General features: G+C 48.5%; 2 protein-coding genes across 2 annotated transcripts; one reads left to right on the top strand and one right to left on the bottom strand.

The window, feature by feature from the left end:
- Window positions 1-16,710: 16,710 nt before the first annotated feature.
- Window positions 16,711-20,082, bottom strand: LOC136996583 (perilipin-3-like). Its single transcript, XM_067317480.1, has 7 exons — window positions 20,011-20,082; window positions 19,409-19,604; window positions 18,374-18,456; window positions 17,881-18,139; window positions 17,466-17,665; window positions 17,191-17,319; window positions 16,711-17,085 (listed from the first exon to the last, which is right to left on the bottom strand). Exons 1-7 carry the CDS (start codon window positions 20,080-20,082, stop codon window positions 16,711-16,713), a joined length of 1,314 nt encoding a protein of 437 aa, XP_067173581.1.
- A 403-nt stretch (window positions 20,083-20,485) lies between these two features.
- Window positions 20,486-25,040, top strand: LOC136996582 (perilipin-3-like). The gene is made up of 6 exons (XM_067317479.1): window positions 20,486-20,560; window positions 21,975-22,218; window positions 22,472-22,671; window positions 22,861-22,989; window positions 23,088-23,445; window positions 24,961-25,040. Exons 1-6 carry the CDS (start codon window positions 20,486-20,488, stop codon window positions 25,038-25,040), a joined length of 1,086 nt encoding a protein of 361 aa, XP_067173580.1.
- The last annotated feature ends 45,508 nt before the right edge of the window (window positions 25,041-70,548 follow it).

Genomic DNA, 70,548 nt, shown 5'->3' with positions numbered 1-70,548 from the left:
CACCTTGATTGTCGGGACAAAAGAAGGTTAAGCCTTGACTCCTGGCTGTCACCGCGCTCCATTCTTGCCATACTTTCAGAGAGGCTCTTGGACGGGACAGACCCGCGCAGCCTTTGAGGAGACCTCCGCCAATGGGAATCTCATGTCAGGCAAGAGCAGGCTCTCTCCTCAGCGAGCCTCTCCTCCCCTGCGTGAAGCCACTAACCCCAAGGTGGCTGTGCTCTCACAACGAGAGTCCTGTAGTTGCATCAGGCAACTACCTTGTGACTGGCTCCTAGAAGAAAGGGTGACACCCAGGGGTGCCTTTGCCCCACTTCCTGGGCGACAGGTTAGAAAACCGCAACTTGGACGGAGGGAGAGTGGGAGTTTGGAGCACCACTGTCACAAGGAGGCAAAAGTTGACTCCTGGGATGGCTTCCTCAGAGCCACCAGCCCGCCATCCCATTACCTGATCTTTTCCCAAGCCTGCCTTCTCTTCCAAAGGCTCAGAAGACTCTCTGCCATGAATGAATTCCTCACAAAGGACAGAGCTGCTCTGAGTTATGTCGCTTTACTGCATCAGCCCCCAGACTCTTTGCTGCTCAGCCACTGCCATCAGCTCTCTGGGGGTTTCTTTGCTCAAGCCACCTGAACAGCTTCCACCTGCCTTTCCAAGGCTCCAAACGCAGGCTGCAGCACTGTCGTGAGTTGCACCTTACAGCAAACACACAGCGTCCTTTTTATGTGTTATCTAGGCATTGTTTTGCAGGAGCCTCCTTTAGTTCTTTGCAAGATTGGTCCATAGCTTACCTGAGCTGTTCTGGGTGCCCTTTCTGTACAGAGAAATCAAGGTGACAGACAAGGGTCAGCAGTGCCTACATCTTGCCCCCAGGCTGTGTGCTGCTCAGCCACTGCCATCAGCTCTCTGGGGGGGTGTTTGCTCAAGCCACCGGAACAGCTTCCACCTGCCTTTCCAGGCTCCAAACACAGGCTGCGCCACTGTCTTTACAAGGAGCGCCTCTTCCCTCAGGATGCAAACTTTGCTTGCGCAAGCACAGTGGTCCAGCACCCGGGGGAGGAGAGAAGGGTTCCCTCAGCACTCCTCTACTTGGGGGCGATTCTCCTGCCTCTCGCCACCCCCGTGCCCTGCGCTATCTCAGCTCTGAGCCTGGCAGTCACGTCCACGCCAGAATGCCTGGCCCACCGCAGCAGTGCTCATCTCACCTTTATTCTGTGTCTTTTGGAGAGAAAACAAGAAAAGCCCCAACCCTCCACACTCTGAGTGTGAAGTGTGAGCCGTACTTGTTCTCGCCTGTCGATTTTCTGTGGTTTCTCGGCAACTGCGGTGGGCCGCAAGGCTCCTGCCGCACTGAATTAACGGAAGGCAATCGACTGCTGGCCATGGAAACATTTGACAAGAACTCTGAAGCACAGCAGTCTTCGTGCCACAGGCACCCTAACCTAGGCACATGAACTTAGCTCAGCAACACAGAGGCGAGGGCAAGCGCTGGGAGTCCCCTCTCCTTCCCTGATGACTCCTTGATAGGCCAGGCCTTCCCAGTCCACGTGAGAAAACTCGTTGTGGCTGGTTGAGGAGAAACTCCCACTCCTCTGCCTTGCCAGTTAGGCATAAGGTCTTGTCCCACTGTTGGAGGAGTTGCTGGTGACTGTTGTGATGAGCTGTAAATCACGAGAGCAGCAAAAGAATCCCAGGAGGCAAGAGCAGCGCTTGGAAGTAAAGCCTTTATTCTCTGCTGGGGAGGCGCGGGGAAGGGAGGAGGCGCGGGGGGGCAGGGGGCTCCGCTCCCCGGGGACTCTGCGGCTCTGGGCAGCAGCTATGCTGGAAGATCCTTGGGAGGGCAGCCGGAGGGGCTGTGCCACGCGGCGAGGCCTCTTCTGCACTGACGCGCGAGTCGCACCATCGGCAGCCCCTGCGGCTCCGAGGGAGGCAGGCAGGGAAGGACAGGGCCATGAGCGCCACAGGGTGCCGAGCCTTCCCCGGCCCGGCAAAGGCAGCAGGAGGGAGGTGGAGCGCAGCCCTCTGCCATGTGCTTTGTGCATGTTCTTTTCCCCACGGACTGTTCAAGAGTCTGAGCAAACTCCCTCGCTTCTCTTGCTGGCCGTTGCTTCTCAGCACCGGTGTGAGAGCAGCTCTGAAGGCCGGAGCCACACACCTCCTCAGCTCAGCCCCCAGCAGCCACCCAGCCAGTGGCCTCTCTCAGCACTCGCCTGGCTCGCTCTTGCCCGTCAGAGGCTTTACGCGCGTGGCTCTCCGCCGGGCCCCTCTCTGGGAAGGGGGCTTTGGAGCTGATGGAGGGACGGGCTTTCCAGCACTGGAGCACAAGGTCTTGATGTGGGTGCCGAGGGGTGATCGAGGGGCTTCTGCACGCCTTCTGGTGTGCTCTGAGCATCTTGCTCGGAGCTTTGCAGGACAGGTGGGAGGAGATTAGGTGCCAGTTCCTCTTGAGATTCTTCAGATTCTGCTTCGTCCTCTGAAGGCATGACCATTCCGGGGATGGTGATAGGTGGGAGCTTCATGCCTGCTGGACGCTTGTGTAATTTTTTAGCAGGGATTTTCTTTTCTTCCGGCCTTAGAAAGCCCTGGCCCAGAGAGCTCTCCTTCCCACCTCTTGGTCTGGGCTCTTTTGCGACCCGCCTTCCACAGTTCCCTCCTGAAGCCGCTGTGCTCAGAGGGCGACCACACTGCTCTACTAGCTGCTCCACTAGCTCACTCTCCTCGGTGCTTTCTTCTGAAGTGTCCTCAAAGCATCTTGTCTTGGCATGCATTTCTTTTTCTAACAACTTCTTCTCCTTCTTCAGGGTGTCAAGAGCATCACGGACAATGATTTCCGCATACGCTTTTAATTCTGCATGGAGGTGCTGAACGTTGGAAATGGCATTTTGGATGCCACGCCTTGCAAGCGTGCTACTCTCTTGCGACACAGCAGCAACATTTTGCAAAGGTTGCAGCAGGGGCAACATTGTGGCGTCTGGTGTCCGATGTCCAGAGGCACTAGCTGATCCTTGCCCTTCTTTTGTGACCTGGGTGGAGACAGGTGTCTGGGGTGGCTGCGGTTCTCTCTTGGAAATAGCCTCAAGGGGCAGCTTCGGGATGTCAGAAAATTTGCACTGGAAGTGCCGTTCAAATTGGGAAGCTACGAAGGATTGCAAGGTGGCTGCAACACGCTCAACAGCATCCGTGGCGATTTGGTCAAGAGAAGGCAGAGAAGATGCTCCGTCATAGCCTGCCACCTCAGCTTGCCTCGCTCTGCTTTCTCCCCATTTGCCAGCTCGCGTGGCTCCTCCGGCAACGCGCTGCTGCCTCCGCCTGGCCGACAGCCTGGCCTCAGAGGCCTCTGATGGGCTGCCTACCAAACGCTTCCCCAAGCGATCCAAAAGGGTTGCTGCAATCGCTCTAGCCACCTGTGCAAAGTCCTTCTTCCTGCAGCACCCAGCTGCTGTCATGCTTTGCCTGTCAGGCTGTGCCACAGGATGGAGCCGGGCAGCATTTAACATGCCCCGCTAATGAGAATCGGGCAACAGCAGGCTCTTCTCTAAGCTAACCTCTGAGCTCCTGCAGGAGGAAACCAACCCGCCAATGGCTAAGCACCGCCACTACTGGCCTCAGGGACGCTGCATGCTTGGCTGCTCGCCACACGAGAAACCAGCAACAGGGACCGTGGGGACACGTGGTGCAGCTAAGGGATTTGTGCTGAGTGGCGGAGTCTGAGAGCACAAGAGCCCACTGAGAGTGCCAGGCACACCTGCTCCTGCTCAGCCGGCTGGGGGAGGCGTGCGTCTTCTTCAGGAGCCTCAGGCTTCTCCACGCTCTCCGCAATCCTGGCGAGATACCTTGGAAGAGACATACAGATGGCTGAAAGAGAGCGCCTGGAGCTGTCTTGCCCAGACCGTTGCCTGCTCAGCCCCTGCCCTCCTCCTGCTCTGGGCTTCCTGGCTCCAGTGCCCCAAAGAGCTTCCAGCTGCCTTTGCCAGCCTCCAGGCGCTGCTTGCACCACTCTAGGCACAACCAGCCTCTGCTCACGCAGCAACTGGGCACTTTCCTGGAACACAAGGCCCCAGGCAGCACCTCGCCGAAGGGCCACGGGCCCGCTCCGAGCGCAGGCCTTCCTTGTGCTGCCTCTTACCTGGCCCTCACGTCCTGCTCTGCAGCTCTCAGGCTCTCTCGTTGCTCCCACAGCAGCTGCTCTCGCAGGCGAGAAATGTCCATGCCTTGCGGCAGTTCGGGGGCATTCTTTAATTTTGCCGGTTGTTCTCGAAGCGTTTGCTGAAAGTTGACAGCCGGCTTTAGCTCCCCTTTGCCACAACATGCTCTCACGCGCCTGCGTGTGGAGGCTTCACGCTGGCCCAGAGCAGCGCTCTGCTTCAGCCGCGCACCCAGGGCAGGAGAGAAGGACTTCCCTCGGCACTGCCGGCAGGCGCTGGGGGAGGACTTTCCTGCCCGCCCCCAGCCCCAGCCCTGTGAACCCTGAGCTTTACGTACTTGTTCTCGACGGTACATTTTGTCAGCCTCTATCTTGAGCGTGGTCAGGTACTGCCTGTACTCGTTGAACTCCCGCAGGGTGCAAACGACCTATGGCGAGATGAGGGGGAGAAAGCAGCCACCACTTGTCACGCTCACTCCGCAGCCTGCCTTGCCCCAAAGAGCGCTAAGGCAGCGGGAGCTGCTCCCCTGCACAGCCTGCCCTGCCCAGCGGCTGGCGGCTTTGCTCCCAGCCAGCCAGCCAGCGGCGAGCAGCGCCCCTCGCTCCGCCGCCAGCCCACACGCCCGCTGCTCCGTCGGCGCCGAGGCAGCGCGGCACAGCCTTGGAAGAGCAGGAGTGGGAATTCCCGGAGCGGGCTCTGGGCTCCTTCTGCCCCCAGGGAAATCAGCACAGCAGCCCTGCGCCCTCCACCCGCAAGAAGAGGCTGCAGCAAGCGCTCTGGCAACCTGCCGCTGCCCCTCCGATGGAAACTGCTCTTCTCACCCTGATGTCCAACCTACTTTGCCATCGCTGGTGATGTAACCTCCTCTCCTTAGTCGCCAGAGGTTGCCTTTGCGGTGGTAGTAGGCTCGCAAATGTGGGTCGTGCAGACTGTTGTACTCGGAGCTCAGGGAGCGGCAGTATGGATCTCCCAGATTGAAATAACCGGATGGCTGGTGAAGCTGCAGAAAGTATCGTCCGCAGCATGAGCGGGGAGGAGAGATCAGGAAAGAGAGAAAGAGACTTCCGAGCTTTGTCAGCTCATAGGGTAGTGCTTTCAAGCCTCCGAGGTTGAGGGTATTGCCTGCAGAGCCTGGATTCACATCTCGGGCCCTGCCAGAAGGAGCCCTTCCCCCAGCACCTGGACGCCTTGCTGCCTACTGCACGCAGGGCATGAGCGGCACGCTTGCACGGCGCCACAAGGCAGGCTGGCGTTGGCTCTGGCAAGCTCGTGCACGGCAGAGAGCAGCGGTGGGAGACGCTCTGCCGACCTGTGGCCGGTATCGGGCCCTGCTCTTTGCAACTCCTGCCTTCTGTCAGCGGCACGGAGCCCGGAGCTTGCTTTGCCCGCTGAGGCCTGCCTCATTTAAGGACTGCAGCTCCCACTCTACAGCTTGTCCCCACACCTCCCCCTCCCCAAAGACTCCTCTTCCCAGGGGGTGCCAAACGCACAAGGAAGGGTCCCGAGCTTCCCTGAATAACACCCAAATCTGGAGCGGAGCTCTGCCAAAGCTGCTGGGAACTCTTCCTGCTCAGTTAGTGGAAGGACACCCGCCTTCCTAGAAGAGCAGGCTAAACTAGAGGCCTGTCAGGCGGGGATGGTGCTGGCGACCTTAGGCCTCCAAGCTCATGGCCCGGAGTGTCTCTAGGGACACAAGCTTTCCCTGCTCCAGAGCAGCGGTGCTGCTCTTTAGCTCAGGAAGGTCTCTCTGAGCAGGGCTGCCCTTTCTCCTTTGAGCAGGGAGAGGCCGTGCTGCTGTCTGTCAGCGGTCATCGCCTGCTCCAAGTGTGCCAGGACCCCCAATGAGCAGGGCAGGCTCACAGGTCGCAAAACCTGTGAACGGTGTGAGAAAGACGCTGCCTTTGCTGCAGTGCCCAAAGGGGCGCGAGGTGCTGGTGCAGGGGAAGCTCTGGCAAAGGGGCAGTGTGCGCGTGCCGCTCCCCATGTGGCAGCACCGCTGCCCCGACACCCTCTCTCTGGGGCAACAGCAGCCCACTGCAGCCTGGCACTTCCCAGCCATGGCTACACCCCCTCTCAAGACCGACTCCTCCAGCTCCAAGCGCATCCCCTGCTGACAGCTGCTGGACGAGTCCCGTTTGCCCAGCAAGCTGCCCCATGTGCCAGGCCGGCTATGGGCACTGTGCTAAAAGGGTCACTGGCTAACGGAGATGAGTTGCCACCCCCTAGGGTAAGGATGGTAAAGCCAAGGAGAGACAGAGCGAGAGATTTCCCGGTGCCGTAGGGCATCTCCCTCCCTCCCTCCGAGGAAAACAAACCCAAACCAAGCAGCGCAATCCCCCTGCCCACCAAACTCCTTGGGGCGAGTGGAGTATTTTCCTCCTCCGAAAACTTGCCAGGTACCTGCCTTGCGAGGAGGACGGCTCCACTGAAACTGAGTGCCAGCAAACTTTCCGGCTGTGTTTCTGAAGTACAGCTACTTCCTCAGTGTTCAAACGCCCATGTAAAGCTGAGCTTGTCCTTGCTGGGGTGGCCCAGGCCTGTGAAGCTGTTTCCTTGGTGTGACGGGACAGCGGCAGCCGTAGGTAGGCCGTGGGGTTTTGTGGCCATGCTGCTGTGGCGAAGGAGAAATCTCGTGCTGGCCAGGTGGCAGCGTGGAGAGGAGGTCTCGGGGAGAAGCGAGGAGCTCCCTTTGCACACAAGACAGAGCTTATCCAGTGTTTTCTAAGCTTGCTTTGTGCCAAAGACCTACGTCTGCCTCAGTGGTCCAGGGGGGATTGCTGCTGTTTGTAATAGCTTGGACTGGACAGGCCCGTCCAGACGGGTGCTGTGAACGTGGGTCTTTAGCCCGTGCCTGCTACCAGATGATATTACCAAAGGGACCGAAGAAAGAGAGGCTGTTGAATTCTCTTCTTGTTTTGCTATGGATGAAATTTTCTTACCCGGAGATTTGACAACTGACTGTGCAGCATCTTACGATCGGTTTCTTTATTTCTCAGCGATGATTAAGAACACGGCTCTTTGCTTCCACCCCACAGCCGAATGCTTGCCTTGCAGTCAGGCAAAGCCATGCAGTCGGCAGTTGCCACTATGCAACAGTTTTACAGGATCCCAGGAACAGGAGTTTTGGTTCGACAGCTATTGAGCAAGATGCAGGTAGACTCTTTTTGTCTTTTCCTTTCTAAATACCTTCTAGTATTACCTAGGTTTTTATTCCTGGTGGCAGAAATCCTCAGAAGTGCTGAACGTGACTAAATCAGCCAGTCTTAGAAGTCTTGAAGGCTGTGAAAAGGTGTCCCTAACCAAAACACATGGGAAAATACAGCTTCATCTTGTTGCCAAGAGTACTGTTTGCAAGTGTTATGATAAGTTCTTCCCTCCTAGTACACATGAAGCATGAATCAAGGGCTGTGTTGATTCCCATCTCTCTCTGGATTTAGGTGACATTCCCATGGGGGGAAGACTCATGGGTGCCATGCATTTTTTGTGCCCTTATCTGCACAGGGATTCTAACATCAAACACACCTGTGATTTGCCAAGGCTTCGGGGAAGTGCATTAAAACTGGTGCAATTACTCAAATCAGTAGTGCCGTGTCCTGCTGTTCCCTGAACCTAAAAGTGGCTGAGTCTGTATAATCATCACTCTTATATAAAAACAGCCAGACTTAAGCACAACACAACCTTGGAACAAGCCAAGGCTTCCAACAAGCAACAGGGATGAATAACCAGTATTTTGCACAGCGGATCCTATGACAGAACTGGTGCACCCTGCTCCCCCAGCTGTACAGCTGTGCCAGCGGGTTCTGCAGGAGCTGTCACATAGGAGAAAAGGCTGGTCAGCTCCGCTGTTCTCTGAGGAAGACTTTTTAAGATGTAAAGCCAGGGCTTTGAATTAAAGGATGAAATTATTACAGATGGTAACTTCTGAAGAGAAGCAGTCCTCACCGGGCAGTTGCAGCTGATTATATACAAATAGTTTTTGTAGATTTTTTCCTTTTTTTTTGTTGTTTTTTTTTATTTTTTAATGTTCAGGAGCTGGCTACAGAGTGGGCTTTTCCCAGTAGTGATACTTCATGAACAGTCACAAGTCAGTACAATTTTGCAATATAAAAGCCTGTGAAGACACTGGAATACAGCTGAGTACATTTCTTCAGGTTCTGCTTTTTGCTTTCTAGTAATAAATATTTTGGTATTTATTTAGTAAAGTCATTTCATCTTAAAATTTGCAGAATGAATACATCTCTCTTGGCCAGTCAGAACAGCTTGTTTCAAAATTCCTTATAACTTTATTTGAACAGGAGAGAGAAGATCATATTCTAAAAGAAGCATTTTTCTCAACTCAGACCAAGTTTAAGTTTTTGGTTACTGCATTATTTTCCCCTTGTTTTGGAAACTGCCAGTCCCAAACCCCATAATACACATGGCCATAGCAATAGCAAAACACTGCTACTGCATACACCATGCAAACCAGCAGCAACAACTTTCCCTTAGACTTCCATTTTAAAATGGGTGCAGCTGACATGAGAAACATGCCCATGAGAACAAAATGTTGGAAATACTTATATTCCAATATGAAAAAGAAAATGACAAAATTCCAACTAAATTTTACTTTTGCCCAGCCACATTTAGTCAGGAAATGAGCAAAAAAAAGTCAACATGTGAGTTAATATAAGTTCTGGAATTCTTAGCAACTTGATCTTGTCTCTGCAGACAAGCATGTACACATCTTTCCACTGAGCTGACTCCTTTTGACACAAGGATCCATTCTACATTAAGTCAATCAAAAAAAAAAAAGTTTTTTCTTGGAATTTGCTATGTCTGCTCAGATTTCTTTGCATAGATACTTTGGTGAATGAGATTCCTCAGAGAAAATAGGAACAGCTAGCTCAACTGCAGGGGAATGAAACCAAGCTCTTGGGCCCTCTGTCCTTCCTTACCTTGTTTACTCTAGAATTTGCTGCATTCTCTTTTGAGCCAAGTTCTTTACAGCAGTATTGACAATGGGAAGTTATGAAAACCTGAGCCAAGATCTGCAGCCATCAGGTTTTCTGGAAGGAGTTCTCCATTTTATTTCATTCTGCAACTTTTAAACCTGAGATGTGTGCCAAATCTTCTTACACAGTTGAGAATCTCCAGGTGTGACCATAAATCAAAGCCAGAATAAGGAAATCCTGAGACTAATAATATAAAAGCTTGTTTAGCTTCACACTGGATCTTAAAGAAAGTAAATGAAGAAAAAGGGAAATCTGCGTTGAAACTTTCCTTTAAGGACTGTTACTTAATCTTGTTTCTGAGTTAAAATGCAAACGAAAAGAAATAAGACTTTGGTTCTTCTGCCCAGAGTGGGTAAACCAGCGGACAGAAGAAAAGGGAAACTAATTCAGTGGGAGCAAAATAAGCCTCTAGTCTGCTCCAAAATCACTTTTGTGCTGATATAGTTGTGTAGAGAATTTTTTGTAATTTATCAGCCAGTGCAGCCTTTGGAGGAGGCACAACTCCTCCCCTGTATAGGAACTTATCCCAGTAGGGTACAAGGAATGCACACATGAGGAAGTTAGCACAGGTAACTGATGTGAATTTGAGCACCTCAGCTCCTGGCTGTCTTATTTCCCCACTGTTTCCATGGAGAAGGCAACAGACTCCATGTTCACGCACTGAATACTCCACACAAGCTTGTTTGCCTGCTCATGCTGTCACTGCATTTTTGTCCAAGAACATCTCCATCTGTAGCTATTGTAGCTGTGTGCATTACCCTGTACGCTTTCTCCTGTGTTCCTCAAGGAAGGTTGTACTGCTTGAATTATTCTACTGTACAAAAAGCCCAAGAGACCCTCAGTTCCTTAATCCAGCATGGTGCTGAGCCATCCCTGGAGGCTGCTAACACCCTGAACTCCTTAGTCTTCAAGGGAGCTCAGAAATACTCAGGACCATCTAGGATGTGATCTTCCCTGCTTTACACCCACTCCTGCAGTGGCTAGACTATTACAAAGCATGAAGTCCCCACAGTTCTGCAGCTGATGCTCATTCACCCTTCTGGGCTCATGGTTCAGCTCCACAATGAGGATGAGGGGATCCAGACCAGGGCATATCAGCAGGGGATGAACAGACACTGCATCACAGACTGCATCCCCTCATCTGCTGAGGATCAGCAAGAAGGGATAGGAAGTGAGACATATGCAACAGTAGATATTACAGGCAGAACCATTTTGAAGGTTTAAAATTGCTTTTCTCTCTATTAAAAAAAAAAAAAAGGCAGTGCTTCCAATCAGTTTCTTGCAGGGTAAACACTGCACTCTAATTTGTTTGGTAAACCTTGTATTTTCAGCCATAATTACCCCATCAAGGCACCTAAATGAAGATGACATTTGAAGTGACCTTCAGCTTACAGCTGCAATAACCGTCCCACAGGAGAAGTGGGGAGGGAAGGCAGCACTTGGTTCCCAAGGTGAGAGGTGCCTGTGAACATGCCAGCCAGATATTCCTCCAAAAATCAGCCCAGTTGAGACAGAGAATCATGTTTCAGTGGGGACAGCATGCCCAAGACTAAGCTCTTTGATGTCTCTGCTAGAGGAAGGACCACTGTAAGGTAAAGGCAGTTTGTTGTTTCCTCAAAAACAGATAGCTCAGGATATTTTTCCTTCTAGGGAATAACAGCTCCTGCAGAACTGAAGTAGGTGAGGATACTGTTTCTTAGGAAACTTAGGCCCTCTATCCTTCAGCTCCTTCCCTTCTATCCTTCTCCTCCTTGGCCAAATCCCACCCAGACTGAACCCCTCTCTGAACAGTACTCTCCTGCTCTTCTCCCACTTCTCTGCTCTGGTCTCTTCAAACACTCCTCCCTGACACACTAATTCTCTCCATTAATCCCAGTCCCATTTGCAAGCTGCCATAGGGGCCCTTTTCAGAGATATCTTGAGCTGAAGATCTGCCAGACCTTAGGAGTGTTTCTGCTGCCTGTCCCAACTCTTGCCCCAGCAGTCCTGGTACACTCAGCTGAGAAGGCAAGCTGCTAATTGATAAGAAACTGATTAAGAGCAACGAAGTCCAGAGTTTGCTTCCATCACCCCCAGGTGCTGAACTCAGACCAGTAAGCAGCTGAACTCCCTCGCCCACCTCTGAGAGCTGCAGAGTTGAGTAAGGACAAAACTAACATTTGAAGAATTCTGCAATAAAAAGGAGACTGCTGAAACTCGCAGAGATGCCCAAGTGGGCAATGCAGGAGTAGAGATGGGCAGGAATCTGTCTGAATTTGCCTACCTGGCCAGCATTCCTGTTCCACTGAGCTCCCAGAGTTTATGAAGGGCTTAACACAAGTGGACAGAAAGACAGTATCAGTACTGAGGATGGCACAAAAAACAGCCACATCAGCATTCAGCTTGTTAATTATCCTCTGGATCACCTCCCCTCCACATTCACTGCAGAAGAATCTCAAGGCATTTCCAAACCTAAACAAATATGAGAATCAAAAGGAGACTGGGAAGTCAATACTGCAAATGGATTTTCCATTACCACAAGGGCAGGCACCAATGTCCAGAAAGCACCACAACCAGGGTAATTATTTGCTGCCTGTACTCTGTATTCACAGAAGGTGCCTTGCCTGGTTTGCAGCAGCAAAGGGCAACTGCGTTATTGATCAGGTCAGATGTCTGTCACCCTCACAGGCATCAGGGGGTTTCTGAACAAGCCACACAAAGGCAGTATTGGAATTGTCACAAGTTCATGCTTGATTTGTAAGGCAATCCGAAGCAGATTTATTGACCCCCTTTCCTCCTCTGCGGGGCAGAGGGAAGCAAAACAAAGCTTTGTAGGACCTGTCTGGTCCTACTGCCAGGACCTGACAGAAGAGGCCTCCGGCAGGAACCTCTGGAAGAAGGAAGAGTGAATGCTGAGGCCTGCAGAGGTTTCTAACTGGAAAAGCACCAGTGCGCCCCATCTGGGAGCATGGATCACTGCAAAATGCTGCTATTGAAAGCAGCCCTGCCCTTCTCCAGCAAATAAATGCCTTTTCTCAGCTGCTCCTAAACCCATCCTGATCTCACCTGATCACCTCACCCTGTCCAGGGGCACAGGATCCAACTCAGAGCACATGAGGTATATCAGAGCACAGGGAATTCCCTCCAGGGTTAGCACTCCAGTGCACTGAAGCATCCAATCTTTCTCTGATGCAAAGTAGGGACAAGTAATAGGAAAGAGGGGATAGGGCTTTGCAATATAAAAGCACAGGGCCAAATACTAACCCACAAAATAGAATTCCTGCTTGCTCACATCAGACAACAGCTGGAGAAAGATCAAGCAGAGTAGTTCCCGCAGCCTGATCCTGCTCCCACACTGACCAGTCACGATAGCATCATTTCCCAGCACTGAGGGTAGAAACATCATCCCTTTTCCTTTGCAAATTAATTCAAGTCAGCTTTGAAGGACTTAAGTTCCCCAACCAAGATGACTTAAGGTCATATAAAAACTAGAACTCACGGGAAGTTCACACCTAATCCAGGCCCCAATTAGCAAAGCAGCCCTTAAGGGAGGTCACAAGCTTATTCTTGAAACAGAGTGTTTTCTTACAGCAGGCAACAGTACAGTTTTTGTAGAAGAGGTGACAGTATGAGTGCATCAAGTAGCGTGGAAATAAGAGGGTGAAATTAAGCTCCTTGCAAACAACTAGAGAGCCTTTGCCTTTCAGCACTAGCCAAGAACTTTAGAGAGATTAGTCTATTACCTTCATGACAAGGCTGCTAACCAGAGATTTGTGAAAGTGACAGCTTTTTAGAGCATGCCCAAAGTAGTCTTCGCCCAAGACCAGCACACTCCCTGACCTAGAAGTCAAGCATTTGAACAAAGAGCAGGGAACAGAGAGAAAAAGGTAGAAGTGCATGAATACAAGTGGAGAATTAAATAACTAAAATATTAAGCAAACTGGCAGAGGGAAGTGAGGTGGCATCTAGGAAGAGGCAAACAAGGAGCAAGTGGCCCTGTGATTGCATTTAAAACTCAAATCAGCCTGCAACTGAGTTATCACATGTGGCCACAGCATAGCCAGGGAGAAATAGTAGGAGGAAAGGGTAAAATATAATCACTTGGGTTATAACTGTCAGAATCAAGGAACACCACATCATTCCCAAGGGCCACTAAGAGCCAAAAGAGACATCTCAAAGCATTTCTACTGTGCTGGGGTGCTTGGCGAGGATTGTCACATTACTTTGTACAGAAGTCTAAAGAAGTTTGTATAATTCAAAGCATAGCTAGTCAGAAAAACAGGTTTGGATAAGATTGAGAGCAGTCTCGATGCTCCCCACCGAGTTCAGATGAGTTCCACTTTAAACCATCACAGAAAGCCAGTCCATTTCTTCTGCATCCATCTCTTTCCACCTTCATCACTCTGCTGCCTCTGCAGCATAGATGAGACCAAGAGAGGAAGAACTCACAGGAAAGTCACACACCATTCCTAGCCACAACTAGTCTGGTGAGAGTTTCGCCCTCCTTGCTATGTCTAACAAATCTCAACGGTTCCCTAAACCTTCTGAGGTTAAATACAGGAGAAAAGGCACATAGACACTTCCACTCAGCCTACCCTTCCTAAGCAGAGCTTTAGGAGCTGCCGTGAAGAGGATGGCTTAGCCTGTTGCAGGCCATAGAAGCTCTAGCAGTACTACAGAAGAGCCAAAGCCATACAGGTGCTAGGTTGCCCCCCACAAGGGCCAGCACAGGGAATACAAGGAAGATCCCAGCTGTGTGCACAGCTTGAGTTTTCACCTGCTAGCACCTGGAGAGAGGCCCAAGGGTAGGGTGGCTAGGGAGCAGCATAAGACAATGGCTCCTTCAGGTTACAAGCTGGATGTACAGCAACCAGGAGAGAAAGGAAAAGACTTTCTGCTCTGTTCTCTTGGGCTTGTCTTAAAAAGATCTCAGGAATGCAAGTACTTTGAAAGTCTTTCCCCTAAAGCACCAGTTTTATTTGGACACAAAGCCTGGGCTAGGACTGCACAATGGGGCTTTGACTTCTGCAGTTTCACCTCCCTGTAACATCTGATAGTTGGCAGCTCTCTCTCAGGGTGCCTTGGGTAAATGAGGCAAGGTGGGAGCAGGGACAAACAAAGGTAAAAAGTGCTATCTGGTAGCCCTGAGCCCTCAAAAGGCAGCCACAGAGATTCCCACCATTCAGAGCATCTCTTAGCTGGGAGAAGAGAGAAATGAGAATTATAGATTTTAAAAAGTCAAGGTCTTTAAGGAAAAAAAGTGATTGTTTTTCCCCTGACATTTGGGCAGTTCATTGCTTTAAAGACATCCTTGAGGGGCATTGCTCTGGAACCTTCTAACTGAAGAGAAGGAATTACTCATGCTAGCAATCATCCTGTTTGCTTAGCACAAAGAGGTCATATTCACAGAAACAGTTTACCTCCAGCATGGTTTAGTAGTCCATGTTTTTCCTTTATAAACTCAAACATCCAGAAACATCCTTCAGGGGGGAAAAAAAAAAGAGCCCTTCAGAGTGATTCACCTTCTCCCAGTAGGAAGAGAACTGGGCACCAGGCTCCCAGGGTAAGAGTAGCCATTAGTGTGTATAGGAAATGGAGTTAAGCAGTAAGTTAGAATACGCCCCAGTGATCCATAAGTAGACAAATCATGATTTACTAGGCTAAGCATAATATTAATCTGACATGCTGCAATATTAAAATCAATATAGCGTATGGGAATATGTAATTATTTCCTAAGAAGCACTTTTGTCCAAGGAAGTTTAAATAACAAGGTTCAGACACTAAGGTAGCGAGGTGCAGCTTTGCTGTTGAAGAAGAGAAATTGCAGCAGATTTCCTACTGAATAGCAGGACTACTTCTGCTACTGCTTACAATTAGTGCCTCACTTCCCTCCCTACAAGCTCAGCTATGATGATCTCAGGCAGACTGAAGCTGCCTCTCCTTGAGCTCTTTGCCAGGGAGGAATTGCTTGGCAGTAATCAAAGCATCCAGAGGAGAGATGACCCCTGCAATTTATCTCACATCAGATCTCGACAATAGCTTGGCCTGGCAATTGTCATTGGCTTATTATTTTGTCTTCAATGAGACCTAGTGGCTACACATGAGAAGCAGAGTTTGGGCTGTTATCTGATAGTCTCTGAAGTGCTCTGCTCAGTGAAGCTGGACCTGGAGCTTTACCACATCAGGGGATCACATTGTATCAGTGGAATGACTGAACCCAAGACTAAAGGGCCACATGAACCTGCCATGGTACAGTGCTAAGCCATTACACACAGTAATGTGGGGATAGAAGTGTAGCTGGAGCAGTAGCCATTTCTGCTTAAGAGAAGAAAAATAGAGGAAGAGTTCTTCCTCTAAACCCATACTTACTTCCCACAAGGGGGCCTCCTCCCCCGTCCCCATTTCTAACATCTAAGAAAAGGGAAGCTAATATTGGTGTCTCTGGCATTAAGTCTGGAGGAAGCAGCACTCACATTGGTAACAGATTCCACTTTTTTCCTTGAGAGGAAGGCAAGCCATACAGAAGAGAAACAAGTATGACTCTTATTATGTCAGTCCCTCACTCCCAATGGCAAGCAAGGCATTTGCTCTATCCTCCTCAGCTACTCCATAGTCTGGTAAGTCTGGGGTGGGGGGAAGGGGAAGCTGTTTGGAAGATGGCTAAGCTTGGTAGCTGAAGAGCTTTTGGCTCAACTGGAGCACCTCCTGGCTAGGAGATGGTGGTGCCAACAGGACCAGCACCAGCAAGTATCTGTCACCTATGCTTTAGTGATTTCCCATCCCAATGGGTCCGCATCTTTCCCAGGCAGCCACTCCAGCAGTCCACTCTCCCACCACAGACCTTGAAGTCTTCACCAGACAGAAGACAACTATAACTCTAAGAGGGGAATTAGGCATAAGAGGTGTGGCAGAACACACCTACCCCCCCACATGCACACACACACACACATCTCAGGCCCAAAGTGTGGCAGAGCGCAACTACCCCCCCCCCCCCATATCAGGCCCAAAGTGTGGTGAAGCACAACTATCCCCCCCATGCACAAACACCTTATCTCAGGCCCCAGCTGACCTCAAATAACTGACTGCGCCCAGAGCTGACCAGGAGGAACTAGGTGATACTGGTTGCAACTGGTGAGGCCAGAAATGGGCATGAGAAAAAAAGGTACAACTCCACACCAAATATTGTATGACCATGAGTCAAACTCCGTGCCCATAAATAGCGCTGCAGCCTAGAGCCCCTTGAGCTCTCCTGCACAGCAGCAGGCTGCACAGCAGTGAATGTCCCCTTGAGTTGGGAGGACATATCATGAACTCCTTGCTAGAGAGGAGGAAGCATTGGATGCTTCAGCTGTTTTACTTCTGGCCCAAGTATCAGCCCCTACTCCTGAATGGATCTACAGCCATTTAGGAAGTGTGGCCCTGCTACCTCACCTCCCTCAAGAGTTCTTAAGACTTCTTACTTAATTCATCAATACCCAATAGTCACCACAGATGTGACATCTCACCCTCAGCTGGAATGGTGCGTGTGTAAAGTTATCCCAGAAAAGACTCCCCCCAGAGCTGAGCCAGGCAGACTGTGTTCAGAGCCTTACTCCCTTTACATGAGGGTGGCAGAGGTTTCATGGGTCCCTGCTCCTACTGCCTGTGCTTCCTTCTTCTCCCTTGGAGAGAAGGGTCCCACCAGCCAAGAGAGAGGCATGTTGTTCTTCAGGCAGTCCAGCAACTCCTCCATGTACTCCTGGATCACAGCCAGCTTCCCCTGGCTCTGGGTCAAGATGCTGCTGGACAAGTCCTGGAAGGAGCTTGCTGCTGAGAAAGCAGCATGAAACTCCTCTAGGTTACCAAGAGATTGTTTCACCTTATTCTGAAGGCTTGAAGGCAGGCCTTGGATTGCAGATACTATTTTACAGCAGGTGATCTGCAGCTGATGTGTGATACTGTGTGCCATGAGCAGGGCCAGAGACTCCATCTCCTAGAAGGAGGCAGAAAGGAGAAGGTCAGAGGAGCAAGTTACTTTAAGAAATCAAGCAGGGAAAGGGTGAATCAGATCCCTCTGCTTCCCTCCCCATGGGCATACCTCTGGCTTTGCAGAGTTTGCATCTCCACTCTCCCTAGGACACTTCTTACTCCAGTCCAGCCACATCTGGCATAGTTTCTCTTGCCCTTCCTGAAGCTTTTGGTTAAATCCTTGCTTAAACACTTCAATCTGGGGGGGGAGGGGGGGAATCAGAGTGTCTCAAGACAGAAACCTGCTGGTCATCAACACAGCTGTCACTGTCATAGTGAGGTTGAGACCAAGTCGTACATTTGGCCCTGTCCTGCTCTCCAACAGGGAGGCAGAGCTCTACCTACCAGTTCAATGATGCAGTGAAGCTGTGCAAGGGCCTCCTGCATGCCCTGCCAGGCCCGCTTCATTTTATCAGTTGAGCGCAGGTAGGCAAACTGGCGGAGTTCATCAGAGAGAGACCCCAACCGCACAAAGTACCTCTGCTTCTCCTGCTGCTGCTCCACAGATATTATGTCTGTGCCCTCCCCAGATGCTGCCAGTTTGGCTGAGGAGAAAGACAATGCCTGTAAGTGTCTGACCAGAGATGCTTAATAAGAAAACTAAACAAGCATCAGGAGAGCTTGGACTATGAGCCAGGTAGCCTCCAACATGGCATTTCCTATTAGTTCTTAAACCCATTTCAAAGATGAGAAAACAAGGTTGGTATCCCCATTTTGATGATCCTCATTAAATATGCAGGCACATATGCCACTTCCTGACCTAGTTCCTCATTTCCAATAGGCAGACTGAGGTCATCTCCTGTTTCCTCCAGCACAGCTCCTGCTCTGCTCACAGCCATCTGGCACACTCTGGAATCTGTAACCATTGCCACACTGCTGGTCACTGCAGATCTGGCAGCCTCCATGCCACTCTGAAGAGCCTCCTTGGTTGCATCTATCACCTCTGTCACTTTGCTGCTCACAGCATCCTCGGCATCAGCCACTCTGGATGACATTAGCTCTTTTGTGTCAGAGAGAACCTACGGAAATAGGCTAGTGTCAGATAAGAACTGCAGTGCTCTGTGACCCAGTCCCTGCTGCACCCAGAGGAGTCTTCAGACAGTATCTCCTGTTTGCTTTCTTACTCCTAAGAGAGCTCACTCTATGCACGCAGAGATTTGTTTCCTCAAGAGAACTTGAAGTATTTCTATCCTTGTAAAGGCCAGCTCTGCCCTCCTCTTCCAGCCAAGGAGGGCATAGCCTTTGGTTCTTACCTGGTCCATTGACTTTTGAAGGAGAGGGAGCTTCTCCCCTACTTTATCCAAGCCCTTGGAGGCATATTTGTTTGCCACAGCAACTGCAGAAAAGAGGAGGTGTCAAGACTTGGGTTTTCTACTATTTCATCTTGCAAGTCCTGCCTTCCCGATTATGCTGCCTTGCAGGGACTGTGGGTAAAGACTCCCACTCAGGCAGATGTGTTTTGATATAAACTGGATTTGCTGAGCAGCTTGTCTTGGTTTCCACTGCTGCTTGGTCTTGAGCTAAGTCTGTTCACTTTGAGAATAACCAGTCCCGACTTGCACTAGCAAGAACATAGCCACATACTTTGGAGTCCCACCTGCAGCTTGTTTAGTTCTTGACCAGACAGTTGCTTAGCTCTCACTTCTGCCCTAGCCTCCATGTCCCAGGGATCTAGAATCACACAGTAAACAGGAGGGGGCCCACTCTGGTCTTAGAGTTAAACCAGGCCTGTCACATCAGCTGTTTTGTCAGACCCTTGCCATCAGGATCAGCCCCCCTCCCTCCATGAGGTTTAAAAACTTCTCACATGCTGAGGGTCTAGTTCTGGTTCTTGGGTTTTTTTTGTTTGTTTGTTTGCTTCCCCCCCCCTCCCATTTGTGGGAGTCGGGGGGGGGGGGGAAGGCAGCTCCACAGGAAACAGGACCATTAGTAATGATAGCCCTCCAAGTGGGGTTTTTCTTCCAGCCCCCATGGGCTTCTAAGAATCAAACTACAAGCAGCTGTCACCTAATACTTTGGGCCTGGCAAGATCAGTTTTAGGGTAGTCAACACCTGAGTCAAATCCAGTCCTTCAGGAAGAGACACTTCTTCACACTACTCTGATTAGGACTCAGCCTTTTTTGCTTTACTTGTAAGTCTGGAGCTATCCCTTTAGTAAGTCAATGAGAGAGGTGCTTTTCCACACCCAAGGGCTCCTTTCAGGGTTGGAAGGAACCAAAGAGTTAGGAGTCCCTCTGGGAAGGGGATTTGGCCCTCACAAGCAGGTGTAAGCCTCCCCACCACATTACCTTGAGGCTCTAGTGTAGTCAGAACTGGTTGCACACAGGTAGCTGTGGCTTCAGTCACACTCTTCACTCCTTGCTCTGCTGCCTCACCCACAGATCTGATGTAGGGGTGGCTCTCCTTGGTGGAGACATAAGCTGTAGAAACCACATCACAGGCAGAGCTGACCAAGGTCAGGTTAGCCACCAGATTTATTGCAGCCTACAAGGGCAAAAAAAATAAAACAAGCCATGAGGCTTCCAAGCCTGACAGAGCTTTCTATGCAGCCCTGCACCAAAGCTTCACCTTTCTGCCTGTTCAAGTAACCTGGTCTGGTTGAAGGAGGGCAAACCACAGCTCATATTCACTTCAAAACCTGCAACTCACTAAAGAAACAAGCTGTGGAACGCTATTGATATTTATGGTTGGTCCATAACAGAAAGGTTTTCTTCCAATACAGAGTCATCCAAGGGACAGAGGAGAGTGTAGACAGTCTCAGTACTGCTAGAACCTTGCCCAGCTCCAGTTCATTTGACGTAGTTATTAAACAATTCCAGGAAAAGCTTTATCAGAACAGGATCGCATTGATGTTAAGCTGGAAGACTCCACACTAGTCAGCAAGACACACGCTGCAGTCCATAGAGGCAAGTGCATCAGGTTTCAGGGCCCCCAAGACATGGGAGCCATTCCACGAAAGCATTGCCCAGGCTCTCGACTAGAGGTGTAGAGAAGCATCGCTCCTAGCCAAGAGCCAGGCTATTTTGCTTAATCTAGCAGGTTACTTACAGGGTCTTCAGGCCTGCTCTTTTGGCTGTGCCACCACTCATTCCCAGAGAAGCTGCAGGGCACAGGCTGAGCAGAAGAGACTCCTCCCTTTGGGCAGGCTTAGTTTCCCCCTAGCCACAGTAGCAGCCGCTTCCTCACACCTGCACCCAGAAGCTGCTGCTCCAGTTACAGCTCACACAGAGTACCTACCTGCTGTTCCAAGTGTCTCCCCCCCTGCTGATGTGGGGGACATGCTGGCAGGATGTAGAAAGTCTAAGATCTATTTACACGTTCACTTTCAAATGCATTTGATTTCTGATTTGCCTTTAGTTGCAACAATGAAGGAATGTGTTTACCTGGGACAGGACAAATTGGAAGACAAGTTGCCAAACCTGCAAGAACCAGATGACAAGGTAACAGTTTCTGGTGGATGGGAGGCCAGGCGAACTTGCTTGTCTAGCTGGACCTGGCCAGTCTCCTTGTTCTGGGCTGAGAGAAGAGCAAGGCTCTCTTCTCTTCTCCCACCAGGTATCTTGTGAGTCACTCATAACTGACTTCAGTATTGAATCTCTTTGAACCCTTACCCAGCAAATGGTGTGCCTTGGTCCTGAACTTCTATGCAATAAAATTTAGACTTAAATCTGGTCTGTAGAAACAAACAAAACAAAACAAAAGAAGGGTGGTGGGTGGCTATGACCTCCAGAGAAAAGCCTTGTTACAGACCAGTTGAATCTACATACATGCAACTTCTACTGGAGAGGAAAGAACCAATATTGACTGAAGGAGTACCTTGACTAAAAATGCTAATCCTTCAATCTAACACAGAACTAGAAATTCTCGCCAACTAGGAACATCCCCCCCCCCCTTCTTGGTGTCCATGACATATTCTTCTGGAACGCTCTCCCTCACAGAGGAGATGAGACCTGGGTACCTGCCAGTTCCCTTGGGCTGGCTCAGATGTCCGTTCCCCCTGCTTCCTACCCCAAGGCTCCTCTAACAGCCTAAACCAGCTCCTCCTTTCACTCCCAACTTCCTTTGGTTATTTTTGCCTGAATGGCTCTTTTGACTGTCTGATCAAGCCTGGTACATTTAGTCAATAGACTTAAATGCAAATTCTGAAGTTAGATGGCAAACATACTGTAATCTGTACTCAGTAGCTGCAGTGCAGACACTCCTGGCGCTGGACTTTCCTGCTGAAATGATTAAAAGACAAAGGAAACAAACAAATAGTTACTCTCCAAAAACAAATGAGTGTTACTTGAGCACTCTGTGTTGAGAGTTTCAATCCTGCAGCTCTGTCCCAACTGGGAAAAGTTTGAAGCTGCAAAGCCAGAACCCTCTGGAGCTGTCACAGCTGTTCTGACTTGCCCTTCTGTCCCCTTCTCTCCCAGCTGGTGGGTTGGTACTCTGCTACATGCATGTTCTAGAGTCCATCTTCTGGGAAGATGTTAGAGCACAGCTGGAAACTCTTTGTATCCTTGCTGCTGGACTACTGTCCCTTGACAAATTTGAATACTCTAACCTGAGGTGAAGTTTCTTAACATTTGTTGTCCCACGTTCTTCTCACTGAAGCTCTCAATGACAATTTTAACAAACTGTCAGATTATTTTTGTGGAAGGTCCCATGCAAGTCTCATTACAGTTTCCACATCCCACAAACTGGGTGAACTGCACCCCAAGCAGAGCTTACTCACACTTGTAGTCTGACTTATTCCCCACCTGGGCTGGTCAAATAGCTCTGATGTTGAAACAGTCTCATCAACCTCACGGTTGTACCAAATGCTGTTCTACAGAAGTGGGTACATTCAGTCTTCTGATCTCTCTCTAGGTTCTCTCTGGCATCAAAGAGCTGGTGTCACCCAGCATCACTGGTGCCGAAGACGCTGCGATCAGAGTGGCGGTGTTGGAGGCAGCCAGGGAAGTTGTTCAGAGAGTCCTGGAGTCTGCTAGGTCCGTGGTGACCAGCCAGGGCATGGCAGTGGATTGCGAAGCAGGCAAGATCACTGACAGAAGTGTGGAAGCTGTGCCAGGAAAATCGGATCACCATTTCCCCATCACAGATGAGGAACTAGGTCAGAAAACACTTGCGTGAGGCAGATCTGCAAAGAAGATCTTTCTAGGCTTCTCTGCAATGTAGAGAGGTAGCGCGAGTGTGTGTGGTTGGGGTACTCGGCCTCCCAGTTCCTGCTATATTTGGGGGATACAGACACTTTTAAAAGCCATGGTCACTCTGACTCTAACCTGCAAGGCTTCATGACTGCTGACCATCTGTCGTATGCACTCTAGGACAATTAACAATTAACTTCTCATCGCTGTTTTTTCCAGCTGACCTTGTGGTCTCTGTGGAGGGGACTGAAGGGGCAGCTGTCCAGCAGCAGTCAGACCATCAGGGTTATTTCATACATCTGAGTTCCTTGCCCACTCATCTGCATCAAAAAGCCTACCAGTGCTTCTTAGCCAAAGTGAGGAAGATCAAGATGGTCACGCAGGAGACTTTCTCAAAGTTGCAGGAGGTCATTGAGCTGGTAGGAACACTGTTCTGTCTCCAAGCGTCCTGTCTTGAAGCTGCTTGCTGTACAGCAGTCTTCCCCTTTACTCCCTGTGAAGACCAGGAGGATCTCTGTGCCAGCTCACAAGCTGGCTGGGGTAGTCACAAGGCAAGTCTTGCTGCTATAGTAATTCACCCTTGTCTTAGCTTTCCTGTCCTACTCCAGATTGATTGTGTCAAGCAGGGTATTGATCAGAAGCTTCAAAATGGGCAGGAGAAGCTGCACCAGATGTGGCTGACCTGGAACAAGAAGCAGCCAAAAGAGAGTGAGGACGCAACTTCCTTGGAGCTGAAGGTAGTGGTCTGCTGGAGATGCTGGCTCACTGAAGCTGTTTTGGGGTGGGAGTGGGTGCACTGGGAGCTGCTTCTAAAGTTTCCTTTCCTCCCCTGTAGTGGCTGGAGGTCCAGATTCTGGCCATGTCTCATGGCATCACCCAGCAACTGCAGCACACTCTGCAGACTCTACTGGCCAACAGCCAAGGCTTCCCATCCAGCATCCAGGACAAGATGCAGCAGGTACAGCAGGAATTACAGGAGACCCACAACTCCTTGCAGGCTGCTGCTTCTTTCCAAGACCTGTCCAGGAACATCCTGACCCAGAAACACCATTTAATGAACACAGGCCAGGAGTGCATGAATGAACTGCTGGAGTATGTGGAACATAATAGACCTCTTGCCTGGCTGGTGGGACCTTTCACACCATCTTCTAGAGCCTCTGTAGGATCACAAAAAGGGACAAAAGAGAAGGAAGGTGAGGGGAATAAGTCCTCTAATACCTACTCTTGTGGGAACCAACTTCTCTAGCTAGTACTGATATAAAAGTTTCCCCTGAACTGTGACTCCTGCTGTTGATAGTAAATCATCCCTCCCCTGCAGTGCTTAAAACTGATCAATGACTTCTAATCCAGGAGTACTCAGGATTCAAGAACAGTTTTGTAACAACAGGCATTCTTGCATGTAAAAAATAAGCAAGCCTGGTGATCCCAAGCCACCTCTAAATAAATTAAGATCAAGCGTGTATGATGCAGAAAGCTTTCTGAAATAAAGTCATGTGTCATCACTTGAGGCACTCCTCTGCTTGGCTACCCACCACAGCTTTGCTCACCCACGTGTTGGGACATAACCTTCATTTCTCACTGTGTCCCGCAGGAACATGCAGTGCATGGTGAGGAGCAGTAATCACTAGGTGCTGCAACTTGTGTTCCACGAGAGCCCCTGGTCCAGTCATGGTCTGTCTATCTACATTGCAATATTGCAGTCTATCTTCCCTGCCCAACAAGGTTAGCCTAGTTCAAAAGGTCTTTCCAGATGAATCCCAATGCTGCTTTTTCCTTATATTGTCAGCATTTCATTCCTAGGAACATTCTGTAAGACCTATCTGCAGTCTACCTAAAATGGTTCACCTAGATCTAGACGCCTGACTGTGCGTGGGTAGTGTGTATGTAAAACCCTGTGGGTTTCCCAGACAAAAAAACATGAATGTTTTTGCTTCTACTGCCTATGGTGAGTGTGAGCTGTCACACAGTAAAAAGCAAACAGCTAGATTTCTTCTTAAATTCCTTTAGTTGCCATCAGAGAAAAGCAGAACTGTTTACAAAGAGATGAGTGTATCATCCTGGCTCAGCACCTGTACTCCTGCAGAAAACCTTTCAAAACCATACTGATTTCCAAGAAACTGCTACTATTCCCTCTTGCACCCACTCTTTATCGCTTATTTTTCATGGCTCTTTTTGAAAGTAAAATGTTTTGCTAAGTCCCCTTAGCAGAAAAAAACTCATACAGAGGTAGAAAACAGCAAACAATTTTGTGTTGTGGGTATGCTGCTGTTAGTACCAAAGAGCATGTCCCAGTGGTTTGTATCACAGAGGAACAGAAACTCTCCAGATGGAAATTGCTGTTCAGATCCTTTGTAGTATTGGCTTAGCCTTGCTTAGCCTTTCTGTCTTAGAAAGATGTATTGAGTGTGATAGCTGTCAGCCTGCTGCGGAGTTTAGCATACTGCTGGACAGTCAGGTTTCAACAACTGTGTAGTTATGGTGACAATTACCACTGTTGCCTTGGCTGAAGCTGCCGAGCATCTGTATTTATAAGGAAAATAAAGATGAACGGTCAAAAATAAAGGGAGACTCTTGAAAAAAGAAACAGGAGAGTTTCCTTTGTCTGGGTTTTTCTCCTCCAATAAAGATCAGAATACCCCTTCCCCTGGAATCTGTTAAATCAAATTATTTTGGTTTAATGGGTAACCTTTTTTCCCCATCTCTTTTAGCAGCAGAGGAGGAGAGGGAAAGTAAAGCAGGACAGGAAGAGGTAGCCAGAATTGGCATTGGCTATACCTTGTGCTTGTAGGCTGATCACTTAATATAAGGTGATGCAGAGAGATTAGGGAAGCTGAGAGTGCTGAACCAAAGTGGAGAATCCATTGCTGCTAGACCACTGACAGTCAATGAGAAAACTTGTGCCAGCATCTCAGGGCTGGAGTCACTGCTATAGAGACTGTATCCAACTCAGTGGCAGGTTGCTAAAACAGCCAAAGGACCCAAAAGGTAGACTGATTCTGAAGGACCAGACAACATCAAGCTGACTGCTCTGAAAAGCAGTTTGGCTTTTTTTTTTTTTTTTTTTTTGGACAGCATGGGTGGTATTGACTGAATGCAGTAATTGGCTGAGCAAAGTTTGGTCTTCAGAACTGAACCTAACCCATCAGTATGTACTAGGAACTGTTCCAGTCTGGGGTGGGGGAGGACAGAGATCCAGAAGCAGAGATTTGCTTCTCATCTCCTTTATCTCAGATGTGCTGAGCGTGTTGCAAGTGCTCGTAAATCCCTATAACAACAATCTGGAAGAGACTAGTGGAAGGACAGAGAGCTGAGCCTTGCTTGGGTAAGCTGCCTGGCCACAAGCTTTGACTGTGCTGCTACCATTTCAATTTATTTAACATAGGAAGGATGATTTAACCCACCTCATCCACATTAGACAAGGAAGAAAAATACACTTCATTAAAACAGCTAAGTTAGAAATCAGCATTTCTGCAATACAGCTGGATCAGTCTACCCCTATTTTTAACAGCTGGCCAAACTCTCTGCACCAGCTGGGCTCATTCCTGTAAATGGTTCTGCTCCCCAAACTGAAGGCTGTTGTGGATAAGGAGGTCTCTGTGAGGCACTGCAAAAATGCTCCTTTCCCCAGGGCTGTTCTTGCACAAGGTGAGCCTAACGTGCCACCCCTCAGGTGTGCTGCCAGAGGTAATCTGAATATTGGCTCTGAAAGCATGGCAAAACCTCTTATTGGAAGGAAGATGTGTAAGGAGCCACCTGAGGGCTGGGCCGAGCTCAGATGGGAAAGCTGGCACCTCTGAGAAGGAGATGGTGTGATGCTCTGATGAGCTGAGTGTCCCCGCATGGGGAGGAAGAAGGCAGGGAATGGCAGGGAGGTTGTTTGTAGGATGTCAGCAACACCACAGGTGAGTTCTCAGCCATGTCTATCACCAGCTGAAATATTCTTGCTAGGGTGTGTGTGTGTGAAGGAATGGGGGGGGGGGGGTTCTCCCTGTTCAGTGCTGAGACCACATGTTGTTGAGGAGAGCTAGTGTCCAAGGCAGGGGATGGAGATAATACTGATGCTCTGTTGTGAAGGACACAAACTGAGTGAAAGTTTCATGTCACAAGTCATGGAAGGTAACTGATTCAACAGGGCCTGACAGTCTGCTCCTGAGCAGTTGGTGCTGGAGAAATCAGTGAATCAGCTAGCTCAGTTAATCTAAGAGGGTTACAGTCAACGATTTATTTTGTCTTCTTATTGCATAGTAAGCATCTGCACCAGTTGCAAATGAATCCCTGTTTCTGTGCTCATTGTCACATTGACATCTGAAGACCACAGAGCTATTGTGAAAGAGAACTGCTCCAACCAAGTCAAAGGAGAGCCTATGGATGCTGTATCCATGACGACAGCTCCTTCCACTTTCAAACATTCGACACCAATTAAAGGGAGTCTTCCCAGTGTTAATAATGGGACTAGAGATGCCAGATCATTGAGCTGGATGTGGGAACTGTGGGATACTGTCCTTAGTTCTGTCAGCTGCCTGTGGGGAGACTTTTTCTGCGGCCCTTCAGCTCCTTGTCCCCATCTTTAAAATGGAGATCATGATTTTGACCTTCTTCTGCAAAATGCTTTGTGATCTGCTAATGAAAAGTGCCATATAAAATATAGGGATTAGTGATTATAAACTCCACACTTACCATTCAAAAGGCAGATCATGCTCAAGACAAGCCACAGTCCCTGTAACTAGAGAAATACAGTTCCTCTGCGTAGATCTGGTGAGCACCAGTTTTCAAGTCCTTGACTTCACTTCACCAGGAGTAAAAGGCACATTCAGCCTCCGATGCAGTGATGTGCATATGCAGACGTTTGACTCTGAGCATGTAAGCAGAGCCACCAGGAGGACAGGCTGGGCTCTGCTGCTCATCAAAGTTTGCTCGTTCTGCTGGACCTGGGTGATCTGACACAGCAACTGCACAAAATAGATTTCTCCCCCCCCCCCCCCGAGAAAGTACCAGCAGCTGGCCTCCGCTGGCATCCCCTTTAGCAGGACCAGAACTTCTAGGCAGGCTGGATTACAGTGCAATTTTTGGCTGAAGCAGAGCTCATGTTGGATTACCCATACAAGACCATGCAAAACGCTCCAACAGCGTTCTTCACTCAGCAGTTGACATCTGGCTAACTGCACTTGGTTTCAATTCAGAAGACATCTGGGGGGCTTGCAATATGCATGTGAGCAGAGGGGGTTGTTGCTCTTCAGCAGTGCAAAGTAGGAGGTCTGAATGCCCTTCTGCTCTACAACACGCTTGCTCAGACTGCACCAGCCTTTTCCAGGCACCTCTGATTCATGTCATCAGCAGGTAACTTAGGCCCAATAGTTGAAGAGAGCACCCACTAAACTGTCAGAAAGACCCTGTAAACTATTCAGAAATTTCATCTGAATTCCCTTCCATACAAAGATACTGGAGCTTGAAATATGTACAGAGCACCAAGGAATAGGCTCTAGCAGCAGATTTTTAAATCAGTGCTTTAGGCAATCTCCTTAGCAGCTTGTTAGATGTTTTATAAGTGTCCTTCCCAGCTACAGAAGAAATAATAATACTAACGATTGTGTCAGATAGATACAAAATAATTTTGCAGCCTTTTTCTCTGCAAGCTCTCCAGTTTCAATAAATCATACACCCTTCCATGCAAGGAAAGGTATCTAAAACCATAGTACAGACAGCGTGGCAGGAAGACAAAAAAAAAGCCAGGGCCATCTTTTTCCGAGTTAGTTCCAGCCAATAATTTGTTTGCCTTAGCAAGTCATGCGTTTGCTGAGCTGTGATACCTTCCCATTAGCATAGCTGAGTGCTCTCTGGGCTCACAGGAGGAGGTGTTAGAATTAAGCATGGAGAAGCATAATAAAGGAATCAGAGATGCTTTTTTTTCTTCTTCTTCTCTCTCCTGGTTTTGTTTTTCTGTAGCAGCAAGACTGAAAGATGTGCAAATGGTTTGGAATCACTTCCCTTACCAAAAATAAAAGTTCTGATTTAAGTAGGGCTGGGAGACTCTGAGAAAGGAAAGAAACTTACGTCTCTTGCTGAGAGGAGACAGACTCACCTATCTGGAGCCAGACAAAAACTCGAAGAGCTGCCATGCTGCATTTAAGGTGGCCCATCTGGTGCTGGCACTGGTCTCTTGCAAGCACATGGACTGCATTAATTTCTCTCTTCCAAGAGAAGTGGGACCCATGCATTGGCATGGCGCTCCCGGGTCCTGGTTCTCATGTACCTGTATGTTTCACTGGTCTGCAAAGTGGACCAGCATGACCAAGAGAGGTGGTGGACATCCAAACTAACCCAGAGCTGGGGTGGAAAGATAGTCACCCTGGCAGTGGCTGCTGTGGCAGAATATCCCTTCAAGCAGGGAAGTGATTTGAAGCTGAATGTCCAAGGCACTGGGTGAGTGTTTTAACCAGTGAACTGTGAGAACTAATAAGCTCCCTGCCCAGGATGATTGTCCATGTGGATATGACCACACCTGAGTGATTGCATCAATCAGACAGGAAAAGCTTTCCTAGGTAGAAATATCCCTGCAGATGGCAGAGATGAAGCAGGGCAGAAAGGACACAGATGCCTTTGCCTTCTACCCAGCAATAAAGCAGTCAGCAGTGAGGGGTTTATTTCTTTGATTTTAAAGATGGAATATCATATAGGGGAAGTGGCAAACATATTTTACACTTCTCCTTTGAAATTGCTAGTTTATTTCTAACAAAATCATTGCAACCCAGGCTAGCATTTTTTGAAGTACCCAGAAGTCGCCAGTAAAAATCTACATTTCCAGGTATTCTCTGAAACTCTATGTTTAATTTTCATTATGGATGATGGAAAAAGGTCCCAGGAATGACTGTAAGAAAAGAAAGAAAAGAAAAAAGATGCCCTGAAATGAGCAGAGGAGAATGAATCTTCAGTGTTCAATGCAGTTACAGACCAAGAATAAATAACTTACACTGCTAGATCAATCTTCCTATGCTGATTGTATTCATCTACTCTTTTTGTTCTGAATAATAGAAAACATCACTCCAGACTCTGCGGAAAGTCGACTGAGACCAACAGCTCCAGTATCAGGGTCTGGGCTCCGATGGTCTGTAGAGCATTTGAGAGGGGGGTGATGGCCTCCTGTTCTGGCCCTCCTCACTTACAGTTGCTACCTCCTGTTAAATGCAGCTTATTGCGTATGTTACTTTGGGCCAGGACAGCTAGCAGAGCTGCTCCGTCTTTGTTGGTGGGTGAGAGAGAACTCACCCTACCCTGTGCAAAGAGAAAGACAAGAGCTCATTGCTCTGAGCCGCCCATCACCACACACAGTCCCTGAGCAGTAGAGCAGATGAAGGAGGCTTATGTCTCATGACTGACAGAAAATCCCAACTGAGGCTTTATCTGGAATTTGTACATCTACAAAGGCCTTCCCTCTGCAGCTCAGTCTCTGGTGCCTGGCATACTTTGAGCTCACACGACGATCTTTCTCTCAGTTGGGATACTTACACTACTTCTTATTCAGTTGCCTGTTTTTTCACATTTCATAAGAAATTAATTACCTTTGAAACCCCTTCCCTGCTCTGTAAGATCTGGTTGAAATTTAGCCAATGGATTCAGAAACTACTATGTAGGGACAATTTAAAAACCCAAGGAGATACTTACGCTTCAATGTGAAATAACATATAATCCATTTGAGTTTAATTTATCCACAGCACTTAGAACTTTTTCCTGTATGTTACCTGATACAATTCTGAGAAAATTATTCCAGTCCTGTATGTCACCCCCCTTTTTTTTTTGAAGTGCCTGAAGTACACAGCATCACAGTAGCTATTCCCTCCCAAGACCTGCCAGGAACTCCTCAACAGGCAGAACGGCAGCCTCCACTCACAACCTCTTCAGTGTGACTGTGGAAGTGGAAAATGTGATTCAAATGAGAAACAAAAGGTCAGAAATCAGCAAATATGTGATTCTGATTGAATTTAAATATGTGTGTGGATATTTAATCACTTAATTGTTACAGCTGTCTCTGAACTCCTGGGCATGGCCGTATAGGTAATGAGCAACTCAAGTGCAGTGATCTGCTTCAGGGACATCTTTGTCTTCTTTGTTTCCTCTCCATTGCTCTGTGTCTAAAACTTGGGCCTTATCTTGCTTATTCCACTGGCATGAGCAGTGATAAACATTGCACATATAGAAATACAGGCCTTGCTCTCCTGGATTCCTGTCAGTAGTGCCGACTTTGGTTTCCAGAATGCTGCTCCTTCCAGACTGGCATTTCACGCTGTTATGGACAGGCACTTTCTATCACAAGGTGGCCTGCAATCCTTTTTAATCTCCCTTCAGTGCATCCTTTTAGGTAGCAGGCCTAGGGGTACAGCTCAAATCAGCTTAGAGAGGCTTTTTATCCAGATTATACTCTCTCAGTTCCAAATCCCCGTGCCTGGGGAAATGAGAGCCATTGCGCTGGGACCCAGTGAGCTCTTGGCACAGTGCTTGCTGTGCAGCTGCAGCCTCGCGCCAGCAAGCAGGGAGGACACTGCAGACCCACCGCTCAGCATTAGCCCCATAAGAGATCCCTGCTCCCTTTTCTATACCTCTGATAGAAAAGTCTCCCAGTAACTGCAGTCTGAGATTAGTAAGAATGACTAACTGGGGCAATATGGTGTTGTCAGCCCTCCTGTGTATTGCCCTTTTTGGAAAGCACCTGACCTTTAATATCTTTCTTCAAATTGTCTTTCACTGTACCATTGATTAATCCTAAGTAGATGTCCTTTTTCCACAAAGCGTGGCTTAGGACTTTCATGGGAGAATGAGGACATACTATCTGGTCCTAGAAGTCTAGAAACTTAGTTTTAGAGAGGAGATTCTACGTCATACTTCTTGGCAGGGAGACTGCAGGGCAGGTGTTATTAAGTATACAGATGACTTCTGAAGGAAGGTTGTCTACAGTCAGTTGAATTCTAGTCACTAAATACAGATGTTGAGGCTTTAGGCTTTCACAGAGCATTTGCAAAATGTTCCAACATTTAAGTGCAGTTAGTAGATTAATTTCACTATGGTTCAATTTGCAGTTTAATGGAGTCAAGGTTAGAATGGATTACAGCCATTTAGTCTGGCCTCCAGCTTTAACCACAGTGCAGAATGTTATTCACTGAATTTCACAAATATTTTAGGAATATCACTAGTATGCAAACAGCAGCCTATGGACTATCTCAACTCTTTTGCATTTGAATTTCAGAACTGGTGGCCTGAGGGACAAATAGCTTAAATACTTGTTTTCACAATTTAACTTCCAGTCTTATTTGGTTTTACGATGCCTGGCAATCAAGATCTTTCATGAATGTGCAGTTATGGAAAAACTCTGATGCAGTCAAAGGAAGAGCCTGTAACATACACACATTGTTTTCCCCACCTGCAAAAAGCTCCGGTTTTTTTGGACTGAGAAAGTTAATTCATTTTAAAGAAGATGTTACAGGAGAAACGTGTGTGTCTACACCCCAGAGCCTGCCTACCTTTAAAATAATGCCCTCCATGACTAATGACAGTGGAGTTTCCAGCAGCCCCATTTTAGAGCAGGCAGGGAACAAGCCCAGACAGCCTTCAGCCAGCTGTCCTGAGCCAACATCCGTGCCGCCACAGCTATGGGATCATCCATGCACGAGGGACGTCTGGTTCAGCTCCACCTGTGGCAGAAGGCACTTCTCCTCCTCCTGCTGGAAATCTCCCTTGCGAACCATCTGTATGATTAGAGGCACAATCCCGTGTAATCCTTGCCGCTCAGAGCTCTAATGATGGTCGTGGTGGGCTGTGGCCAGGAGCTCATGTCCCTGCTTCCAAGGGATTGCTGTTACTTGTGGCAGACTTTTCCAGAAATCTCTAAATATCGGAGAGAGATGCTGCAGCTCAGTTCACAGCTCATGACTTGTCCCTGTTTATTTGGTTGCATGTTCTCAAGTAGCCTTTGTTTGCATTATTATCTGGAGCAGTGTGATATGACTGTCCTACTTTGCCTCCTGTAAAAATAGCGCAGAAATAAGGTTTGATCTCTTTTCAGCCACAGAGATAATTGTGAGCTGTTTGCATCCAAGATCTGCCTGGTAGGTCGTTGCAGCTATTTTAAAATAATTCCTTTAAAGTTATTTTTTTTTTCTTTTTTGATGGGGTCACTGAGATTGGTGGTAAATCTTGATACACCTGTCAAAATACTTTTTTTCACTGAGAGAACATCTTGTATTACATGTCTCAGCGTTAGCATATTTTAATACATATCCCTTTCTTTTTCTAGTCTTTAAAATAGTTTTGAAGATACAGTTTTCAAATCTTTCATTGTACATCTTTTCATGGAAATGTCTTCATAACTGCTTCTTTCTTTCTTTTGAAATCAGATTTCCTTCTGATAGGATCAGATCTGAAATCATTTGTTATGTTCTTTGTATTTTTCATTTCTGAAGTCAGTCATTGCTTTTCATACTGTTTCTGGGGGATTTTTTGAGGCTTTTGTACTTTTTTCTATTCTTTTAACACTGATTCTCATGTTTGTCATACAATTTTATTTCTGGTGTCTTTATTCTCTGCTTTATGTGATCTTTTCTGTTGGTTCTTTCCTGCAAGTTTTCTGACTAAATTTCTTTAATTTCCAGTTGATGTACTTCACCTAAGTATTGCTGTCATGAAAGAAAACTGGAAGAAATATTATAGACTTTATGCTAGTTTAACTGTCTAATAAAGAGATAGAAGGAATGGGAAAAACAAGCTTCCTATAAATCTAATTAATAGATTTCTGAGTTGGCTGTTAGGAAGCCATGGAAGGGGAGCTAAATGCCAGAGCATGCAGCTCTGTTCAGTGTGCATCACAGTAAGCGAACAAGGATGTTATTAGCTCTGCAAGGAGGAGTTTCTGAGCAGCGCAGAGATGACCACTGCATCTCCCTGCCAACAGAGAACTCTGGGAGCACCATGTGCACAACCAGCCAGGTCATCTGGGGTTTGGATTGACAGCATCAAGGGCCAGGTTCAAATTTAAAGGAGCCTCTAAGAAAACACTGGCTGATATTCCCATGCAGAAACCTCAGCAAATTCAGCGACATTTTGGATGCCTCAATTTTCTCTCAAAGAGGTTGTTGCTTAACAAGGTACTTCATGATATGCTTCACTTTTTTTAACAGGAACACCTCTGAAACCTACCAAAACATGGTGTGTAAAATCTACCTGTTCCCATCTGGCCCACAGGGCCCTCTTTCCACCTGACATCACCCAAAAATGCCTCCTTTCAGGGTTGCTTCTCCCTGGGATCTTCTTGGAGAGGGTGGTCTCAGCCCCCAGGACAAGAGTACAAATAGGAAGACAAGAACAGGAAGAATCCTCTGAAAATTTTAAAGCAAAGACACTGAAATGACCACAGTTTGTTTACAGCAGCAAAACCAGGTAGGGGAATGAGGTTTGTAAAAACCTCAGCAGTGATCACGATGACGGGATCTTATGAACTTCTCTCCTCCATTCCTCAGAGCAAGAGTGTGGGAGCTTTCAGTGCTGCCAAAGAGCAACAGACTCCAAAACAGCAAAAAAATCCTGTTTTTCTTCTCGGCAATCAAATGTGGAACTCAGTGTCATGGGGAGGCCTTTAGCCCAGGAGTGTAATATTGAAAAATGGGATAGGTCTGTTATATGATTATAGGTGATAATTGGTGTAACTAACAAAATGAAATCTGTGAAGGCAGCTTAAAACCTTAAGGTTAGGGCTGAGAGCGGAAAGGATCACTTTAAAGACCTATATCCCTGGGGAGGGGGGGGGGGAGTTGTACCATCTTCTGTAACAGCTGATGCTGGACTCCGTCTGGTAGAAGATTTTAGACCTAGAGGGTCCTGGTGCTCTGAAGTAGTGCAGTAATCCTTGTTTTTCTTCAGTGACGCTTCCTCTTACTGTGGACCTAAACTCTGGGCTGTGCATAGCTGGTGGAGGACCAGTGACATGTTCTTAACCATCCCCAAGAGATGAACCCCTAGGAAACAGCAGCCACGACGTGAGTGATGCCTCCAGAGAGCTGATGGTCACCCACTGCGCTGCCCATGGAGCAGACTTGGGGCTTACTTTTAATGGAAAAGTAATGTATTTCACAAACATAAGTGACTTCCAAAGAAGAACAGCATCTAGCTGTGGATCCAGCCAAGCCTTGTTGGGGACATAAATTAGCAGTTGCTCTCGAAGGTGGATCTCCTTAAGGAGAAGAAATGAAGTTATTTCTATCAGATTCTGGCTGTCAGTGGAAGGTGATGTATGGCATATTCTGAAGTCTGGATAGAGGTGCATCTTTTCACTGTCTTTCCACAAGAATTCAAAAGGGTGTTGTTATATAGCAGGGTGAAAATTCAGGGACGGTAATATAGCAGCTGAACACTGATGTAAAAAATTAACTAGCAATTTAGAAAAACATATCCAGATACTGAAAAAGGCTGGAATGAATTATTTTCAGCTGCTGTTTTTTACATTTCTCACGCTCTTCTTGTTTCTTCAATTTCTTATGTCCCACGCTGTTCTCACTGTATCTGTTCTTGATGCTACTGTACTGCCACGGCTAGTTTCCCACTCTGCTGGGGGTGGAGAGCAGCAGCCAAGGATTCAAGGAGGGACTCTCTCAAGGCATTTCTGCTGCTTCTATTTAACTAATAGAATCGGTTTTTAACATTGCTGTTGAGGTCTAACTGAGGGCTCTGGCAATGGTGTGCGGTGCATATACCCATGATCCCAAATGAGAAGTGAGACTCTGCTGCAACGATCTTCCAGCCAGAGTAGGGCAGGTAGCAAGCAGGAGAGATGTCAGAAAACCATGAGACATTGCTAATAAAATTAGCAACGGTCCGAGCTGCCAGCGTGTGGCAGAGGGCTTTGCAACATCACGGCCGAACTGAGGGCTAAGGCAAGAGGAGACGGTCTTTGCAGGTCTGCTTCTTCCTTGGAAGCAGTGGAGGAAGCATCCGGCTGCTCCCACCGGGTTTGGGGCGAGCCATACATGCGAGGCAGGCTGGGGACAGCACCACTGCCTGCCAGTGGCCTGAGAGGTGCAAAGGCGAGCTCACAGTGAGACTACAGCCTGGGGGATTCCCAGGAAGGACATGAATCCAGGACTGCCTTGTCTGCATGCCACCTCCGGAGCAGCAAGGAAAAAGAGCAATTTCCTGGGCCCTCCTGTGGTGTCACTGCCCTCCTTACTCTAAAGACAGCCAAGAAAGATGTGCAACTTTTTTCCTTTTTTCCACAGTATTCAGCTTTCCCTTGGAAGGGGTTAGCAAAGCCAGGCCTCACCACAGCCTCCCCAGAGCCTCCCTAGCTCAAAGGTTGCTAATTTTGAATGATTTACCCCCCTCCGTCTGTAGGAAGGGGGAAATCCCCATCTGCCCAACAGTAAAATGGAGTAGTTATCTGACCTTTTAAAAGGAATGTTTTCTGTGTAAGGAAACAGAGCTAGCCAGAGAGAAATTGTTCCGCAAAGAGCAGGAATATCATGAGGCCTTTTCTCCATTTCTAAGAATCACTGTTACAGAATCACAGAATCGCTGAGGTTGGAAGGGACCTCTGGAGATCACCTAGTCCAACTCCCCTGCTCAAGCAGGGTCACCTAGAGCATGTTGCACAGGATCTATCCAGGCAGGTTTTGAATATCTCCAGAGAAGGAGACTCCACAACCTCTCTGGGCAACCTGTGCCAGTGCGCTGTCACCCTCACAGTGAAAAAGTATTTCCTCATGTTCAAGTATTACCAAATAATACTTGCTATTGATCGGGCACAGCCTAGATCCATTTCTTACTTTTTCATTTATGAGCCTGTTTTAAGAGCCTTATAACTCAGCTGTTCAGGGCAGAATAAAGGAGAAAATCACAGGAACGTGTAACATTCAGGGAGTTCTGCTGAAAGACACCACTTGCAAGAGGTCTCATTCACTCTCTCAGCTCCAGGTACCTTGGGGAGTCCAGCCTAGCCCTAACTATGGTCATATCAAAAAAGCAAGAATAAATGTTGCATTTGACAAGTTCAAGAGAGTAGATGTTCTTCTTCTGCGACCTTTCCATTTGCTCTATATGTGCTGGGGATACAAGTGAGATGTCAGGGAGAGGGATGTCGGCAGCAGCAGCGAGCGTGAGAACGAGCACGGGGCTGCATGTGCTGGGCAGTGTCTCTGCATTCACGTCCAGCCACTGGGATGGGCTACACCCACAGCATTTACGTCAATTCAGCTGTATGCATTGAAACAATTACTAGCACAGCACAACTCTTAATATGCGTGAAGACGCATGGAATTTATTCTCTCTCCTGTACAGAGTTAAACTAGTGTAAAAATGATTATATTGGCACAAGTGTATCCACCAGCACGCTCCCAAGCTAATCATGTTTAAACTTCACGTGCATCATTCAGGCAATACAGCCTTGCAGCTCAGCAGCCCAATCTGTCCAAACTTCTTGGAAATAAATCCCTGCTGCCACCACCCGGCTCCTGGCTCTCCGGTTCAGCCATGGCCATCACACGTGCAGGCTCCAGCTCCCCATTGCTCCCCAGACTGTTGGACGTGCCCAGGTGCAAACATCTGTCTGCCCCTGCCTAACATGCCAGCATGGTGCCTGCGTGCCGGAGGGCTGCTCCCAGTTACGTGCGGTCACTGCAGGAATGACTGGGAGCATCCCTCCTCCTCGGCTCACCTACGAACACCCCGCTGGACCGGCGGGCTCCAGCTCTTCTGGGGCTAAAGATACGGGGCAAAGTGGAGCATCCCTGGGCACGCACACACACAAGCTCACCGTCAGGAGTGACAAACTGCTTGTAGGGTCACAGAGACGCCACTTCTGAAAACAAACCCTGAAATATCAGCACAAGAAAGCTACAGGGTGTCTAGAAATCCAGCACGCTGCAGTAAGAGTCAAAAGCATGACCTAGCAGGAGAGGTTTGAAGGCTGCTTACTTTCGAGGAGAGAAGATCAACAGCAGACGTGGCTGCAGCTTTCAAATGAGTAACAAATTCCTGCACAAGGGCTAGAGCAAAAAGCAGTGGGTTTAGCTTGAGGCAAGCGAGCAACAAAGTTATATGGTAGAACAAATCTCTGACAGCAGGAGACTGAAGCCCAGGGAAAGGTGCAGTTTCTACCACTGAAGGTCTTTAAGAGCAGGGTAGAGATATGTCAGGTATAACACAGTACAGCTGCTCATGCCCTGGGGCTGGAGGGGTTGGACTGCTTCCAGCCTCCTTCTCAGTGATGCCTTGAAACAAAGAGATTTTGCCATCTGCTCCAGTGAGAGAAAAAAAAAATCAACATGACTTCACAGAAAAGACAATGAAAAAGCAAACTTGCTATAGGCTCATTCTGAAAATTGGAGTCCCAGATCTCAAAAGAAAAGTGGTTCCTGAAACGCCCGCCCTGCTCAAGCACATTATAGGATCAGACTGTTCCCTGACATACAGATCTCATTTTAACATTAAGGAAGCAGGAAAGGCAGTGTCTTGCTTTTTCAGAAGGTCAGGTTTGGGCTCAGGCTGGGCTGTGAATAGCCAGGATGGGACAGAGAGGGATGGAAGGAGAGAAAAGTATGTAACTAGTCAGAGTGGACTCCAGTGAGACCAAAAAAAAAAAAAAAAAAGGATTCTATAAAATCATAAGATATAACTTATTTCTTCAGGAGACAATTTAATGTTTGTTTTCTTCCTTTGCACGTCTGCTGCCTCATTGCATTAATTGTAAGTAACAGCAAAAAATAAAAAGAAAAAAGTAACAAAAAGTACAAAAGCTTTGTAAAGCCTGAAGGGGTGGCACAGGCCCCAGCCATGCCCAATGTCTCTACGATTTATTCCTTCAGGTGTTCCAGTGCCCAAGCTAACAGGCAGAGAAACACACGCTAAGTCCTGCCAATTGCTCACTGCAGGGTTGCCTCTTCACTTTCAAGAGTCCAAGATTTCAACCAAAATTTAATTTTAACACTGTGGTTTCAGCTGAGAGGCTTCTGAAGCTAGCAGCCTAAAGCCAAAATTGTCCATGGTCTCTCTGTCCTAACTTTTTGCTGCATCCTGCTTAGCATAATGATTTACTGAACTGCAGCTGGCATGAGGCCCTAACCATGCTCTCAGCTACATCAGTGCCCAGAAAAACAAATACTGGCAGAAAACAGATTTGCTGGAGGAGAAGGAAGCTGGGCCATAAGTTAGAAAGGCAGGGGCCCACTCCCCAGGCTGGAGCCCTGGAGGTATTCAACTTGTAAGGTTGCTACAGGGCTGAAATGCCAGCCAGAGAAGACCGTGAAGACTTGCAGGTCCTCTGCACTTGCCTTGCTTCCAGGATTCACTGCAGGAGGGGACATTCACTAATCTTTCTGTCTATATTGTACCTGAAAGCCTTTCATATGAAACGTCAAAAGCCTTCACCTTCCCCTCACAAAGATTTTGGCTTTTCTGCTTTCACAGAGTTCAGAGACTCTCTTTTAAGGAAGGATTTTCTCTTGGGGAAAATATTGCGGGAAGGAATGCAGGGAACGCAGTTGTGCAGTTTTTTGTTTGCTTGTTTGTTTGTTTTAAACAAATCTTCCCATGCTTGGAGTACGCTTGCAAAGCCCCTGTGTTGGGAGAGCAGTTTGTGGCTTGGTTCAAGCACCCGTAGCCACTTGCAGAGAACTGCACTGTTCTGCTATGCAACCACTCTCCACCTCCCAGGGGAGGGAGCCCAGGGTGTCCCTTTGGCAAACCCTGGCATTTCCTGCACAGCAAATGATTTGCCTGGGCTGTATTATTAAAATAATAGTAGTAACAGTGCCATGTGTTGGCTGTGAGCTAGCACAGCTACTCGTTAGGTCACCTGTGAACATGCTTCACTTCATTTGTAAGAGTGCTGGTGAGGAGCAGCTTGAAAATAGGGGGAAAGCGGTATAAATTTCACAGAAAAAAAAACTTCATTAGTCTAAAACTCCTTTGCAGGCATGAAAGCAAGCCAATTAGCCATAAATCCAGCCAAGCACTGTGGCTGACAATTGCTCCCCTCTCTGCATTTCAGGTGAGCTAACACAGACTATGAGAAGCTCAGTGACCTTCACTGCATCCTGCAGACAGCCTGCAGGACCTCCTTGGCTTTCTGACACTCACCTGTCTGCCCCCAGCCCTCTCTGCATGGGGAAATTCAGATCTCTGAGGCCTCTCTTCCTCCTCAGCCCCATCCTAGCTGCAGCGAATCCAGATGCTGCCGGACAGCTGAGTAGGGCTAGCTGCAGCCCTCAGCTGATTCCCCAATTTCTTCACCCCCCCAAGGTCCCTCTCCCCCATGTGTCTCAGCAGCCTGCAGTGCTGGTAGCACCCCTTTGCTCTGCCAGGGAGCTGTGAGCTCTCAAGGTCAGGAACAGGCTTTTTCTCATGTTCTGAAAAGACCTTCATTTTCCCCTCAGTCCCTGAGGACTGTTGTCAAAGTGTGACAATCATTACAGGTGGGGACGTGGGGTCCACAGGCCTCGGACAAGAGTTCTTCGACCTGCTACAGACCAGCTTCTCAAAGACCCCCAGACTGGGCCTCTTGCCTCTAAGCAAGGGGCCAAGGCAAATTCCAGCACTTTGTAGAGAATTTCTAGACCTTCTCAATGCAGAGAGAAGTTGAAAACATTACGGAGTCCCCTACAAACTGAATCTCTGAATTTTTGAGCCCAGTTCCCTGATGCAAAGCCGATCCCATGGGAATGCTCCTAACACACCTCCAGCAGAGAGCAAGGGCACACCTCCCACCCAAGGAAGACCTACAAAGCCTTCAGCAGCTCCCCCAAGTATGTAGCTACAGCATACTCCAGTATTGACCATATAATACAAAAAACCACCAAGTTACGTTTCAGGCCGTATCTCATTGCAGAGTGCAGCAGAGTGTGTTGAGCTATTGGGAAATGCATGTCAGCAAGCCCACTCCATCACCACCAAATGGAAGACTTAGACCTCCATGGCCAACACAGTTCTTGGCTCCCAGCCATAAGCTGGTAATTGCTACTGGGTTTGTTAGATTCTTTGTAAATAAACAGGAAGCCCAAATACATGGCACTATACTCTCAAATTATGGCAGCAATGAACTGAGAGTGCTGTGCTTTATCGTTAGCTTTGTCTTCATTGGCAAAAGGAAGAAAATCCCAGGCCCTTTTGTACAAAGCTGTGCAAGCATCAGTGTTGCACAGCACATCCCTGGGGTAGGAGAATCTGCAGATGGTATAAATCAGGCACGGCAGGACGTCAGGCAGGCAGGAGCAGGATGGAGCCAAGCGCTCCCTACTTCTGCAGGACTAGGATTTCTGCTCAGCTGCGTAACACAAATTCCCCAAAACTTTGGCTGGCTCACACAGATTGGGAAACTGGTGTGGACTCCACAAACCAGATCAACAGTGACTCTAGCACCTCCAGCCCTGTGCTCACGGACTCCTTCAGGCACCTGCAGCATTTGATCCCCCAATGCAGCAGCTGCCTTTGTTTTGCTTATTGGTTGAAGTAAAAAATTCCATTCCAAATATTAAGCTTCAACAACAAAAAAAAATGTATAGCCCCTGCCTTGCCCAAAAGCATTCCCAGAAATTCCCCTTGAAAAAAAGACAATAACAGTAATATTTCCATGTAGATGGACATAGATGGCCTTTCTGCCTTCTACCTTTCTCCCTCCTTTCTACCTGTCAGGCTGGACTCATCTGTATCACTCCCAGGGGCCAAAAGCCCCCCTAGGGGCCCTGCTGAGCACATAGTTGGTTACTGTTCTATGCTGCCACCAAAAAGGCTACTGTCAGGTGAAATGGGTGCTAAATCAACAATAACCAGTATCCTTTGTAAAATCAGATTGGAAGGGATCTCAGGGGGTCATTTGGTTCAACTTTCTGCATAACTTCTGCCCTCTTTCACATGCTCCTGTGGTCAGCGAAGACTTTCATTCATGGCCGTGTATCTCATACGCTGATGATTTGCCTTTTGCTGCAGAAGAGACCTCCTTCTCCTCATTATTCAGACTAAAAGTATGTGCATGGACTGTGACGGAGGCTCCCTCCCTGATTGGTTTAAAGTCTGCCTGTGTGTTAGAAATTCTGACAATTTTGAGCCTTCTCCTGCCACCTCTTATTGAAGACAATGTCCCATTTCTCTGCAAACGCCACCTTTGTACTGTTAGCACATGACTCCAGCCTTCTGCAGACGTCTTCTTTGCCAGGCTCAAGGCTGTGAGGGTTCAGCGTTACCTTCTCTTCCCAGACATTGGCATTTGTCTTGTCCCTCCTCACTATCAGCTCCCACAGGTAAGCCCCCAGCACCTCTGTCCATTGCTCCTGTAGCCAGAGCCCAGTTATACCAGGAAGGCAGCTTATGCTGTTGTAGGTTGTAGCTTAATTTTAAGAAATTTATGCTTTTGGCCTCTGTACTGCCACGTGGCTATGAAGTGAAAGTGACCTTTGCAGGGTTGTAAACTTAACTGACTAATCGCTTCATGGGGAAAGTGCCCCTGGCAGGGGGGCTGGCTGGTTCTTGGATGGAGCGTCAGCCACCATGTCAACATATAGGCTGAAGTTCAGCAGCTACTGAGTCCTTCCTCTCTTCCTGCAGCACAAGAATCTGTTTGCCTCGCATTCATCGGTTGTTTTCCTGGTCTCAGCATAGAGATGGGAGCAGCTGTATCTTTCCTACCTTTAGCAGGACTGATTTTTCCAGCAAGGACTCCAGTCGACTCAGACATGCTCTACTCACAGTAACACTCCTTCCCTTCCAAGGCCTCAGTATTCACTCCCTTGCCTCCCCAACCTCCTTTCTCAGAGATTCCTCAGGTCTCAACTCTTTGGGGGTCCCTAACCTAAAGTCTATATAGGATTGACTCCATGAGTATGGCCTTGGGTCTCCACTGTGATTGAAGCTGGCTCACTCCTCCAGACACTCCCCTGCCCCATGGTGCAGCACACCCAAACAGCAGTCCCACTCCCACAGCCCTGACAGGAGCTTTAGCAGGAGGACAACCAAGCCACAGAATGAGGGGAGAGATCCCATGCTACCAAAAGCACCGTGCTCACAGCAAGGAACCACACAGGCAACACAACTGCATTGGGATGGACAAGCAGGAGGGGTTCAGATACCAGGTCCCACTTGTCCTTGCTGGGCTTCCCCACCTGCCTGCAGCCACCCCTCTACAGAGCAGGGAACCACTCCAGCAACCTGCAAGCCCTCAGGAGCACTCACCCAAAGCCCCGCCAGCTGCTCCTCCACTCTGCTAAGCTAGGCATCAGATGAGTCATTACATGGGCCTCCATCCTCACTGCTCTCCTTCTCTGGCTGCTCACCTGCTTCCACTCACCCAGCACCAGTGCCAGCTCAGCACCAGGCTCCATCTTATTAGGACTCACTTGGCTTAGTCTCCCTGTCACTGCCTTCCTTCAGCTGTCTCCTCAAAGCTTAACATCCACTCAGCTATTATCAACATTTAACAGCACACAGCTGCTTGCACACCCATGGGATGCTATTATATGGCAGGCTGCTGCATCCTCCCTGAGTGAGATAAGCTTGTCAGCCTTTTTAGGTTTAACATCTCTCAGCTCAGTCTCCAGATCTGGTGAGTTGTTCAGGAGCATCTATGCTGCCTGGAAAGTCACCATATTAAGGAGCAGTTATCACTATACTTGGCTTTTTGTTTGACAGTGATGAGTAAATGAGATGTTTAGTGATTTCTCCATGTTTTAGTTTACAGTTGAGAGAAATGGCTCTGTTGAAAGCTATCTCAGCTCCTGCACTTCACTATTTGTTTAGATAATGGGAGAGGAAAAGAGAAAATTGCTTTGAGGTTGGGAATTAAATTCTCTTTTCTGTTTATTCCCCCTTGAAAAAAAGAGCAGCAGCATTTTGGCTTTTGGCAGATCCCTGTATCTTTTAGCTAAGGGTGAAATGTGGGACGCTCATAGCTGGTCATCAGAGGGGCTACTTGGAAATACCCTGAATGATTCCAGCTAAGTCTACCAGAGTCCCTGTCAGAACTGTTGAGTGATAGGCCCTCTAGCATGGATAATTTTTTTTTTTTTATAGCAAGGAAAGGGAGAGTAAGGAAACCTGACTGTGGTGCTGCACATGGGGCCTGATGAACCCTGCAAAGCCACTGTTCACTGGAGTACAAATCTCGACTTGTCCTCCATAGCTGGACCTCACCAAGGCATCACAGCACAAACTGCTCTGCAAAAGGTGTCCTAGTTCACACTAGAATTCATTAAAAATAAGTATATAAAGTTTCTAGTCCTCAGAAGTGTGGAAAAATGTCTCCATCTGAGGTCATTTGACATTTTTAGTCCCTAGTCAACCCTTTTCTATTTTTCATTTTCCTTTCACTTATTTCTCTTTTGAGTTCGGCCAGATATTAAAGTCAAAAATGTCTTTGAAAGAGCAAGACAGAAAAGCTGCCTTTGAAAACCTCAAAGGGGAAAAACTTAAAAATGCTCAAAGTATTTTATGGGGAGTGGGAGTTAAACTCTCTTTTCTCATTTGAAAGCTATTCACTCAACCCCACTTTGAGTTTCCAAGTCATTTTACTCCCCCAGAAACAGTGTTTGGGGGCAAATACCCTGTTTACTGGGACACTTCACCAGCCCTTGTTTTACAGTCAACCAAGGATCAGACTTTGCCAGTGTAGGAGGCACGTGTGTGCCTCAACCAGAGACCAGGAGCTCTGTGGTGGCTGAGGGCAAGAACCCGGTACACTGAACTTGCTGCATGCTGTGAGCGCTCCTGGGATTAGTGCAATTAGTCCTTTTTTTCCAGAAGAGTTTGGCAGGCGGTGTTCTCACAGACAGGAGCAGACCTATTCTGAGAGTTTGTCCCTGACTGTGAATGATGCAGCTTCTTAAACTCCAGCCCTCATCCATGCAGCCCCCTAGAGGGTTTATTGTCCTCAACTTTGGCTTTTTGACATGGAAGAAGATCTCAAGGAGAGAAGGACTCAGATGCTTCTGTTATTGGACACCAGCACCATCTGGCCCCCGTCCTTACTTGGTTTACATTAAAGACTAGAAAGCTTTTATTAAGCGGAAAGAAAGAAAAAAGTGATATGTCTTTCCTACTGTTTGCTGGTAATTAAGTTTGCCACAATCTCGACAGAGCTGGAAACAATGGAGGGAATCAGAAAAAAAAGACAGAGGGAGGGAAAATATAAGAGTCTCTCCAGAGCTGTTTCCTTCTGATTCCATTACCAAAGAAAATGAATAAAAGAAATAATTATATCTCCATAGTGTTTGCTTCCCCAGTTCCACTACAGATGTAAATTAAGCCTAAAAATTTCTTTTTTTTTTTAAGCTCAGGTAATGTCATTCCGATATTTACTGGGCTGCATGCCAGCTCCTGGGTTTTATATCAATTCAAATCTAGTCTCTCACTTTATCATGCTCTCTCTGTTCTTTTGTCTTAGTTTATTTCATTTCTTTAACCTGGAGAGGGAAAAATCATTCTAGCTCAGCCGTACAATGTCTCGGGTGCCAAGCTGAAGGGCATCTCAGCAGAAGAACCTGCCCATTTGTATTCTCCTGCAGCTAAAAGCGATTCTTAGAGTTCATTTTCATTTTTTAGTGACTGTTCACCGCAGACCAGACTGCACGGTAAAGCCAAAACCACTTAAGGCTGATTGCTGCTACATGAGCTAACCTTGCTGCTTATCCTCCTGGATCCCCTCTGGCCACCTATGTCTCAAAACACATATCTGTGGAGGAAAAAGGATGAGCAGGGAGGCACTGCGGGGCGGAACATGGGAAGGTTGTAACGGGCGGAGCACTGCTGCCGGAGAAGAAGGCGGGGCTTTACAGCATTATAAAAGAGCAGGACACGCTTCATTAAACGCCATTTTGCCACTCCTCATATTGGTGTCTGTGTGGTGATGGTCCGGGGCCTGGGGAGAAGGCCCCGTGCCTCCTCGGTAAGAACGAGAATGGTAACAAGTGGTGACCCCGATGTGATACCGAGGAGGCGGCTCGGCCGGCGTAGGCACCGGGAGCGTGAGGAAGGGATCCGGATCCGGAACTATGGAGGCCATATGTAAGGTAGTAATGGCCTGCGCCAAGGAATGGCGGGCGCCGCTGAAGGCGAGCGCGATACGAGCGTGTGTAGAGAGGCTCGTGAAGGAGGGAGTGATTACTTCTCCTATGGAGATTCTGCGGGAGGAACTGTGGCTGCAATGCACAGCAGCGCTGGCGGAGTTCCCGATGAACGGGGGATCCGCGAGGGAGTTAAAGGTGTGGGGGCTGATAAGAATGCTCCTGTGGAGAGTGAGGGAGGAACGGGAGACGTGGAAGGCAGCTAGAGAGGCACTTAGAGGGAGTGGGATACGCGTGGGGTCGACGGAGATAGAGGGAGCGGCGGAGGAGACGGCGCCAGAGGGGGGAGAGGAGCGGGTCGAAGAGCAAGGGGAGGAACAACGGGACGGAGGTTTGGTGATGCCAGCCGGGCTGGGAGAAGAGGCTTCGCGTGCCCCTCCACCACACTACCCCTGGGACGAGTTGCGACAGGCAGACAGAGCAGGACAACCTTGCCCTGTCGCGCCCAGTGAGCCCGAGGGGGAAGGAGAAAGGGGGGAGAATGAGCGAGGGAATGAGCGAGAGAATGAGCGAGGGAATGAGCGAGGGAATGAGCGAGAGAATGAGCGAGAGAATGAGCGAGGGAGAATACGAACACCGAATGAGTGGCTCCCCGGGGCACTCATGGTACCTGATAAGAGCTGGAATCAGGGCGAGTCAGCGGCCAAAGATGGCGCCGGGGACAGAGAAAGAGGGCGGAGGAGAGTCACCTTCGATAGTACGAGACGAGCCAGTGGGAGGGAACGGGTGAGCGAGGATGAGATGGACAGCCTTACAAGGCGGTTTCAAGAAGTCTATCGGGGGGGGGAGCGCGAGGGAGGCGTGAGAGCGGAGGAGGTGGAGGAGGATGTGGAGATAGGACTAGAGCAGGCGCTGCGGCTCCTGCGGAGGCTGGAGAGAGAAGTACAAAAACAACAGCGGATGCTGCAGCGACTGGCCGACACACGATCCCAGGACGATTCCAGTGGCGAAAAGCCCCGAGCCGAGTTATACCTGCCAGATTGGCAACTATCAGCGGGGGCGGTGACGTTACGAGGTCTTAAACTCACGGCACCCCCTGAAACGCCGTCGGCGCTGCCGGTATGCCTGGCGCCCGGAGGGCTCATAGAATGGACGCCCATCGACCCGAAGGCAGTGAACCATCTATCGAAGTGTATTGCGGAGCAGGGCCTGAGACACCGGGACACACAAGCGGCACTAGACACGGTGTTCTCAGCATCCCTGACCCCCTCCGACTGCCGAATGCTAGCACGCGCAGTACTGGCTCCCTCCCAAGTTCTCCTATACAAGGACATGTGGGTTGGCCGATTGCATCAGGAATTGACACTGGGAACTCGCGATCCGAATCATCCACTTTACGGGTCGACCCTGAACCGCCTGAAGGGGAGTGATAATGCCATGACCACTTCGCAACAGCAGGCCGCCTTACTGACGGCCGGTGAAATACGAGCCATCACAACGGCAGCGCGTGTGGCGTATGAAGACTTAGCGCGCGTGGTGACAAAGACGGACCCATGGGTGGCAGTAAAGCAGAAGCTGACAGAGTCGTTCTCTGCCTTCTGCGATCGACTCTATGCCGCCATTGAGAGCGCTGAAGTCCCTGAAGCGGTGAAGGCGTCACTGATGCTCGAGTGCCTGAAGAATCAGGCCAATGACGACATAAAAGAGATCATTCGCCGAGCCCCGAGGGACCTGGGGCCTACCCAGTTAATGAAGTACGTGCTGGAAGAACAGAACCGGTTGCCCGTGAGAGAGATCCGAACCGTTGTCGCCACAGCCATGGCGGCACAGGCCGCGGTCGTACGATCAAAGACATGCTTCGGATGCGGCCAGCTTGGCCACATCAAGGCGGCCTGTCCGAAGGCGCGTCAGGGTCCGAGCACCACCCATGCCCCGCAGATAACATGCTGGGCCTGCGGCAGGCCGGGGCACCGGGCACGGGAGTGTCGCCGCATGGCGCCGGGAAACGGGAGGTGGGGAGGCCAGTCGGGGACCCCTCCCCGCCCCCAAAGAAAAGCCCCGGCCACCATGTATACCCAAGAGGAAAGGGGGAGCTCGACCGGCGAGAACCCGGAACAGTGGCCCTGGTACTAGACTGCAACCACCGGCCTGGGGCCATGGTCACCCTGGAGAACCCCTGGGCCTATCCCCAGAAAACACAGCTAAAGATGTTGGTGGATACTGGGGCTGATGTCACGTGCATCCCTCTCCGCATGTGGCCGAAAAACTGGCCGACGGACCAGGGAGGAAGTCTCACCGGGGTGGGAGGCAACGCGAAGGCGTACCGCTCGCGGTTCGCATTGAAACTCACCCTGCATGATCCTGACGCAAAACAGCATGGCGCGCCAACACAAGCGACAATCACACCTTATGTCACCGAAATTGCTGACCCGGTACTGGGCCGGGATGCGCTCAGCCAACTCAACATCAAGATCAAAAATTTTTGATGGGGGCCACTGGGACCGCCGCTAGTGAGATCAGGGCTATACCCTTAAAATGGAAAAGTGACGACCCGATATGGACTGACCAGTGGCCCCTGACTTCAGAAAAATTGGAAGCGGCGCAGAAGATAGTGGCTCGCGAACTGGAGCAAGGGCACCTAGAGCCCAGCAATAGCCCTTGGAACTCTCCGATTTTCGTGATCCTAAAAAAGACTAAGGACAGCTACCGGCTATTACATGACCTGAGACGGATCAATCAACAGATATGTGACTTTGGACAGTTACAACCGGGACTGCCGGTACTGACGGCACTTCCTGAGAATTGGCCGACTATGGCAGTAGACATCAAAGATTGCTTCTTTTCTATCCCGCTGCACTCACGGGATAGGGAGAGATTCGCATTCACAGTCCCATCGGTGAATAAGCAGGAGCCGGCGCGGCGCTACCAATGGACGGTGCTCCCACAGGGCATGAAGAACTCACCTGCAATTTGCCAACGCATTGTAGCCGACGCAATAGCCCCGGTACGAACACAACATGCGGCGGGGGCCATGATCCACTACGTGGATGATATCTTGATGGCAGCACCCAGCGCAGAAGGGCTGCAGGAAATGGCAGCCGACCTGAGGCGGTGCTTGGCTGCAGCCTCGCTGGCGATAAACGAAGCAAAGGTCCAGAAGGGACCAGGCATTAAGTTCCTAGGGCAGGAGATTGGACACTCGCAGATAAAGCCGCTGCCTATAACTTTGAACCCAGACGTCCGCACCCTACATGACGCTCAGGCGCTAGTGGGGAGCCTCCAGTGGCTCCAGAACATGGTGCCCATAACACCGAGCCAGATGCAACCGCTGTACGAAATGCTGAAGGGCAGGAACCCATGGGAGGAGAAGCGACTGACCGCAGAGGCCAAGGAGACTCTGAAGAACATCTCTGAGATGCTGAGCCACCCATCGGTGCAGCGCTGGGACCCTGCTGATAAGATCACGCTCTACCCAGTGCTGAACCGGCAAGGTGGCATGGCTGTGCTCGGACAAGGACAACCAGAGCGGATGCGAGTGATCTGGTGGGTCACGCCCACGCGGCCGGCTGGAGCGTTTGTGCCGCATTCCAGCCTCTTAGCACGAATGATCACTAAGGGGCGGAAGACATGTATCTCTGCATTCGCACGTGAACCGGACGCGATTGCCCTGCCTTTCAAGAAGGGCACCGATGCACAGACAGAGACCTTCGCCGCGGCGATGGCAATGGCCATGGAAGGATTTCCAGGAGAAATCCAGCACCTCCCACACCTCCAGCCGTTGAGGCACCTGGACATCATAGAGGTTGGCGGGCCTGCTCGAGTGCTTCCTACTCTGAAACCGGGAAACACTGTTTTCACGGATGCCTCCTCAAAGACCCAGACGGCGGCCGTCGCCTGGCAGGAGAATGGAGAATGGAAAGAGGCCACCTTTCGAGCGGCAGACGTCAGTGTTCAGTACCTTGAAGCCAAGGCCGTAGAGATGGCCTTGAGAATGTTCCCTGATGACCACCTGAATATCACCACAGATTCCATCTTCACGTACAACCTGGTGAGGCAAATGGCCACGCAGGGTTGGGCGGGCACGCCGATCGCCACAATGCTAGAAGACGCCTTGCAGGCGCGGACTGGCACGGTTTGTATTACGCATGTCCGGAGCCACAGCAAAATACCGGGCTACTATCAAGAAGGCAACGCGGAAGCCGATAAGGCGGCCGGCAGAGTGATGACCCTGCGGGAGGCCAGGGACCTCCATGAGTGGCTGCACGTCGGAGCCAAAGCCCTGGCCAAGACTTGCCACATCCCCATCTCTGAAGCCAGAGGCGTGGTCGCCACATGCCCGTACTGCTGCAGGCGGCCTTTGCAGGAGGGAGGGACGAACGTCCGAGGCCTGATGGTGAACCAAGTCTGGCAGACCGACTTTACCTTATGTCAGAGGCTCCGACCAGATCCCTGGCTGGCAGTCACGGTGGACACATACAGCGGCATGATCGTAGCCACGCAGCACAGGAAAACCACGAGCCGAGCGGCCCAAAAGCACTGGGCGTACGCTATAGCTGTGCTGGGGCTACCTCAGACCATCAAAACCGATAATGGATCCGCATTCACATCGGCGAGCACCGAAGGGTGGGCGCAGCGATGGGGAATCAAAATAATCCACGGCATACCGTACAATAGCATGGGGCAGGCCATAGTCGAGAGAGCCAACAGAACTCTTAAACAGAAAATTGATGTGTTGGGAGAGGGGGAGGGCATCCCCGAGCACTCAGTCATCCCCAGAGAGAAACAAACTGAAATTTTACAAAAAGCACTGTACGCCCTAAACCATCACCTCCGAGGGGAGAATAGTCATGAACCGGTAGCAAAGCATTGGGGAGGGACGAGCCCAACGGAGGGTCCCGAGGTGCAGGTCAAGAATCCCGCGACGGGGGAATGGGAGACCGGGTGGAGACTACTAACGCAGGGCAGAGGTTATGCTGCGGTCGCGAGCGCGGAAGGGGGCCCGGAGGCCGCGAGATGGGTCCCCACCCGCTGGGTAAGGCCGCTTTTACGCAAAATAGAAGCTCATCGAAACAGCTCTGACACCTGAACTATAGGCTGTGCTACCAGCGGACTGCCCCCGTCTTCGGAAGGTGCATTGGGCCCGCCCCTATTGCTTTTAATGGTCGAGGTTATATATGCGTCTCTGCAGATCGTGGTCCAGTGAAGGTACCCAGCAAGAACGTGAAGCCTGTCTTGACTCGCTATGACTCATCTACTGAACAAGACGGCGAAGATCCTGATTCTGGGGATACTGTTCCCAGTGGTAATGGCTCTCTACCAGATTGAGCCCAGGCAAAATATGTGGGTTACCTGGGCGAACAGGACAGGGCAACACGCTTTCTGTTTGTCTCTAGCTTCCGCTACCCAACCTTTTAGAACCTGTTTAATAGGGGTCCCCAGCTATAGTGTCAACAGCTTCCAGGAGTACAGCACGGGAAGCTGCAGTGGCAGTCTGTCGACTGCTAGCTGCAGTGCCACCCTCATTGCAGGCCTAAACAGAACGCTGCCATGGGACCCACAGGAGTTAAACCTGTTGGGGTCCATGAGAATTGGAAACACATCAGGCAATTGGTCTCAAACATGTATATATTTTGGGGGACGCGTGCACCCTTACCGGTTATTTAACTGGACAGGGTGGACGAACGTCACTCCAACAGCAGTCTATTATGATTATCAAAACCGTGATTCCTTCTGTGGCACCAATGGCACCAGCCGCCAGGGGCTGGGAGCCTTTGGGGCTGAGGCCACAAAAGGGCACTTAATTTGGAACAATGGTACCCCAAAGGCCTTGCCACCAGACGTCTTTTTGATATGTGGTGACCGGGCCTGGCAGGGAATTCCAAAAAGGGTAATGGGTGGTCCATGTTATCTTGGTAAGCTGACATTACTAGCACCCGATCAAAATTGGTGGAAACATATCACGGAGAATGAGACCGCCGTCCGCAGTAAACGAGCAGCCATAGGGCTCTCACCTGAGTGTAATGATCAAGTTTCCCTCTGCAGTCCCACTGAAAGAGTGTTTTTGGCCTTCTTCGTGCCTGGAGCAGCGGCAGGCAACGCTCTGAACCAGATCGGCCGGTTAGCTTGCTGGGCTGAGAAGCAGGCTAACGTCACCACTGAGATAATAGCGAGCCTATTAGAGGATCAAGGTAGTTTGCGACATGCTATTCTGCAGAATAGAGCTGCAATTGATTATTTGCTACTAGCCCAAGGCCATGGTTGTGAGGATTTTGAAGGTATGTGTTGCATGAATTTGTCTAGTCATGGTGAATCAATTCACAAACAATTGCAGTGGTTGAAGGAACATGCCAGCAAAATCCGTCAGAACCATGGGTTTTTAGACGAATGGCTAACTAACCTGGTTGGCAATCTACCACCGTGGCTAACAGGACTGCTCGCTGAAGGCTTGCGCATTTTGTTAATCCTCATAGTTATAGCCTTATGCCTGTGTATAGTACTGAGCTGTGTTAAGACAGCCTTGCTGAAAGTAGCGGGCCGCGTCTGGATTGCTCGACAACAAGAAGGAGAAATTCTGGAGGAATGGCTGGGCTTTGGGGGGGGGGGAATATAGTCTGTTGGAAATGAGCAATCCCGCCTATGCCTTTAAGGTTTTCCCTGAACGACGAAGACAAGGACATCGCCTGCGTTAAGAATCGGAAGAAGGGGAGGCAGCACACAGCTCCGCTCACGAAGCTACTAATGCAAGGAACCACCCGATGGCGGTCCCGTCGAGACACGCCGCACTTCCGCGTGTTTTGTTGCGTCCCGCTCGATATAACGAAACAACGTTGATGGGAGAGGGGGAGATGTGGAGGAAAAAGGATGAGCAGGGAGGCACTGCGGGGCGGAACATGGGAAGGTTGTAACGGGCGGAGCACTGCTGCCGGAGAAGAAGGCGGGGCTTTACAGCATTATAAAAGAGCAGGACACGCTTCATTAAACGCCATTTTGCCACTCCTCATATTGGTGTCTGTGTGGTGATGGTCCGGGGCCTGGGGAGAAGGCCCCGTGCCTCCTCGGTAAGAACGAGAACGGTAACACATATCACAGAATCACAGAGGTTGGAAGGGACCTTTAGCGATCATCTAGTCCAATCCTGCTGCTCAAGCAGGGTCACCTACAGCACGTTGCCCAGGACCCTGTACAGACAGCTGTTGAATATCTCCAAGGAGGGAGACTCCACAGCTTCTCTGGGCAACCTCTTCCAGCGCTCAGCCACCCTCACAGCAAAGAAGTTTTTCCTCATGTTCAGACAGAACTTCCTGTGTTTCAGTTTGTGCCCATTGCCTCTTGTCCTGTCACTGTGCACCACTGAAAAGAGTCTGGCCCCATCCTCTCTACACCCTCCCTGCAGATAGTTAAACACATTGAAAAGATTGCTCCTCAGTCTTGTCTTCAGTCCAGGCTGAAGAGTTCCAGCACTCTCAGCCTTTCCTCATATGAGAGATGCTCCAGTCCCCTAATCATCTTAGTAGCCCTTCACTGGACTTGTTCCAGTAGCTCCATGTCTCTCTTCTATTGGGGAGCCCAGAACTGGACACAGCACGCCAGATGTGGCCTAACCAGGGCTGAGCAGAGGGGAGGGATCACTTCCCTTGACCTGCTGGCAACACTGTTCCTAATGCACCCCAGAATACCATTGGCCTTCTTGGCCACAAGGGCTCATTGCTGGCTCATGGTCAACTTGGTGTCCACCAGCACTCCCAGGTCCTTCTCCGCAGAGCTGCTTTCCAGCAGGTCAACCCCCAACCTGGACTGGTGCATGGGGTTAATCCTGCCTAGGTACAGGACTCTGCACTTGCCTTTGTTGAACTTCATGCGGTCCCCTCTGCCCATCTCTCCAGGCTGTCAAGGTCCCTCCAAATGGCAGCACAGCCCTCTGGGGTATCAGCCACTCCTCCCAGTTTTGTATCATCAGCAAACTTGCTGAGGGTGCACTCTGTCCCTTCATCCAGGTCACTGATGAAGTTGAATAAGACTGGACCGCGCATTGACCCCTGGGGGACACCGCTAGCTACAGGCCTCCAACTAGTCTTTGCACCACTGATCACAACCCTCTGAGCTCTGCCATTCAGCCAGTCCTTAATCCACCTCTCTGTCTGCTCATCTAGCCAGTACTTCATCAGCTTGCCTATGAGGATGTCATGGGAGACAGTGCTGAAAGCAAATAATATGGTCAGATAGTCCTTTAAGCTCACATGTGACCTAGCAAAGAAAATCTTAGCACAGTGCTGACGAAGCAGCTGCAAGGCCCACAGATGTACTGCCCCATACTGCAGATTGCTCTGCATCCCTGCCTTCACTCTCTAAGACCCAGGAACGGTGATCCTCCGTGTCTGAGCCCAGCCGCCGACGTCCTGAAAGCCCCAGCATGCTGCCAGGGAGTTATTTGCACTTCACTACTGCCAAGGACCCCCTCCTTGCCAAATATCCCACCTACACCAAGCTGATGGAGACCAAGATGTCTGCAGATCTTCCTTGTCAGGAACAGGGTTTCCTCTGGGATCAGACATAGCATGCAAGGACACAGGCAAAGCTGGGGGTGCAGATGGCACTGCTTCGGAGGATGGTGGCAGAGCCACACAAAGCTAAAACGAGGGGTGGAGGGCTCCATCTGTGCAGCGTCCAGGATGCGTGAAAAGGGCACTCTTGATGGCAAAAGGATGTACTGCACAATGGGACTTTCTCCAGTGGAGAGGCAGTTTCAAAACTGGAAAGGCACTTTCCCAGAGAGAAGAACAATCTTCTTAATGGAAAGATTTTTAAAATAAAAATATGATCATGGGAAAGTCATTGCAAGAAATCGCCCTGAGCAATTCTGTCTTTGACCCCAACTCTGCTCTGTCAGTGACCAGCTTTGGAGCTGTTGCTGGCCTCTGCATGTCCATGGAGCTTGTGACAAGCAGTTTTGTTCATTTTTTTTTATAGTTTCCTGGGTTGAATGATAATTATTTGCCCCTTCAGGGAAAATACTGTCCCTACCTAAATGTCCCTGGAGTTCAGGGGCAGCACAGGACAACTGCTGTGACATAAATCTTGTGCTTTCTCACCTCTCTCTGAACTGGTAAATCTATGAAGAATTCTAAAAGTGGAGTTTGCAGAGGGTCATGAGAATAGATTTATTTTGGAATATTTCCACTTATCATTACAACTGATCACCAGAACCCAAGGAAAAGGAACGCAGTTTATGAAAACATCAAGCAGGGAGTGTGACTAGTGTGACTGCAGGAACCTGACAAATGGGATGGCAAGATAGGGCGATGGTTTAGAATAATTCATTTTCATGCCAGCTCTGGTTTAAAAAAAAAAAAAAAAAAAGGAAGAGTGAGCATTATCCTTCCGAATGACAACCTCCAGAGCATAATCATGGCCCTCATCTGAAACCACACACTAGCTCCTCAGAACACTTTCAAAAGACAAGGCACCATATTTTTCAAACTCTGTCTCAGCATGATACTCAGATGAGTCTTTTTGCTGTGAAAAATAAGTGCGACTCTTTAAAGAGCTAAACTGCCATTTTTCAAGACCAGCCTCAACTCTGGACATGCACTTTTGAATGCACAGAATAATCCCACCTAGAGTTTTGCGCTGAGGTCGATGGTAATGTGGGCTCAAACCTCTCCCTCTTTCCTTAAGGGGACTTCTGTCCCTCTCTACCATCTGCCATGAGAAGCAACAGGCTCATCTGGGCTGCATCTCTCTCTGCAATGTTAGCATCATTAATTTATAAGAGAAGCGGGGAGTGGTCTGCTTTCTAACTTGGTAGTTGAGACACAGACCTCAAAACAAGACACACTGAGATTGTAGTAGCTGCACCCATGAAGTATTTATAAATGACAGCCTGCTACAGGAGCATAACACTATGCACCTGCCTCCAGCACCGGGACTAGGAAAGCAGGCAGAACAGAGCCTGGGTTTCCCCTCGCTTAGTGAAGTGCCCTAACCTCTGAGTTACCTAGGAGGAAGAGGAGGACAGCTCCTCCCCTGACAGCCTGGTGATCCTCTCCTTTGTCTCCATTCATTATGAGACACTTGCAGGAAGAGCAGACTATTGAGTCAAATGGGACATTGTTCAAATGTTTGCTGAGGCAGTGAGAAAATACCTATTTTTTGGCAGTTTAGCAACTGAACCGTAAAGACAAACAAAATCCCTAATTTCAGTCCTGCCTCAACCTTTGCTGGAAGATCCTGAGACCCCTGAATACAGGCATTCAGGGAATGCTACGAGGTTTCTAGTTTTTGCCTGTCTGTAGGAAGGAGCTCAGTAGACATGGAGTTCCTAACCCCCAGCAATCTGGGGAAGGATGCCCCAGAGCCCTGGGACTCTTTATCAGTTTGCCATGAGAGACAGAAGGAAGCAGGAAGGTTTCTACTGAAGGCCTTCACACTGCAGACCTGCAAGGAATCAGATGGTTGGTTTCTCCTATTCCGCTTCCCAAAACCTTTGGTATCCCTCTATGTTCTCCACCCCTTGACTGCATGTATGGCCAAACCTAAAATGCCTTGAAGCATTTGTGTCTGATTCAAGAACTGCAGAAGCACACAAGCATACTTCTCTGGGATCAGGTTTAGTTGGAAAGAGAGTGAGTTTCTGAAGTATCATTGTTCTCATGAGTCTCCTCATCTACCTGCCAGTGACCAAACTGGTTGGAGTCTTCTCCATGCACAGCAAGAACACCATTTCCACACATTTCAAGGACAACCAAAGCTCCCCAAGAGGGAAGAAGAATCAACACAACCATCTGTTTGAAATGGAACATCTATTTACTTCCAGCCACACCTGGATACTCAAAGTTCACTAGCAGGAATAGAAAAAAAGTGTGTCTGTTCAAAGACAATTAAAGTAAATTAGAGACAGGACATTCAGTGTTAGTGTTTCCACAAGCAGGGTGTTTTGGTGGGCGAGTAACAGGAGGCACACAATGGGAATGTAGAGCAGGAACGACCGTGTGAAACAAGCCAGCAGCACAAAGCAGACTGACCAGGAATTTCACAGGCTTCTTGACCACCGCAATCTATGAGTAAGATCATAGCCAGTTTTGATCATGAGCTTTGTTAGTAATTCATAAGCAGAAAACACATTTGGGATTCTTCAGATAAATTACTCCTCATGAATAGTTCACTATCTCTGTCCAAAGCTGAGTGCTTTCTGAATATGCTCCTGTCTGTGAAGCTCCCGTTAGGCACACGTCCCTCTGTGTGTGCTGTTATTTTAAGTGGACCTACCAAAATCCTCTTCAATATTCCCTAGTGAGAAAGCCCTCGGCTGGAATCTGCAGAGGGAGGGAGCTGCCTGCTCCAAAAGGTAAAATTGAATTTGTGCTTAATAATTAAAACTTAAAATAACAGCTTGCCTGTGTGATCTGAACCATTAAATTATAGGGGTGAATCTAAACCTTTTTACATTGGGTTGAGTTTGCTTATGTGGAAATTTCCTGATGCATTCTCCCCTGGACTCATTTATGATGCAAAAAAGGTGAGTGGGCATCAGTTTTATGGCACTGATTAAAAATGTTTCTCTTCCCTGCCAGACTGCTAAAGAATTTATGATTATTTTTTTACTCCACTTGGCATAAACAACTTCCTCATCATTTGAGCTGTAACTCAGTTCTGAGACTCTTTTCAGAAAGACACTGTTGAAACTGCAGTGACTGTACAGCAACCAGCTCAAGCAAGGTCTTCAGGGCTGGGAGAAGGGGTCAGTGATACCCCCAGCATCTCTCTGGCAATCTTCTCAGGGGTCTATTATTGGGCCCCAGCCATCAGACATGTAGTAGCCAAGCGAGTGCAATGGAATCACCGTGCCAATTGCACCCACACTACCATAAGACTCCTCCATGATAGGGAATTAAAGCAGAGGGTCTGAAATGTTGGACTTTATTGTTCAACACTCCAGCTCAAGCAGTAGCGATTGTACAACACAGGCAAACACCCACCTCTTAGACTGGCCCAGGAATCTCAGCACAAAGGGATGCTTTTGATAAAACAACTTTCTCATTGCTCATGTAGGCCAGCAGAAACACTGACCACGAGCTGTTCTTCCCAGATCCCAATCAAAGAGCTCTTTGTTAAATGTAAATAATTTAAAAGACATGAGCAAAACCTTTCTAGCTATTCGCACACCCAAATCTTGCTGAAAAAATGTAGTAGGACTAATGAAATTGTAATGTACATACTAATTAATGTATATATTTTCTCAGTAAATTTTGCACGGCTATAAATGGCCAAATAAATAATGAATGCCATGGAATAATTTATGTGAGCTCTGTTTCTTACTTTACATGTTCTAATTAGCAGCATGAACATATCCCAATGAATTATTGAAAACCACAGAATAAATAATATTAAAATTAATTTGTCACCCATAAGTACATGAGAAGCCAAGTCCAAATAAATATTTAATTCTACTAACATGTTGCATTCTAGTAATACTTGCCCAATAAATGAAAGCAGGAGAGGAAATGTTCCTTCTGGCCAACTTGATTAGAAGCCCCATTTCCATTAGGCTTTGTTTGTGGCTTCCAGCGTTGAAATTCAGCAAATAGAGCTATAAAGATGCTTTTCATTCATTGGACCTTCTTGGCATTAGAGGAAACTACAGGAAATTAGATTCCTTTATGAAGCACAGCATATAAAACCAACATAAGTCTTAAAACATCATGAGCAATACTTCACACTCTCACAGCATCTTGCAGCTGACAATTTCACAGTCACCTGTAGATTAATTAGTTAAACTTTACTATTTCCCTGTGGGGCTACATGTTATCATCCCACTTTTATACAGTGCATGAAAGGTCGGGGATGTTCTGGGGCCTCTCAACACAATTATCACACAATATGAACTGTTTTTGCAGCTGTGACCAGAGATTAGAAACAACTGAAACAAACGGCTAGTTATTAATGTAACTGGTTGTTAGCATGCTTGATTGCTTGTTTCTCATATGCATGCAGAGCAATTGTGTGCATCTTATTAAGAAAAAAAAAAATACTCTACAGCTTTCTGAAAAGTGCTGCTGTGGTCTTTTGAAAAACTGCCATGGAAAAACTTGCCCAAGAAGAAACACTTGCAAACATTTAGTAGAAGCAGGAACTGAACACCTCCATCATGAGACAGCAAGTGTATTTCCTGAATGGATGGATGCAACCACTCCCCTCCATCCCAGTGGGCACACTCCAGCAAGAGTGTACAGCTTACCTATTTGTTATCCACTTACTCTGTGTACTCTTATGTGCATTTCATCATTCAAATCCACTCCCTTTCCCTCTTTTAGCACACCCATGGTTAACATGATTGATGAACTGTGGTTCCACAAATGCTGGATTAATCAGGAAGAAGATTCATTCTACATCATGATGTTCATTTTGACATTGCCTTCAGCACAGTTCAGCTGGGAGACATCTCAGAGAGCGCTGCAAAGGGTCATTTCACCACGGGCAACACCAGTGCAACATGCTACAACCCTCCCTGCTCCAAGCAGATCATCTAGGCTGGACCTGGAGGGCTACCAGGTGGCCACTGGCAAGGAGACAGCTCTCAAGAGCACTGTTTTTTCTATCAGGCACTCATTAGTGACTAAATCATTTATTAAATTAATAGCACATGCGCAGAATGGAAGAATGGTTCTGTGCTACGCTTGGAAAGCCTGAGTTCAAGTCCTTGCTCTGCTGTAAGTGCTTCTGTGCATGTGACCTTGGGGGTTTAGGAACTTAACTCCCAGGGAAAGCCACAGGAGTTAGGTGCCTTAATACCTTTAAGGATCTAGCATTTAGGCTTAGGGAGGGGTTCCTCTGCTTTTTGCACACACAAATCCAGATTAAAGATAGTGGAAGAGCTCTGCTCCACCCCATCAACATGAGAAACAAACAAAATCCATAACAACCCCTGGTGTGTGGGAAGAGGATAGGTAATATACACCTGAGCATGGCCCTGAACCCAGACAACGGAGGGGCATCCATGCGACTGCCCATGCAAAGACCTGCTGGTGGCCCAAAAGCTAACAGTGATTCTGTCACAGGTGAGAGGGTGTGAACAAAGCTGAGACATGCCATAAAGGTCTGTCTTTTCATGTCCTCCCAATGTGGGTTTGCAGGTCCCAGCCTGGACTACCAGAGCCCATGGGGAGGATGGCAGGGCAAGAGGCAGACACCCCATTCATGCCTGGAGGCTGGACATCCCTCAGGGTACCTGTTGCGTGAAGATCATGTGCTGGGAGCCCCGGGAGTCTCCTCCAGATCTCCGTTGGCATCTTCAGCCAGAAAAGGAGTCTCTTCCTTTGAGCATTTGATCCAGTCTCAGGCAAGGAAGCTAAATAAAGTCTTCCTCCTCCCTGTTCACAGAACAATCCCATCCCTGAGGAGAAGCAATGCCACACAGTGGAGGACCAGGAAGGCAAGTACTAAGTGAATAAGACAGACTGCAAAAACATTCTCAAATTATGTTTCTTCAAAATTATTTTCTGTGGCTGCAAAATGAGAATAACTATTTTTTCCTATTTTTGAGTTTTGGTTGGGATTCGTTTTCAAGTTTGCTTGAACTGTATCAAGCATTTTCATAGAGCATGCTTTTCATCCTTTTTAGAAAAACAAAGACTAATATTTGTCTTTTTCCTGTCATATCCCAAACATTGATCAATTTTCCCACAGAGGGAGCATTCACTTTTGATTTTTTTTAAAAAGGCATTTCTATGGACATTCTCAATGAGCAGTTTTGACCAACTGTACAAATGAAAAATACCATATACTTGATGAAAGAGTAGCAAACACAGAGTGGGCAACTCCATCCTGCATAGACAGACAAAATATCCTTCAGACCGTTCAGTTCACAGACAGAGCTGTGAAAATTAGTTGCAGACTCTGCAGTTATTTGCAATTTGCAAATACACCGAAGGCAAAACTCATGAAAAAAGTTAGGAACAATGCAAGAATTACTACAGTGGGAAAAAATCTCTCCTGTATCCAGCTGTGCCAAAACACAAAGTTATTGAACCCAGCCCATGCCCAGCATGGTCTAGTGTAACAGGAAGCTTTTGCTAGCCCATCTCATTGGGGCTGGACCAGCACTTCCCTGACGCACCAGTGGAAGCAGTAACTCCCAGCAGACAGCAGCAGAGGCTGGGTCCCAGGGTAATAAGCACCCTCCTCAAGTTGTCTGTGTAGTACGCAGTTTTCAACATGAGCTATGTGCAATTCCACCCAAACGTCATTTTCCTTGTCTCCACCTTTGGCACAGTGAGAAAAGCTGCTCACTGCTATTTAATGAACAGCAAAGCACGTGTTGGTCAGGCAGAGGTGTAGGACAGAGACCAGTATTAGCCAGGCTGAAATATAGTTAGAGCCAGAGCTGGGCTGGGCTGCTGGCCCAGGATGTCACATGGCCAGACATAACCATCTTCACCTGGCTCCACACAGAGCACAGCACGAGTCACTCCAGCCAGGCTAGCAGGCAAGATCCGAGTTTAACACCCTCCTAGCAATCTCAGCCAGAACAATCCCAAATGTTTAAATTTAAATACAAAATGCTCAGAATGGTAAGGTCAGTTGTTTCTTGCCACCTTTTATCCTGGTCACCCATAGAGGTTAAAGATAATGCAAAGATCATTAGCAGCAAACAAGGAAAGTAACACTACAGGTACCGCCTGAAACAGAGCAGCTGTTAGCTGAGACAGCAGGGCCATTTCAGTTTTTCAGAGACATACCATAGTCGCTAACATTCATCTTTTTATGATAGTACAGATGGTTGGTTCGGAAAGAAAGGACCATTGCTTCCCTCCCTTTTTCCAGGTGTCCACGTGCAGAGCTGGGCAAAACGCTCCCCTCCTAGTTGAGGATTGAGATTTGCTCTTGCTTTGTCCAGGTGCGAACAAGAGCAGAGAGGAAGAGGGACGGAGACCTGAGTCCTGGAGCACGGCAAAGCAGGAGAGCATCACCCTTGGCCACCATGCGTGTGGCCCAAGATTGTGCCATTTCCAGCAACCTCAAGGGCTGTCTTTGCTAGCAGAAGAGAAGCGAACCCAGAAGGAGGCTCCATGTCTCTCCTTTGTTCAGTTTCAGACAAAAAATAAAGTCAAATAAGAAAAGTCATCATTCTTGCCAAGCTTTCCTCCTGCACCCTGGCTAATCAAGTGACTATTTGCTGAATATTTAGCTAGCACATCTAATATGAACTTTGCTTTATAAATGATAAATCAAACAGCTTTTTTAAAGCTATACCTTGTCATAGTCTCTTCCAGTGCTTTCATGGGCAAGAATAATTTAGTGCACACTGCATGTATAATGAATTTTCAGGCATACTTGTTTGATCTATAGCCTTGGAAATAAAAATCCCATTAGTCTAACAAGCTCACCAATTATTTCCTGAGATCACTGAGCCCATTTCAGTGAAGAAAGTTACATAAAATTGAAAGTGAATAGAGAACAGTGCAATATGTTGTTTTACAGAGTAAAACATTTTAAAATAGCATTTCATGCCATGTTTGGGGAGTAGAAAGAGCAGAGAACTTAAGCCTGCTTTACCTAGGTGGATTTAAATAACTTACTGCTGGAAGGTGAGGGTGAAGAAAACAAAAATAAGGGAGAAGCTCATTTGCCCAAATTTAGGTATAAACAGCTCAGGTGTCTCTGTCCAAGCTAGTCACTCAGATTCCTTTTAAAATCCTCTGTGGTGAAAAATATACTCTTAAGGGACAGGTATTCTCACCTAATTCAGACAGCTAAATCTGGTGAGGTGAATCACACTCTAGAAGAACTTCTTTCTCTCTTGGCTCCAAGGGAAGCCTGTAAAACATGCACAGATGTAGCTGTCTGTACCGGAGAAGTGTGAAGCTGGATAACAATCTCCCCTCAGTGTCCAATCTAACCTAGTCACCCTGGGCTTGTAGAGGCAGCGAAGACAACGTCTCCTGAGAGCCTGCCAGCCTTTGTCTTCAGGTACCAACCTCCAAATTAGATGGACTGCCCTCCAGGGCAACCACCTTTCTCCACTGCCTCTGCAAAAAGCCTAAAATATTAGCTACAATGAGATGCTTAAACTTCAGATGGTCGATGCTGGTGAGCTCAGTCCACCAAGCATCAGAGGGATTAGTTAGCTTAGGGCAATGAAAGGGCCCCGTCTGAGGGAAAGATTCCCATTGAATCCAGTTAGTTTGAAGCTTGGAATGAGCTATTACCGGGCATAGGCACAATACAAGATTGGTTTGATGGCCTATGTCAAACACAGTGGCATAATTAAAAATGCTCAACAGAAAGTCATTTGCTTATATTACTGTTGGGAGGTTAACAAGGATTAAATCCAAATATTGTTCCTACATACGCTTCCATAGCTCATAGATTAATACACTGAGGAAGGCAGTAGAAAAGAGGCCTAAACTCTGCTGCTTCTCTGAGGGGAGAGATGGCTCCAGGGCCTTTGTCAGGCCTTTCTCTGCCACTCAAAATACTCAAAAGAAGGGAGCCACCAGACTGTCTCTAAATAAAGGAAGTCAGAGCACAACTTGACTAATTCTTGTCTGCTCTTCAAGGCTGTTAGGAGCTGCTTTTTATGTGATTTTGAGGGCCAGAGGTGTCTGCAGCAGCAGCAAAAGGTAGTGGTCAGAGAAAAATGCCATTAACATGAATACACACAATATTGGCACTTGACTCTGCAACAAAAAGGTGGACTTTTACTACTGAAACATCCAGGAAAAACAAATACGAAAGAATTAAAGCCATACCCTGAAAACAAAAAGATTCTGCCCTACTGGACTGAGTCAGCAGCAAAACGGAAACCTTCTTACACAGATGAGCTGACATCCCTGGAGCTAATGGGGTAACTGTAGCAGTGATAGGTTTGGTCTGCTGCATGCTCTGAGAAGAGAGATGTGTTTTGACAGGGACTTTCACAGCTCTTGCTGACACCAAAGTAATCCTGGAACTCACCTCCCAGATGCTGGTCTAAGGTCCAGAGAGGAGCATGGCTAGAGGGTGCAGGACCCCTGCTTCATCTCTCCCAGCGTGCTTCTGCTTTGGCACCTTGACATGTCCCCTTAGCCCTGTCCTTTGCTGCCAACCTGTATGATTCCTTGTTCTCGCCTCTCACCCTGTGCCTCTGAGCAGGTCGTGGCTGTTTTTCCCTTCTTCTTTGCAGCCCTGCCTTCTTTGTGAGCCTGAAAGAGACCATCTGCCTTCTTGCAGTCCTGACATGTGGCACCCAGCAGGAGCAGGTGTGATTGAAGGTTAGGTGTCCTCCAAGACCTGGGATAGAACATGCTGAATTGCACTACCTGAAGGAATCATACTCAAGTTCAGCCTGTGCATGGCAGATGTGTGGGTACAAAGTATAATCAGCCCAAATGAGCTCCTTGGAGGCTGACACTGTGCACCTCCATCAGGCCACAATGCCACAGTTTTTCCGTCTGGCCACATTGTCAGCATAAGCAGCTCCTGACCTTGTTTTCTCATTTTACCTGTTGTTAAATGACTCTTCTACTGTATGATACAGCTGACCATGGCGCCATGTGCTGAATTGGAACAGGTTATTTCAGTTAAGCCTCCAAAAAAAGAGCATTTTTGCCCTTTATCTCCGGAACAAAATGCACAATTGAAGGTGGAACTTTAGGGGGTGAAAAAGCAGCTTTGAATGGGGAGAGAAAGAGCATAAATGCAATAACAAGCCAGGAAAACCAAGTCTTAGCTTGTCACGTTTAGTGCTGCCTAGAGGACTCTGGAAATACTTTGCTTAGTGAATCCCTTAACACATCTAACAGTGCCTAGACTTTAGATACCCAAACAGGACCATGAGCCACTTCTGCTTAACTTCTAAGGTCTGTCAAGAACTTAGAAGACACACAGCAGGATATTAATTAAGGATTTGAACAGATGGGCATCTATGGATCACATCTCAGCAGGTTCAGAAGTTAGTATCCCCCCCACTCTTTCTGGCAGCTGTTAATTACCACCCATCAACAAGAGATCACAGCTGCAGCAGCTGAAACACGCTACCTGACAATGCACAGGGAACCATGTTCGCTTCCTGGCTGTAAGGAGGTACATGCCTGTCTGCTCACCCTCAGCTCCGGGGATGCAGTCCCCAGCTACGGGCAGGATCTAGCATCAAGAGGCACCAACTTCTCAGCCTGCTCCAAATCCACCTACAGCAGCATATCTGTCCTTCCTCTAAGATGAAGAAGTCATGTGTGAAATGCAAGGTCTTGGGTAGCAGTGAAGTTTGCTTTTCCACCCAGGCTCCTGAGCTGTCTGTTACTGATCCCCCTTAGCTGAAAGGCTTTCTGGAGTACATCCTATCCAGTAACATTATGTTTCCTCACATCTCAAACACCCTGGGGATGGCCAGATGTGATGTGACAAGGCACAGAGCGAAACGTCCCCCTGCATCAGCTTGAGAAGTTTCAAGGGAATTCAGGTTTTTAAGTTGCCCCACCTTTCCCAAGTCACACATACTCACATCATGCACTTACCCTTTTGCTTTTCTCCAGAGTAGCTCCAAGGTTTCCACAGCACGAGAGATCCCACAGCAAAGCCAAAGTCTCACTGTCCCTGCTCCCAGGAGGGAAGTCTCAGCCCCAGTGCAAGTGGGTCCTGAGGCCTTCCCCTGCCCACCCTACCTAGCTGCCTGGCTCGACACATCCACAGAGCAACAGGCTCACGCGTGTTTGGAAACACCAACCTCATCACTACGGCTTGAGGACTTGCCATCTGACAGCTCTCCCTGTCCTGTGGGAGATGAGCTCACAGAAGACTTTCCTCATTACCGGAATTCGTGGCAGCTGTAGTGTGGCAGAGCACAGCTACCCCCATCCCACCCCCCAACAGATCTCAGGCCCAGCTAACCACAGATAACTGACAGCACCCAGTGATGAGCAGGAGGAACGAGGTGATACTGGTTGCAACTGGTGAGACCAGAAACGGGCATGAGATCAGCAAAAAGGGTACATTTTCTCCAACACAGCACGAGATCAGCAAAAAAGGTATGTCTCCACATCAAATGTTGTATGACCATGAGTAAAACTCTGTGCCCGTAAATAGCATTGCAGCCTAGAGCCCTTTGAGCTCTCCTGCACAGCAGTGAATCTCCCCTTGAGCTGGGACGCCTCTCAAGGTTACTCTCCAGGAGTTAAGAGAACCTCTGACAAGAAACTGTTGGAGAGGTAAGAAACTGAAACTCGGACAATAACAAGTGTGCAGTAAGATTCGCTTGCTATGACCACACCGTATAGCCATCTTCAATAAACTTGTTTGCAATAAACCCAGAGTTAATACCCGCCCCGCAACACATAGGCAGGACCTTTGCCTGGTCACATGGGACAGCCCAAATGTTATCTGTTCTGCACCAAAATCAACCCATGTCTTTGCCCATGTGGAAGTCACAACTGTCTCCTTACTGTCCAAAATAGAGGTACTCTTTAACATTGCAGAAAAACAGCTGAAAGCTGGCCCCATTTTCATTGGAAATTCCCTCTGGAAAGCCTCATCTGTGGGTACGGAGACCTCACTGCATGCAAGGTCTTTAGATCAAGGCTGGCCAGAGAGTCTAGAGTCTTCGCAAAGACAGAATGCTGGACTTGAGGCAGAAGTCACTGGGAAGATTTCCTGGCTATGTGAGAAATCAGTTCAGGTCATGGTAACAGCCCTTCCTGGCTTTAAGGTCAGTGTTCCTGATCAGTTAGCCTAGAGTCCTTGAGAGGAAAACAATTTTGAAAAAAATCTGCAATTTCCCCCCTGTACCTGGGGCAATTGGCAGGGCCAGGAGGAATGGAGTCATCCCAGAGAGGAGAACCAGGAAACAGCAGGCAGGAGACCTGGCAGTGCATGGAGAGGCCCGGACTGAGAGGAGCTGGAGAGAACGAGTCAGCGCTGCTCCAGGACAAGCTGGCCTCAGCTTTTCAACACCATCCATGCCATTAAGCTGAGCAAAGGAGTGCATTGCCCAGCTCACAAGAAAAGATCTTCCCATCAGCAATGCACTAAACCAGTGAGGCAGTGCCAAGGGCTGAGATTCATCTTGTGCCCCCTGGAGCCAAGGGAGATGTTATCCCTGCCCAGAAGCTGCAGATGGCCCCTAGTTCCAAGGCACCACTTCTCAGGGACACCGTGTTATCAGGCAGAAAGGGAGAGAGCCTGGGAAATCTGTCCACTTGGTCTTCATTTAAAAAGTGATGCTGAAAACAGCTGAAAGATGATGCTAGGAAAAGGAAAGATGAACTGCTTGACTAACAATTTCACCTGCCTGCAGAAACTGCAGTTTATGCTTGGTTTCCAAGAAACATGGCTTACCACCTTTCTTGTTTAAAAGACTGCTTATCTTCTGGTCCCTATCAAGTTATCTTCCATCAACCAATTTTATACCTACATAACTTTGACTCCAGGTGGACATTCTCCTTACCTACTGTTGTTCATCTGGAGTCAGAATTGGCCCCACCAAGTATACTTGCAGCACAGCCAAGGCCCTCTCTGCACTGCAGAGAGCCTGGCCTAAAAGCTGAGACAAGTCTACTAAATTCTGTGCCATTTCAGTGCTACTAGAAAGAAGTTCTGCCACAGTTTCAGATAAACTATCATGAACAGAGGGGTTTACTGAATAAACTATGAAAATTCAGAATACCATCAGTGCAGAATCCATTGGACTATTTAATTTGATATTAAATACAATTTATTTTGCCCAACTCTTACATTTTTAATTTCAAGCAAGCTGCAGAATATTCTGTCTAAAATGTGAATGTTAGAAAAAACTTACTGGTGAACTGAAAGCTCCAGCAGCTGAGCTAAAGACACCTGTGCTTTACCACGAGAGAGACATTTCAGTGGAAACCTCCTGGAGCTCCTGCTACCAGAACAAAACTGCTAAACTGCCCCCACCCCCAAACAGGCCCCACTTGGAAAACTTTCTTTGAAGCCAAAAGGAAATGAAGTTTTTAATGAGCAGGCCTGAAGTCTGCCTACAGGAAAACTGCCTCTCATCATCCTCAGGTGCAATAGCACATCTAGCCTGTACCATTCAGCAGCAAAAAATCTAAAAATCTTCTTGTCTGATCCAAAGACAGAGCAAACAGCCTTGAGCAGTCTCTGGGGCAGGTTAGCTCTAGTAGCAGCGCCTGCACAGCAGCTTTTGCCCTGTGCTTTGGAAAGATCAGCAAGGAGCACTTCCATGGCCAGTCCCCATGGCCCTCAACAGCTGAAGGGTGCTGATCTCATGACCCATGACATTGCTCCACCCAGGCATCCAGAACTACCCTGATCAGGGAGGAGCTCTTCCCTGGGGAGCACGGGAGAACAAGCAGGAGGCAATGAAACAAGGGAGACAAGACTGGTGGAGCGACCTGGTTTTCTAACCTGTACCCAGCCACACTCAGGTGAAGCTTTGGGTCTGCATCACCAGCAAGGTGATAACCAGGCTGCCCTTAACAGCTGTCTTCAGAGGATGGAGTCTGACAGCCAAGCGCAGAGCTTCGTGCATACCTACTGGAAATCGGAGCATGAAAAATTGTTGAATCAAGGACCTACACACACAAAGTCATGCAAAGGGAATTCAGTAAGTTTGGCCTATCAGTTACAGCTGAGGGTCAGGCCCCTGGGTTCCCTTCAGCAGCTTTCCAGGTGACCTTTAGAGAGGCACAAAGCCTGTCCAGACACCGATTGCCCTCTCAGCTCTGGAGGACAGATTAATAATCAACTTTCTCTTGGTGGTAGGGAGGTGACACTTTTACAAAGCACTCACAGATAAGAGACTCTGGAAGCAGCAAGCATCATTACTTCTAGCCATTATTGCTTTTCCACAGGCACTGTCTTGTTGAACATCATGAGACCAGGCATGTTTCTTAGGCACTTTTCTGGGCCTCTCTGCCAGAGATGCTGAAAGACAGAGGTCTTCAAATCTTTGTCAGGAGGAACACACACAGCAGTTGACCCACTAGTCTTCATCTTCCTGAGCCATCCACCTGCCAACCTGCATTTGTGGTGCCTGTTTCCAACATTTGCAGGAGACACAGCAGCTAATAATAGAGCAATGCAACTGTCTCCTGGTTAATTTGAGGTGATCAGAAAATATCCCAGCAAATTGCGGTAACAAACTGAGACTGCAGGGAACCATAAATAGGATGAGCAGACAGTAAAGTTTCTAGCCCAAAACTTTTCAGTGTCACCTCTATATCTTGAGAGGCCAAGTAACCCAAGGGAACACCTTAGCAATGTGGTTCCCAATGCTGGCCAGAGAGACAACCTCAGGCTGAAGTTCAAGATAGCTCTGAACCTTATCATGCAAGTCAAATGAGCGAATGCAACTCCCAACTTCCTGTGAGATTGTTTGCCATAACCATGAATGACTATTTTTCCACATTTTTTGATAGACTGACAGCTGTTAGCAAGGACTGCAACCACGAGAACTCAGTACCCCCAAAAACCAGCTCTGCAGAGCAACTTTGATCTGTTGCATGGATGGCAGCTATTTGCACGCTTGAACCAAAGTTCCCACACAGAGCCAGGTCTCACCCATCATCATAAGCCTGGTTTCTCTGAGATGCTGTTAGTCTGGCCTGTAGGATAAGACTCCTTGGTTGCACAGGTCTAGGAGACATGTCATTGCCTTTTCTTTGTCTAGAGACCTTTTGAAATGAGGGAATAACGGCTGAAACATTCATACATGTTTTAAGCACCACCGCAAGCTCACAGAAGCCCAAACAAGCTTACGACAGGACTGAGGCAGCCAGGAGTGCCTGATGCTATTGCTCAAACAGTGGCCAAGAGCTGGCAGATGTCTCCAGAGCACAGGTATAAGAGGTTTCACCTTTCACAACCTGAGTCAAGGGAGCTGAAGCAAGCATATCAATGTACCCACTGCATTTATCCGCTGAAAGAACAACAAGCACAACAAAAGGCAGACATGTCTGCACTTGTCCTACCTGGAATAATTTCCCCCTGGTTCCAGGTCAGCCACCACACTGAAAAGTTTGCCCATCTAAAGCCAGAGCAGCCTTGCCTGAATACAGGTGGCATGTGGTCCTCCATCCTGCTGACTTGTCCCTGGAGCTCTACTATTGATATATGCCAAGATCACTGCGAAGCAGAGCTGCAGAACCATACACATATCTAATTCCCATTGATTTGATAGGATTCAGGCTCACAGCTGCCTTTGCAGCTCCTGGTCTGTGTGTTGAGCTCATTGCACCCCAGCTCAACAGCTACATCTCAGAAGAGCAAGGTGACCCATCCTGAAATCCAGGGCTCAGGGAGCATAAAGCCATGAGGCAACACAACCTTTGCAGCTCATCAGATACTGGCAGCTCTGCTCTCCTATGCACATTCAAATCCTTTGCGCAGTCCGTATGCTTGAGGGGAACCAATCAGTGCAGATCAAGCCAGCGTACCTACTTGTTTATGTCTGTCTGCCTGAATTTCAGGGCACTCATCAGTAACAGTTTACAACGGGAACAGGCGTATCACAGTCCTGCTGCCCAGCAGCTCCCCTTACAGAGATGCTCCCAAACAGGTTGAAGCCCTTTGCCAGACTGTGGAGTCAGCCTCCTTTTGGGTTGGATGCCTCAGGCCTGATGCAGGGTTGGTTTCACCTCCTCTTTCCCTCATCCAGAACCTTGGTGAAGTGCTTCTGCTTGCTTTCCTCTGATGACATTCATGGGAGAGTATCAGTGAATCAGAATTGCCTGTTAGGGAGATCAAGGATAAAGAGAGCCAGCTGTGTAGGCCACAGAGCCAAGCTGCACATATTTTAGACACACACACAGCTTTCAGCTGCCAGAAGAGGTCAGTGCCCTAAAGCAAGCGCTGCTCTATCCATCCCTCCCTCCCTCTGCTCTCTGTGGGACCCAGGGAAGATTAGGAATGTTTCTAACCTTCAGCAAAAATACAGGTGCTAAACTGATTTGGGGTGCCAGGGAGGGCAGCCTGAGCAGACCCCAAAATCCAGCCACTCACCCCCAGGCCTCCTTTGGCTTCAACCAGTGGGATGGTACCTCCCTGGCATAGGACAGCCTGATACCCCCTCACCCATCAGTCCCACACAGAGCTGCAGGTGGGAAAGTTGGTGGCAAAGGCCATTCCCTGCCCTTGATGGAAGGAAGGGAAGAAGGAAAGAAGCAGTTTCCCTGATCACATTGGCAGTGCCAACCTGGAGGAGGCCCAAGCAAGAGGTGTGCTCCCTGGTTGAGCCTTGAGAGCAAGACTGCTTGTCCCCCATGAATGCTCCTGCGACCCTCTGGGCTTTGAAAAATGAGACTCAAATAGGTCTTAATTTTG

This window comes from Apteryx mantelli, unplaced genomic scaffold (assembly GCF_036417845.1).
Source record: "Apteryx mantelli isolate bAptMan1 unplaced genomic scaffold, bAptMan1.hap1 HAP1_SCAFFOLD_44, whole genome shotgun sequence".
Lineage (NCBI taxonomy): Eukaryota > Metazoa > Chordata > Aves > Apterygiformes > Apterygidae > Apteryx > Apteryx mantelli.
Note: the sequence above shows the minus strand (reverse complement) of the source record. Positions and strands in the feature narration are given on the sequence as shown.

What these genes read in the sequence shown, in the direction of transcription:
- LOC136996583 (XM_067317480.1), bottom strand. Translation starts at nt 20,082, where the DNA reads ATGCTTTCGTGGAATGGCTCCCATGTCTTGGGGGCCCTGAAACCTGAT. An exon ending in GACTACACTAGAGCCTCAAG is followed by an intron (nt 18,457 to 19,408) that starts GTAATGTGGTGG and finishes TCTTTTCTGCAG; the next exon opens with TTGCTGTGGCAAACAAATAT. An exon ending in CAAACTCTGCAAAGCCAGAG is followed by an intron (nt 17,086 to 17,190) that starts GTATGCCCATGG and finishes GCCTCCTTCTAG; the next exon opens with GAGATGGAGTCTCTGGCCCT.
- LOC136996582 (XM_067317479.1), top strand. Translation starts at nt 20,486, where the DNA reads ATGAAGGAATGTGTTTACCTGGGACAGGACAAATTGGAAGACAAGTTG. An exon ending in CATCACAGATGAGGAACTAG is followed by an intron (nt 22,219 to 22,471) that starts GTCAGAAAACAC and finishes TGTTTTTTCCAG; the next exon opens with CTGACCTTGTGGTCTCTGTG. An exon ending in CAACTTCCTTGGAGCTGAAG is followed by an intron (nt 22,990 to 23,087) that starts GTAGTGGTCTGC and finishes CCTCCCCTGTAG; the next exon opens with TGGCTGGAGGTCCAGATTCT.